Source organism: Hibiscus syriacus, unplaced genomic scaffold (assembly GCF_006381635.1).
Source record: "Hibiscus syriacus cultivar Baekdansim isolate YM2019G1 unplaced genomic scaffold, ASM638163v2 tig00002744_pilon, whole genome shotgun sequence".
Taxonomy (NCBI): Eukaryota; Viridiplantae; Streptophyta; class Magnoliopsida; order Malvales; family Malvaceae; genus Hibiscus; species Hibiscus syriacus.
In genome coordinates, this window is record NW_024061941.1 from 1 (window position 1) to 71,090 (window position 71,090).

Genomic DNA, 71,090 nt, shown 5'->3' on the forward strand with positions numbered 1-71,090 from the left:
AAAAATGCTAGCATTGAAGTACGTGTGGTAAGTTGTGGAGCTGTTCTACAATGTTGTACTCGCTGTGCTTCAAGATCTTGAGGAACTCTTTAGTTCTTCCTCCTTTATAGGTTCATTGACGACTAACACATCTTCTTTAAACGGCTCCAGTGGTCTCTGCCCCACTTTACTATTACCTCCTCCGGAAGTACTCACCTGACTCGTATTTCCATGGCACTTGTCGATTGGTCCTTATATTGGAAAGGCCGAGGTGCGGAGATTACCACCCTTGGCTGGTGTTGTTACTGTCATGCTTGCCTTAGGGGTAATTATCAAAGGACTACCCCTACCCAATTTTCTATCTGATGATTCCGGGGCACAAACATCTGCTTCCAAAGAATCTAGAATTTCTTCGTAAAACTCCAGCTCTTTCTGGTTCATCATGAGTTGGACTAACGATCTGAACTCTGGGCAATCTTGTACTTTATGTCCTTCTTCGTTGTGGTAACAACAATGGTTACCATCTTCATTTTCTGTCGTATCTGGATATGGTGCAAGAAATCTTGCCTTTACCATTTGGCTCCATACCCAAGCCAAAGGAGATTTGATTTCCGAAACACTTGATTTAATTCTCCTTCCCCCTTCAGTAGTAATGGCATTGATTCTTGTCTCCTGATGATTGGGCAAGGGATTCTGGGCGACGTTTGGTGCTCCGGAGTTGAAAGTGATCCAATTCTCGTTTCTCATTCGTTGCACAAGTCTCTTGAATACGAGACAACTTTCAATCGAATGCCCCTGCACACCGCCATGGTATTCGCAGTGAGCGCTCTCGTCATACCATTTCGGGTAAGGGGGATTTATTGGATTCATAGGATAAGGCGACACTGCATGAGTGTCGAAGAGCTGTTGGTACTTTATACGTCATGGGAATGGGGTCAAACTGCTCCCTTTCCCTTTCTCTTCTTGGTTCTCTCTGGTTCTGTCTAGAAGTACCGGATGGTACAGCTGCTGTGGAATTGAGCTTGAGATCGTAACTCCCTTGCTGACACTGTAGGTGTTTACATTGTTGATCTCTCGCTCTTTGTTCTTCATGGGAGGTTTTTTACTGGAGTCTCCTCCCTCAATCTTTCCTTGTTTAATGGCCAACTCGATCATTTCACCGGCCATAACCAAATCTGAAAAACTCCCCGACGTGATTGCTACCAAATGCCGAAATAAGGTGCCCTGGGTCTGTACAAACAGCTTTCTAGTTTCCTTTTCATCCAAGGGCGGATGAACTTGCACAGATAAATCCCTCCATCTCTGTGCGTACTGTCGGAAACTCTCATTGTGTTTCTTCTCTAGGCTTTGTAACATGACCCGGTCTGGTCATATCGTTGATATGCTTATACTGCTCCAAGAAAGACTTGGCTAAGTCTTTCCACGTCTTGATATGAGTTCGGCTAAGCTGGTTGTACCACCGAATAGCTGAACCGGACAGGCTCTCCTGAAAACAATGGATCAGGAGTTGGTCATTCCCGCCATATCCTGTCATCTTTCGGCAGAACATAGTGATATGGCTGAAGGGCAACTGTTCCCGTCGAACTTTTCAAAACTCAGGAACTTAAACTTTGGTGGAAGCACCAGTCTGGAACTAGGCTCAGCTCCATTGCGTCCACTCCATAATAATCATGGTCTCCCTGGACCATCTTTATTTGATCTTCTAATATTTTTATCTTTTCTTCCATCTTTTTAGCTTTATCTTCCTCATCAAAGTCTGGGACATGATAATCATCCGGATGGTCATCAGGGATGATTGTAGAAGTTTGTATCTTCACAGCAGGTGCAACTTTCGCTTTGGTAACGAATGAGTCCCGGGTAGTGCTGCTTTCCCTTTAGTAGCAGATGCGTCCCGTGTAATATTCCGGGTGAGATAACCACTTGCGGGTTGGTGGTATGGCCACTCCCTCGGAAGAAATGCCCCCTGATGCACAGCTTGCTGTAGACCCGCAACTTGGCTACGATTTGGTCGACCAAGGACTCCTGATTTTCTTGATGGACTCAAGAGTACTTTCACTGTTCTGAGCCATCTTATCTTCTAGTTCCTTTTGAAGTCTTGCCATGTGTTCTTCGATCTTCTCCTTCTGGCTTCCATTTGTCTCATTTTTGTTCGAGTATGTGCGGTGATGTGTATCTGATGCTTGTGGTGGTAAGCTCGGTGTCTGAGACATGTTCTGTTAGTTATACGAATGTAAAAACATGGAAAAAATATAAAATAACAGACATGAAATATAAAATGCAAGAAATGCAATGCATGATGTATGCAATTGGAGGCATTGATCCAGAAAAGTGTTCATTATTATAATAACCCTTGTTCAGACAAAAAATGTCTTATCTTTTAAGAGACATAAAAACAGATTAAAGGTACATTTGGACTAAATCCTCTAGACCCCGAACAGCTTCCAGTAGGTTGACAAGTCTTCTGCCTTCATCTTTCACTGGTTGAATGCCTTGTCGAACCACACCCGCTTCCCTTGCTAGGCCGTGAAGATGACGGGCTGCTTTTTGCACTTGATTCAGGAAATCTCAGATGGTTGCGTCTCGGGCCCTCACCCTTCGCTGTGCTTGTTCCCAATGGAAACGCCATTGTAATCCTCCGTCGAAAGGCACCATCTGAAGCTCGTTTGCTTGCCTCTTGAACCCATCTACAATAGCTTCTAACTCAGCTATTGTCTTGCCATCTTTCTCATGTTGTCTTTCTAAGTCAGCTACCCGAACTCTCAAGCGCTGGTTCTGATATTGACTATCTGCCAAGCGCCTTTGGGCAGTCTTCGTTTGTTCTTTCCAAGCTCTCTCATCAGGCCCCTCGAACTTCCTTTTCAGGCTATGAGCTTCGTCTTTCCAGTATTCAGAGGTTACCTTCAACTTGGAGTTATCCTTGACCTTATCTTGATACCCCTTTCTCAAGTCTTCGAGCTCAAACGGACTCTTTTTGTTCTTTTTCCAATTTTTCTGCCCGATCTTTCTGAGAGTCAGCATCAAGCTTCCACTGATAACGTTCAGCTTCAAGTTCCTTTATCCTTTGCTTCAGCTCATTATTCACGGCTTCAAACTCGGTCTTGGCTATCTCGAGTTCAGAAGGGACATGCCTGAGATGTTCTTCCATGGTTCGGGTGTCATCACAGTTTGGCACAGGGATGTTGTCATTCTTTCTCAATCTTCGCCACTCCACATAATCCGGAGTGAGCATGCTTCTGGCAGCTACAATCCATCCGGAATACTTTTCTCCAAGAATCGGCTGCTTCTTTGATCATCTTCTTATAGCTGTCGCCGTGATACTCAAACTCTGACCTAGCCAACCCGCACGTTGCTGGGACAAACTGACGTGCTCCATATTGTCTAAGTGCTAATAGCGGAGCATACCCGACTGCTCCCCAAAGTCCAAGTAAGGTCACAGTGTCGGAGTCACCACATCGAAAAAGAACATCACTGAGGAATAACCAAGGGGCTCTCCAGACAATATCTCGGTCTTGAAGATGCGTAAAGACCTTCATCCATTTTTCTTTCGAAGCGCCTTCATGCCATTTTAAGGTAATAAATTCACCTAGAGGTGAATAGGTGGTGCTGAAACGGCGGTAGGCAACCCCGTTAGTCTTCCAGAAGTGGCTGTGAATCCAGACCTGAAGGAGCTGGATGCACCCGGTGAATCTTCCTCCGCCCGTTCTTCGGCAATGGTTGAGAGATCGAAAGGTCTCGGCCAAGATGGTTGGTGCTGGGTTAACTCGTTTAGAAAGTTACTCAAATAGTTCCACCACGGCAGCGTCAATGCACCCCAAAGCCTTCGGAAATATGATCAAACCGTACAGACCCAGTGCAAAAAGGTCTATAGTCTTCCACTCATCAGGGTGGTTTTTCATTAGTTGCTTTATATGGATCCACTCGATTCCTTCCCCGCTACCTTTGTGCCGGAGTCGATCAGTCACCCACTTTTCATCAACCCCTGCAATCTTGGCCAGTCCGTTCTTGAAGGGCTGACTCTTGATATGTTTAATATATGCCCTCTCTAGTTTGATGCTTTCGCAATGCAGTAGAGTAGTATACTCTTCGATAGTAGGTATCATGTCTTCCTGGTTAAAGGTGAAACAACTATATCCAGGGTTCCAGAATTGAATTAATGCTCGGAGTAAGGGCTCATCAGTCTTGACATGGAGCAAGAGGGCGATATCACCATATCGTTGGCTGAACTTCTGCTTTCTGTCATTCTTCCAACTGTCCCAAATGTTTCGCAGCTCTTGGACATTATTCTGTTTCAGGCTGACAGCGGCATAACTAACCAGTTCTGACACATAGTTTCCCTGAAGACTGTCTCCCTTCTCTTTTTGAGCCTTCTCGGACCATAGTCGTGCCTCAGCGTTTTCAATCTCTTGTATTACAACACCTTTGTCCATTAATTCGAATTATTTTGTGTATAAAAAACGCTTTTTAGAGATCAATAGCCTCTTGTAATGATGCAAATGCTAGAAAACAAACACAAAGGCAAAAACGTTAGTAAAATAAAAATACAAAATAAAAAAAAATGACGGAAGGAAAAAGCGCAAAAAAAAACATGGTTAGGGTAAAAATATCCTAAGTTTTGGAACGTGGTTTCGGGGTAGGCTCTAATTCTTCATGGTCTCCCGGTTTAGGTTTAAAAAAACGGTACCCGAGTTCTCCTTGTCGGTGCCCCCTTGGGCTTGCCAGACCCTTAGTCCTAAACCCATCACAGGCTTGTGTGGACTAAGTTAAACTCGAGGGGACACATTCCCTTATGCCCGCACGGTGAATAAATTCACACGAAGACATAAGATATATGAATCCCGAAGGCTACTTGCTAGGCCCGCACGGTGAATAAATTCACACGAAGGCGTCGCTTTCACCCCCACTTAAAATAGGAATTGGAGCTCGGGTATAGAGCCTTAGATGAAAAAAACTTTGAAGTCTGAAATCATGAGAAAACGATTAGTCCAACTATTTACTCGAAAATATAATCAAAAGTAAGTAAAAAGGATCGAAATATTACCTTAAAATTTAAACTTACCATTTTCGTTAAAAAGACAACTGGAAATTACCTTAGCCTGACTCACTTACCGGTCCCCAGCGGAGTCGTCAAGCTGTCGTAACCGCCTTTCGGTTTGGCCCCGAAATTGGGCTTCGACTTGAAAAATGTGGATTGGAGTCGCCACCGATCATTCATTTAAAAATAAATGGGTTAATCGGATACCCTATTTTTTTACCTGATCTGCGCTTTTACCAGAAATGTGTCGGGTTCGGGAGTCGGTTACGGTCAAGGAAGGATTAGCACCCTTGAACCGCCCTTTCGGTACTATATAATTTCCAGTTGTCTTTAATTAAGAAAATCGTAATTTTAAATTAAAAGGTAAAATATCGATCCGACTACTTACAATTGATTGACTTGAAAGTGAACCTTTTAGGAGCCGAAATGTGTATTAGAAAAGGTGATGAAAATGAATTAAAATGGAAAGATAAAGAAAACGAAACAAAGAACAAAAATAACAATGGATGATACACCAAAAGTAACATAATCGTCATGGAGATATAGAACATGAAGGAAATAAAAGTGAAGACAAGTATGACAACATGTGATAAGATAAAAAATGAAATAAATAAATAAATAAGAAAATAAGACCCAATAGAACGGAAAAAGAAAGGAATAAATAAATAAATAAAACATAATAAAGGTGAAATAAAATAATATACAAATGTAAAGTGATAAGAATTAAATAAAATGTACATATGTATATAAAAAATGTAAAATAATAGCGTATAAAGTAAAATTAATAAAAACATATAATAATATTAATTCCATATATATATATATAATAGCTAAATATGGGAGAGAGGGAAAAATATATAATAATAATAGAAAAATTAAATAATAAATATAGTAATACAAAAGTAAGGAAATAATAAGATAAAATACAAAGCATATACATATAAACGTTTAAACAAGATATTAGTATGAAAAAAAACAAAAAAAGATACAAAATGAAATGAAAATGAAAAAAGAAGTACGAACGGTAATATATCTATACGTGTATATATAAGAAATAATGAAAAAAAATGGTATAATATAACATAAATAAATAAAACACCAAAAATAGATAAATATATAATTTAGTATGTATATATATAATAAGGATTGAAATGAAAAGAAAAGCAAATCGAGTGGCCAATTTGAAAGCAAATCGAAGTTTAAAATTGGATTTGGGACCAAAACAACAGGCCTTTAAGGAAGGAGGGACCGAAAGGGTAGTTTACCCTAATTTATTACAAAATGCACGAATCTGATATAAACATGGATCAAATATTTTTTTAGTTTCATTTTCTCTTCTTCACGTCGAGAGAGCCCTCTCCCTCTCTCAATGTTTCTCTGTAACGTCCCAGATTTCGGCCGCCGTTGCCGGCGCCGACCGCCGCTCTCCGACGGCAAAATGTAAAAGTTTTCGTTTTTTGAAAGCCCTTCGTACACTCGTTCCAAAAATATCCATAGTTATGTTAGATCAAGCCTCGAGGAGAGTAGATCTACGAACGGAGATTCGAAAAAATCCCCACCTCCTCTGTCATTGGCTTCTTGTTTCGAACCAACAAAGAAAGAGCATGAACGACACACATGCAAGGCAAAGAATGAACTGAAAGCAAGGTAAAAAGAGAGAAAAAAACCTCTTTTATTTCTTTTCGAACTTGTTACAAAAGGCTTCGAAGTTGCTTGATATTTCTCTCAATATTTTGTGTGATTTTCTTGCCAAATTCGTCCCCCCCCCCCCAATCATGTTCACTTTACATGTATTTATAGTCTAAGAAATACTAGTCTTAGTCCCGATTTTCTAGCATTTTATTTGGACTAAATTACTGCTTGGTTGGTTGTGGATGTATCCTTGTATCTCACGTCGTTGTGCTTGTTGAACATGCGAGAAATGACCGTGAAAGGAGGCGTGCGGCCGTGAAACTCGGGAGTTGGGACTGCTGCGCGGCGCTGGGTCTTCACCGGGGGAGAACGGCGCTGATGGAGTGTGTGAAGCTAGGGTTCTTTGGAAACCCTAAGTATGCACGGGTTTAGGTCTTGGCTGGGGCATTTGGGATTTGGGCCTTTATTGTTGGGCCTGTAACAGAAATTTAAGGATGTAAATAAACTATATTATAATTTATAACATAATATAATATTATATATAAGTATGTATTATGATGGGCGAATTTCAGTGTCTTCACCTTGCCATGCTTCTCTTTAATGCCTCTGTTTTCCTAATGACTCCTTTATCATAAACTTAGGATGTTAATAGCAGGAATGTTGATTTATGGTTCCTACTGTAGACAGTATAACAAAGGGTGTTTGGAGATGGTTTTCTTACCAAGGTTTATCTTATAGGTTATTCAAGTTTGATTCAAATAAAATCGAGATTGAAGTCGAACAATTTGAACCATTGATCAAATCAAAAGCAATCATCAATTATTGAGTCGAGCCTGATGTCGGGAAATTTGAACCATTAATCAAATCAAATATGGTTCGAACCTTTCTTTCTTTAGAAATATATATATTTTTTACGTGTTTTAATTGTTTCAAATGATACTCTAATGTCATTGATCATGTAAAAAATATATGCATGGAACACAGACCTTAAATTTCGGGGATTGAATTCAATTGTACTTCAAGTTAAACTTGATGTTCTATGTAAAGATTTTAGTAAGTTTAACATATTTGTAAATTTTATGAAGTAATCACAATCCTTTGAAATTTTATAGGGAGTTCCAATCTCTTGAATTTAAGGAAAGAAAAAGTTCCTAAAGTTGATTGAAATGAATTTCTCAGAGAAGATTAATATTCCTTCATTTCGTACATATTCTTACACTGTTTTCAATGAAATGACGAAAAATAGAAAATGTTTGCACTCAGAGAAATTGACTCATCAAGCCACTAGCCAAAAAAAAAACCCCTTTGATTGAACCAGTTTATAAAACTCTTCAATGCCTTCAGTTTTCAAATTGAACCCGTGTCTGATTTTCATATCATGTAATATATATATATGTAGGGCAAGATTAAACAGAAGAGGAAAAATAATAATTCTGAAAGGAAAATAAATAAAAGCAGATTAAAGAGATTTCATTCAACCTCGCTGATAAGAATAAATAGTTCAAGAGAAGAATTAAATATGGTGTGAAAACTTGCGACAATCAACACAGTACAATTAGCCTACAAAAAGGGAATTTATGGGTTCAGACCAAAGTCAGAGGATCTGAGCAGCTGTGTTCAACTTTTCTGCTAGTGCAAGTTGTGTCCTAGTAATGCTCGACAAATATAATAATAGCAACTGATCCTGCACGACACAAAATATTCAAGAGTTGGTTCCATAAATGATTTCACGTAACGTTTCAAGAATAGGATAGGCTCCTAGCTAATATTATAAAAAGTTGGGAGATATAACCAAAGCACAATTGTAATGATATTTAGAAATTAATCATACCTGAAGGCTATCATTAACAAGCTTATCAAAAGCTGGAGGCGATAGTTTAGGTAAAGCTGCTACTGTATCCGATATAAATCTGCCGATGCTATTATCCGCTGCAACACGCCCTTCCTGAGAATGCAAATGAACATTATTAAAGGCAGCAGTTGGGACTTGTGACAAAAAATAAATATAATGGAGCTAATTTACGTACCACAACATCATCAACGTATTTGTAGATATCATCTATTAAAGCCAAAAGTCTTTGCATTGTGACTTCCATTCCTTCCAAATCAGTTGGCAGTTTGTCGACCGATGTTGTCTTAAGGATGTCAACTGATTTTACAACAAAGTTATTCAATTAAGTTGCATCAAGGCTTCACGTGCAGTCAAGGATAAAGAAAGAACAAAAAATCATGCAGGACATAACTGCAAAGTAACTAACAATAAACATTCCTATTCTTTGACATTTGTTTATGGACACAAACAGAGATAGAGAGCGTAGACGCTATCACAAATTCATAGGAGAAACACGGTAGTATCAAAAGACAGTTCAAATGACACATACATCCAAGTCGCTCAGCTTCGACCATGCGTAGATCAAGAGGAACTTCTTGGAATTGAGCAGCAAGTTGACTGTCTCCAAGAGCTAAATTGACTGAAACATAGGCCTTTATAGTACCTTCTCCATTCCTAAATCCCGTATCCACCGTCAGATGAACAGGGTTAGGAACTTCCCTAGAATAAAAATCGTGGATCAAGGCACTACCGCCTGTAACTCCAAGACCAGTAGAATACCTGGAAAAGTTGGACAAATTAATGGACAAGTTGGAATTATTAGAGATATATACAAACTCACATTCGGTGGGCAATTGGTAGTGAGGGAAAACATATTGAAGATACGGCAAAAATGCCAAGATAGGGCACTGGGGAAAAATATTCTTAGTGTTCCCATCGATTTTTTATCCTCTCAACTAGAGAAAAATCTACAGTGTTTCTGGAAGATGGACTGACAACATGACATCTTCTCGAAAGACGGTTGGAAAACAAGGCGTCTTTCAATCTCAAGCAATGTAGAAGACACCCTGTAATTCGGGCATCTTCCTTAAGAGGCCCTGTGATTCTAGCGCCTTATCCGAGGTATTGTAGAAAGGACCCTACTTGAGAAAATAATCTCCAGGGGCTACCATTTTGGGAAAAAAATTTCCCACCTCTCCAGTTGGTTGATTTTGCCTTAAAGAGACACTTTTAATACAAATGATCTCATATTTCCATGACACCTAAAACTACTAGCACATAAACGATTATCTCATTTTTTTCTTTCCTGAGCAAAATAAAAAAATAGGTAGGACCAAAGGGGGTTAAGAATTACCATCCAACAATGACTTCTTTTGGATTCACTTTTTGGTGGGAGACTAACATATTATGATGGTATTCAATGTCTAAAGCAACCTGCAGCAATAAACAAAAAATATAAAATCAATTTAAAAAACCTAAAAATACAAAACATCAAAGCAGGGACTGTAAAATATTTCACCTACATCAGTCACGATATTAAGATTAATTACTAATTCAATATGACAATTTGTGTTCTTAGTTGGACACTGGTATAGTAATCAGCAATTACAAACAAAAAAACAGAACAGATAGCCTGCAAGAACTCGAGCCTCCCATGCAATTCAAGAATGAATAAAACGAAATAATTGTTTCAATGCAATACATGTTATATTTATGAAATTATTTGAACGCAACCTAATTTGTATTTTCGTGCAAAGTCTATCATCAATCATTTATACAGCCAACATTATAAAGTACTAAGAAACAAATTCAATTTACAAAGAAAAACGAAGTAAACGAAAAGCCACCTCAATTCATTAAGAAAACCCAGAATAAATCAATTTTTAATCAATTATTTCAACACATTGCTCTAAAAGCTTTAGCTAATAAACAGAAAAAGAGTACAAATTTAACTATAAGCTAGACAGATCTCAATAAAAACAAACAAATCTGAAAAAAATTTAAAATACAAAACTTTGAAGATAAAAACTAGGGCACCTGCTCGGCGGATTCGGTGTGAGGAACGGCATAGGAGTTACGTATATCAACAGTGCCATCAGAAAGGACGGAACCAAGGAGCGTACCGATTACGCGCTCGGCTTGGTCGGGACGCCTGACGTAGCAATCGCAGATATTAAAGATGACGAGAGGGTGAACTTTCGCCGAAAGATTCGACGTCGACTGCGTGCTGAATTGCAAAACGGTACGATCGCCGCTCGCCATAATGTTGTTTTGGGTTCCAGAGAGAAAGCAGAAAGACAGGAGAGATAGTTTAGGGTTTGGAGAAACTTTTTAGCGTTACTTTATAATCTATTTTGTAGATCGATGTTTGCCCAATTATTCACATACTGGACGCGATTTTGGCCTGTTTTTACTGGGCTGCATATTTATCCATTTATTCTTTCTTCTACTCAAGCTTGCAAGTTTAAGGGCACTTACAACATTAGTCACTAATGTTTAGGCGTTTTCTCGTTTTGATCACTAAACTTTAATTATGCCAATTGTTTTTTTAATAATTGGATCCTTAAATATAAAACTGCTAGATGACATGGCATTTTTATGCTTATGTGTGTAGATATTAGATATATAAGACCAAAAAATGTATCACTTTTTTCAAATGCATTTTTATTTAAATTTTTTGTTACATTTCATTCCTCTTTATTAAAGATTAATTTTTTTCTCATTTTCAAACATTATTGAAAATTATTATTCTTTAACACTCTATACAACTATCATAAAGACTAGTGAGTTCATCTCATCATCTTTTATTGCTCTATTTGTTTGTATTCTTTTAAAAATCTATTATTCAATATAAAAATTTGTTTTGAGGGTTGAGATTTTGTTAATTTTAAGAAATCTATGATATTTGTCTAGAAATTCAAACGATGAGGAGTATTAAACGAGAAGATGGATAATATATCTTGAAACTAGTCTTATATCACGATTATTAGTGATGTATGAGCATTAAAAGATGAATTTTTTTGTATTTTTACTGGTTTTGAGTGAGAATATAAGAAAATCAGTCTAGGAAAAAAAGTGTAAATATTTTGCAAATAATTTTATTACGAATGGTGGTCAATCACATCCAGTGGTCGAAGAATGGTGATGGTTGAAAGAGATTACAATTTTATAAAAAAATTGAAGAAGATAAAGTCATTTCACAACGACAATAAAAATTTACTGATACTGTAATAAAAAAACAATTCTTGAATTAAATACTATAATTAGATATTTTGTCACACCCCAATTCTGGGTTAAATTTTTCTTAATTTTATTCTAAGGACTAAATTAAAATTTGGCCAACCCTGGGGCCAAAATGAAACTTTAGTTAAATTTAGACACAAATCTAAAATAATCAAAAGCTCGGGGACTTTTGGCATAATTATGCCCTTTTCCCTTTGATGGGTTTAAAAACCGTCCCAAAATTTAGCCTTTTCCATTTCTCGAAAATAAAGCACACCTATATTTCTCTCTTCAAAACTTTCCTTTTTAAGTAACTTATCCTAGGAAAACTTTGATCGTCGATTTGTTGTCGTTCGTTGCCCTGTTATCGACACTGCCCATACCATTGAAATCCTTGCGTCGTCCTGAGTTTAATGGAGGTCTCCTTGTTGTCGTCGTCACCAACGTGTGGAGGGATAAGCATCATCAAATTTTCGACGAAGCGTAATCGGGCTCCCCATTGTTCACTGTTGTGAAAAGAGTAGGTAAGTTCCTTAAATTGCTTTAAATTAATTTTTATAATTTTTTCGTATTTTTTCGGCCACCAAATAAGCCTGCACGCGCCTTGCGCGTGGGGAAAGGCCACCGCTTGGTGTGTTTCTAGAAGTTGGTCAAACTTACATGTTGACTCGATCCAACCCAACCGTCTGACCCACTGACATGCCTGCCCAATCCGACCCGACCTGTGCATCGTTAGCCCAAACCCAAATCTGAACATACCTAACTAAACCAACCCAACCCGAATCGGTCTAGCTGAACCGAACCAGTCCAGTCGCACCAAGCCGCTGACCGCGCCGTTTGATCGTTGACCAACGTTGACTTTTTTCTGAAAACCTCATTGTTGACGTTTTTCGATGCCCTGAGTTTGACTTTAAGGTTCATTTCACCAAATTCTGACCCGAAAGCCCCCAAATTAAGCCCGTTAATCCTAAGATGCTTAGTATTTTTAGTATTTCTGCTTATTTATTTGGGATTTGATTGTGGAATTAATTTAGGATTATATTTTCTTGAAGGTACCCGTGATTCCCCTAACCGAGGGTTGACCAGATCTGGTACTTCCTGTTTGATAGATCAACAGGTTGTACGTTCTGCAAGAGTGACTCATAGTTTTTTATAAATTGTTTAATTTAACTTTATTATTTATTTTCTGTTAGGATTTTGAGGTAGTTTTTTTTATTCGTAGGGTCTAGCACTACCGTTGATTGTAATAGGCAAACCTGGGGATAGACTACTGTTCCAGACTTTTCAGATCGGTATAGGTTTGTTCCTATTAGGTGTTACAATAATGTTTTAAATTATCTCTCTGAATTTTTTTGGAAACTAAATACTCTGATAGCATGACATATGTTTTACCACATATTCTTACTTTTAATATCTAATTTACCTTATATCCTGGCATGATCTCTGATTACCGTAATTATGTATCTAATTCTAAAAAATAACATGTTTTCATGTTTTATTAAATTAAATTATCGTTTTCATCCAAACTCATACATATTTATTATCATTGGGGGGTATGATTGGAGGAAGTATTTAAGGCCTAATCTCTTACTTGTAAGACCTTACCGCAAGCATCTCTGCTTTATACACAGGCTAAGACCTTACCACATGCCCTTGTGCTATCAGTATAAAGTCCTTACATGACATATAGGTAGGTGTATAGTTCAGGAAAACCTATGCATTCTGATGTACGCATGGGGGTAGTGTTCATGTTTTAAAGAGCATGCTTTTATAAAATAAATTTTACTAAAGTATTTGTCTGAATATTTTATACATTGAATGGAACACACTGGGCTTTTTAGCTCATTCTTTAATTTTTTAACTTTTCATATAGTACCAGACAATAGACTAGTGGGGTTGGCATCGAAAGGATTGATCTCTTTATTTTTGTATCACTGTATATTTCTGTATGCCCATTTTGTTATACTTTGGTGACATGTTTTTACTATTGCCTTCACACATCTATATTACCAATATTTTGTTTTCAACGTTATGTCTCTGTATATTTACCGCATAGATTTTTCTGATGGTTATTTTCGTATTTTACTGAAATAGATTTTAAATGTGTTTTGAATCTGAAAATGAATTATGTATACAGCATGTAACCGCCTAGATTTGGGCATACCTTCTAGGCCAAGTCTAGGGTTACATTTGGTGGTATCAGAGCTTTCAGTTTTAAACACTCGGACTGTGGATGAGTCCATATATAGTATTTTTAAAAGATATTTTTTAATATTTACAAATATCGTGTCACCTTGTTTTACAAGTTTTAAATATATTTGAGATTTCTGATGCCAGAATAACTTAGGTTTAAATTCTTTTTGTAGAGCCTATTAGATCTAATATGATGAGTGCCCGAGGTTGTAGGATATGACATGGTCGTGGCCGTAATCGTGGGCGAGCAACTCATCTTTCTGTTTCTTCTAAAGATCCTACGTTAGCCAGTGATACTCCTGCTCCGCGTGTCCATCAGTTTACTTCCTGAGAGGATCCGGTTACACATGCGAGAGACCATCCCGTTATCGAGGATGAGTATGATGAGATGGATCAGGGTGCCCTAGACAAAGTTGTCTACTGTATGTTTCAGAGGGCAGCTAGAGCTCCTGCTATTATGTCTGATGTGGATATATCTATGTCCCTAGTGGCTGCTAGAGTGGTTCCATTTGAGGGCATGACTAGGGGACCTCCGACAGATGCTGAGTACTGATTGGAGGACACTGAGAGGATTATAGACGAGATAGAGCTAAGGCCTGAGCAAAAGTTGAACGGAGCTCTAGCTTTGCTTAGGATGAAAGCAATAAGATGGTTGAATTCAATTTTTAGGAATATTCCGAGGGATCAATTAACTTGGGACCTTTTCAAGGGACGTTTTTAAAGTCGTTATATTAGAGAGAGATACTTATAAAAGCGACGTCAAGTGTTTTAGAGCTTAGAGAAGGGTGATATGTTTGTTATAGACTATGAGATTGAGTCTATTAGACTGAGTCGTTATGCTCTCGAGTTAGTGGATAACGAGGTGGATCGGTGCTTGAGGTTTGAAAATTGACTGAGGTATGAGGTTAGGGATCGAATTGCTACCCACCGGGTGAGGGACTTTGATACTTTGATATATATAGCCAAGATGAACCAATTTGGCTTTGACTTTTTATTTTGGCCATGTAATTTTCAAAAATTCATTTTAGTCATTAAAATTTCCATTGTTCGGCCAAATCTTAAAAATTACCTTGTTCTGAGTTAAATTTCTCTGATCTAAAATAGGGAAATAGTATTTTCAACCATTAGCTAACATCTTTAAATTTTTTGTAAAATTCTGATTCAATCCGATTATCTGATTTCTATACCAAACTTTAACGGTTTATAGCTTTTAAATCAAATCCCATACCGAAAATCTGATTACAACAAAAACTCATGTTTTAGGCTAAACTGTTCATTTACGGGCCAAAATATATAACGTTTTAAAATTATATATTTGGTCTCTAAATTTTTACAAAGTTTATACTTTAGCCATCAAACTTTCAAAACTTACATTTTGGTCACTAACCAAAAATTGGGATATTACAACATTGGGCTTTTTATCTTATTTTTAATTTTTTAACTTTTCAGATAGTACCAGACAATAGACTAGTGGGCCTGGCATCAGGAGGACCGATCTCTCCTCATTTTTATATCATTGTATAATTCTATAGGCCCCTTTTATTATACTTAGGTGACACGTGTTTTTTTACTACTGTCTTCACGCATCTGTATTAACGATATTTTATTTTTGACGTTATGTCTCTGTATATTTATCACATGTACTTTTCTGATGGCTATTTTTTTTGTATTTTACTGTTATTTGCATTTTATTTACTGAAATGAATTTTAAATGCGTTTTGAATCTGAAAATGAATTATGTATACGACATGTGACTGCCTAGATTCGGACATACCTTCTAGATTGGGTCTAGGGGGTTACATATTTTATAGTGCAATAACCAAATCAAAAAGAGAATAAAAGTCTAATGACTAATGATGTAGTTTGTCTTTTAAAATTTAAGGATAAAATTGTAGTTAGAAGTGAAGTAGATATTAAGCCCGATTCTAACAACTTTAATCCAAAACGACGCATAAAATAAAATAAAAAAGGTAAACTATATGAATGACTACCTATAACCTGCCTAATTATGGGGTTGGTGTCAATATGATAATCATTTTTAAAATTGAGTCAATATGATTAGTTAACTATTTAATTGGTTCTAATATAACCACATGTCATTAACTTAACGGAATTTTTACGTGACAGTTAAAGAAATTGGCATAATTATATATTTGATTTTTAATACTTGTATATTCAATAAATTTGGTCCTAATTTTAAATTAAATATTTTAATTTAATTATTTATCTTCCATATGGTTAAAGGAAAATTAAATTGAAAAGAAAGGTATTGTTGGGTAAGGGTGTAAAAAGCTGACCCGACCTGTAAAACTGACTGAAACCGACTCGAGTTAAAACTGTTTTTGACTTGTGATATGGCGATCCGAAACCGACTCAAGTCAGAACTGGTGTTGACCTGAACCCGAGTTGGACTTGGAAATTGTGGATCTGAAACCGACCTGCATCCGACCTGAGAACGACCTGAACCCGAATTGAACCGAAAATATGATACCCGAACCCGAACTGCATCCGACTGATATGAACCCGAACCCGAGATTGACCTGGTAAATAACTGGTATTACCCGACCTGTTTTCAACCTGACCTGTTATGAACCTGACCTGTAATTGACTCAACCTGTAAATGATCTGACATATTGTTAAAGTGATCTCATATTATCATGACTTATAAATAAAGTTACAATTAATATAATTATGTTATTTTAAATTTATAATAAACTTATGATAATTAAATTAATAAGATTACTTTTTGAAATTTAATTTTTATATTAATTATAATTTGTATATTATAAATTTGGTTTTTATGTTAATTACAATTCATAATATTCTTTATATTTCTTATATTATCAATTTTATTTATAATCACTAAATTAAATTTAAAAATTATCCTATTGAACTTGATTTTATTAAATTATATTAATTGAGTTAAAATATTCGTAAATCTAATTTACTTTTAATGTGAAAATTGATTAAGTGAGTACCTTATATAAATTAGTAAAACTTTTTAAAATCTAATTCAAACAAAAGTTGAATACTGTGTAGAGGGTTACTTAATTTGTTTTAAGTGAGTACCTGATATAAATGAGTAAAACTTTTTAAAATATAATTTCATTGTTGTTTTAACTTAAAATTATATGGATATAAATTGAATGAGACCAAATTAAAATATATTATTATTTTTATTGTCTTAATTAAATAAACTGAAATTTAAATAAATTAAATAGGATATTTTACTATTTAGAGGGATAATAACTCCTAGGATGAAACCAAATGAAATTTAGGGGTCACACATAAGTAATAAATTATGTTTGGCGGGAATGAAAACCCAAAAAACTGTAAATTGGAACCCAAATTTCCCGCCAAGACGGGCCCAAAAAGGCGAGGGCGGCGGGGAAATCAAAACCGTGTGAATTAATAATGCATGTCATTATTATTTTATGAATTTTCTTGCTAATGCTCTTAGGATTCCTTTATTCTTTATGCACGTCAGATTCCTTTTTTTACTTATATTAATATAATATAGTTTATAATTTGTAATTAATATTAATATAAAATATAGTCTATAAAATTAATATTAATATAAATTATATGTTATAAATTATATAGTATAGTTTATAAACTATAGTTAATATAATTAATATTAATATAGTATAGTTTATAAACTATATACTATATTTAATATAAATTATAGTTAAGATAATTAACATTAATATAAACTATATAGCACATTAATATAACTATAGTTTATAAATTATATACTATATGTTATAAAGTATAAACTATATAGTACACTAATATACATACATGTACTATAAGTTACATATATAGTTTACATGTATACATATACTATAAGTTTATACATACATGTACTATAAATTACATATATAGTTTACATATATACATATACTATAGGCTACATATATTAACTATTGTTTATGCATAGTGTTAAGGGTTTAGGGTTTAGGTTTTTTATAAACTATATATTTTATTACTTTATATAGTTTATGCATAATGTTTCTGTAACCCCCCAGACCGATGCGGGTAGCCCGATCCGATCCGGAAAGTCACATTAGGGCCACCGGAGCGACCCACTGTAAAAATAGCGGAAAATTTAAATCTTTTTATCCGAACATGTAAACTTATAAAATCATTTGTCACTATTTAAAAATAAAACATATTTCCAGACTCGTATATAAATCAAAATACAATTACATGCTCCCTAATCACATGTACCATACTCTGCAACAACGCCGGAAGAACTCCCTTACTGAAGTCGATAGATGCTCTGGTACAATTCTTTTAACCTGAAAAGATGAGTAATAGAGTGAGCTTCGAAAAGCTCAGTAATACAGAACTACCAGATGATGCTGATGAACGTGCAGATACAGATAAATATTTATTTCCTTATTGTTTCCGAACATTTACATATTTTTATGCTGAGCAGAGATCCTACTGATATTTCAGGTGGTAACGGACAATGAGCTTTCGTTTCAGAGAAATATTTCAGATGACTGAGTTCAGGAGATCAGAATAGGTTTTCTAGTGTGTTCCCAAAAATCATGTAACTTTTCAGATTTTTTTTAAAACACATATATATATACCCCCATCCGTCACGAACAAAATGTATAGTTTCCCCAGAACCATACAACCCCGTCACTAACAGTAAGGCCCTGAGCACACAGCCGAGGAACCGGTAAGTAAGGCCCTGAGCACACAGCCGAGGAACCTCCAAGTAATCTTCCTCCAACAATACCCCCCAATAAAACATGTTCCGTCCGTAAACGGATATATCAAAAATCAAAACATAATTCAAGTCAAGTATCATATCAGAATCCAGGTCATGTATCAGATCAGAATCCATGTCAATATCAGATCAGAATCCAGGTCAGGATCATAATAGAATTCAAGTCGGAAATCAGATAAAATATTTATATGATTAGGGAACACACCAGAGTTTACAGATATTATTCAGAGGTATTGGATAATCTTAACAGGTAGAGAAACATGAATATTCAGTATACCGATAGGATATCGGAATTTAGAATCACTATTTGAAATAGTTCATTAACTGACAGAATCATCAGTTATTCAGAATGTGAATTATCAGGATATTATCTTATTCGGACAGTTTTCAGAAGCTGTACGTAATCAGAAGGGTATTCAGAATCCTTTACATCCATGTCGATTGATCGGATAATCGAACAACTTGAGAACGAAGATTCAGAACCTTAACAATCTATGTCGACTGGTCAATTCATTTTCCTTCTAGGGTATTTACTCTTTAATACCACAAATTCTTGTCCGTAGACCATTTTCGGAATTATCGCTGAATAAATCTTCCAATGACTTTATTTCATTTCCACACTTCCACAATATCATGAAATGTTGACGTACTTGATTAATTTGTTCATAACCCATTGTAATTGTACACTACGTAAACTCATCAGAGTTTCCAGACTTATCCAAATCACTTACTAAATCCTCAGTCATTGAGGTTACCTATTTCATTTAGCAGTCATCTCCATTCCAGTTACTTCAGAATTTTCCAGAGTAATTCAAACGTTCCTGAATTTCAGATACATGTTGTACTTCCATCCCATTCAATTTGGTCTTCGTGGTTGATTGTTGAACAAACGTCCAATTCTTAGTACTGAATACGATCTAGATCTGAGCTGAACTGAATACTTCCAAGATTCGTCATCGAGCCAAACTTGAGAAGACGAACATATGTTCCAGTAATATCTATGCCATTCAGGTATTGACATAGCTTTAGGTTTGATCTACTCACTTAAATTATTTTCCATTACCTTTAAAGGTAGTCCAATACCTATGCTTACTTGGATTCCTTAATTAATCCAAGACATTTACTTAATTTAGGCCATAAGGGTATTTGGTAATTTTGATGTTTAGTTTTGTTCCATTCATTTCAGAACTCGAGGATATTCAATCATTCCTGAGCTTGGTGATATTCTTGGGTCATTTCCATTACAGGGGTATTTTGGTCATTTTACAGATCTACGGTATTTCAATCTTTTCCTTCCATCCGATCTTATTATTTAATTCAATCTTATCATTTACTTCAGTCCTTTCGAACAATTCTGACAGCAGAATACCCCGATAAATTACTCTTCCAGTATTTACTCATTATTCGAATATTTTCAGGTCAAGTGTCTTCTCAGACTTTACAAACGGAATATCATAAATTTTCCTGCACTAAGTCGGGATCTTAACAATTAAATCCGTACTTAATCGAGTTAAGTATGAATCCTCTAAGTATTTTCTCATTCAGAGTCATCTCAGACTATTCTACCTCTTAAGGCATTTCCGTAATTTCTTAACCAGATAAGTTCGATATTAGCTCTTAACGAAAATAATATAATTTAGAGATCCTATGATTAATTTCTTTCTTGAACAATCTCTGATCTTGAAATAATTCCCTTAACACACTTCTAGTATCTTGCATAAACCTTCTTGGGGTTAAAAACCGGTTCTCCATAATTTCCAAGTAAAACTAACATTTCTTATGCACATCAATAGTTTTAGCAGATCAATAATTCTTCTCAGATTTATTAATCCACTTCCAGAGACAATTCTTATCATTTTCCAACATAAGGGTAATTTCGTAATTTCCCCTAATCGAAATATTATCTTAATTTATCATCTAAGTACCTTTAATGAGATAAATTATAATCTACAATCCATGGTTAATTCTTTTATTACTTAATTCCGGAACTTGTAATTTAATTCAAACCGTCCTCCAATTTCTTATAATAGTCATCTGAGCCATATTCAGTTATCTACTTTCTACCGTATTCGTACCTAGTGTAGATCTTCATTAATTACACATATGAGACCAAACATTTCCATTCATGCATTTATCAATACCAACATGTTCCATAAAGCATAAAGAGGTAGTAAAGTATTACCTCGATTTCCGTGCAATACTGATCGACCATAAAAATTCCATTCGAACGCCTTTGATCTTCAATTCAACTTCCAATAATTCCTCAGATACATATCAACATAAATTATATCAGAAACGAAGCTTAATTACGATAAACGGATCGAATTGGGTGATAAATCAGTGAAAGACGGCTTACCGGGTTCGAATTTGGCGAAACGGACTTCGGATTCAGGACGTCGAAAGCATAAAATATGACCTTTCGAAAATTCAGAATTTTCGATCAAAATCAAAGTCAACGGGTTTGACCGGCAATTTCGAGACCTTCGGGTTCGAATTTCGAAAAACGGACAGCGGAATCGGATTTGGAACGTCGAAAAATGTCAGGATAGGTATACTCGGTCGAAGTCAAAGGTCGTTTAATGCCCGATCAAAGCCGGTCAAAGTTTTGGTCAACAGTGGTCAACTCCGGTCAACGGTCAACGGGTCAACGGTCAACGGGTCAACGGGTCGGGTCAACGGGTCGGGTCGGGTCAACTGGTCGGGTAAACGGGTCGGGTAAACGGGTCGGGTAAACGGGTCGGGTTATGACCGGTCAAACCGGTCAACTATCCACTAAAACCGGTCAAACCGGTCACTTTTGTCTTCCCCACGCGCAGTGGCGGCGCGTGGGGGCGCGTGAACAGTGATAAAATCCCGGAAAAATTTCTAAAAATTATTTTGAGCGATTTCGAGATACTTACAAAGCTCGGTTCACAATTTTGAACGGCGGAGAGCTCGATTTCAACAAATCGGAAACTTTAACCGATTCACCTCCACACGCGCCGCCGCCGCCGGAGAAAAGGGAGGACACCGGTGGACTCGGAACGGCACAAGGAACACGATGGTGCAGGAGGTGTCGTAAACGGATGACCCGATCGTTGTGAATCGATGAAAAACCAACTAAAACTGAGTTATTACCGACGATACTTCCGACTGAAATTAACGACGAACGGAGATGATTCACGACGAAAGGTTTGAGGGGTTTTGTTCCTCGGTTGACAACAAACACGATGGTGGTTTCGGCTCGTCGATCGGAGGTCGGACGGCGAGTAGATCGGAGTTCGAAGTAGGGAGAACGGGAGAGGAAAACTGGAAAATTTTCCGCTGAACCTGCGCACGGGGGAACTTATAATTCAACATATATAAAAATTGGTTAAATCATGACTTTAGCCACTAAACTTCATGCATTTCTTAAAACGGTCTGCCATCTTTGAAATCTGACAATTTAATCCCCAAATTTCTTCCAAATACCAATTAAATCCACCACTTTATAATTTCTTAATTTTAGCCCCTAAATTGGGGTGTTACAATTCTCCCCTCCTTAAAAGAATTTCGTCCTCGAAATTCATTAATGTCACATAATTGCAGAAATGAAACTTCCATCAGTTCTTTCATATCTTTCATGTAGCTTTTATAGAAACACAGATCCTTCACTAATCCTTAATCAGTTGAGTATACATTCTTATCAGAACTTTTCCTCATTTCAATAAAAGAATCTGAACGAAAATTTTCTCGAGTAATCAATCTCTTCAGAATTCTCCCTCAGTCCAAGTAAATAATTAAAACAACTTTATCCTTGTGAAATCAATTCAGCCTTGGTTACGTGAATAGGCTCGTAGAGCAGCAACATATCTAAATTTTATTTCTGGAGTCGAGTCAGAATTTCTCAGATGAATAACTCTCACATAGCTAAGGTATTTTACTGCGTTAAGACAGATGTTACTGGAATTCCTTTTTGTACAAGTATAGCCTTAACAGATAGAAACTTCAGTTTGTTCATTACAGATAGGGGCTCAGCCCTGGAGTTCCAGCTCAGAGAGGTACGATTACAGTCTAGGGGCATGTATTGATCAGACATATTTTGACATTCGACCGGCCGGTCTATCTTGAAAAATCTTGACTCAAACCATAGCTCTGATACCACTAAATGTAACCCCCCAGACCGATGCGGGTAGCCCGATCCGATCCGGAAAGTCACATTAGGGCCACCGGAGCGACCCACTGTAAAAATAGCGGAAAATTTAAATCTTTTTATCCGAACATGTAAACTTATAAAATCATTTGTCACTATTTAAAAATAAAACATATTTCCAGACTAGTATATAAATCAAAATACAATTACATGCTCCCTAATCACATGTACCATACTCTGCAACAACGCCGGAAGAACTCCCTTACTGAAGTCGATAGATGCTCTGGTACAATTCTTTTAACCTGAAAAGATGAGTAATAGAGTGAGCTTCGAAAAGCTCAGTAATACAGAACTACCAGATGATGCTGATGAACGTGCAGATACAGATAAATATTTATTTCCTTATTGTTTCCGAACATTTACATATTTTTATGCTGAGCAGAGATCCTACTGATATTTCAGGTGGTAACGGACAATGAGCTTTCGTTTCAGAGAAATATTTCAGATGACTGAGTTCAGGAGATCAGAATAGGTTTTCTAGTGTGTTCCCAAAAATCATGTAACTTTTCAGATTTTTTTTAAAACACATATATATATATACCCCCATCCGTCACGAACAAAATGTATAGTTTCCCCAGAACCATACAACCCCGTCACTAACAGTAAGGCCCTGAGCACACAGCCGAGGAACCGGTAAGTAAGGCCCTGAGCACACAGCCGAGGAACCTCCAAGTAATCTTCCTCCAACAATACCCCCCAATAAAACATGTTCCGTCCGTAAACGGATATATCAAAAATCAAAACATAATTCAAGTCAAGTATCATATCAGAATCCAGGTCATGTATCAGATCAGAATCCATGTCAATATCAGATCAGAATCCAGGTCAGGATCATAATAGAATTCAAGTCGGAAATCAGATAAAATATTTATATGATTAGGGAACACACCAGAGTTTACAGATATTATTCAGAGGTATTGGATAATCTTAACAGGTAGAGAAACATGAATATTCAGTATACCGATAGGATATCGGAATTTAGAATCACTATTTGAAATAGTTCATTAACTGACAGAATCATCAGTTATTCAGAATGTGAATTATCAGGATATTATCTTATTCGGACAGTTTTCAGAAGCTGTACGTAATCAGAAGGGTATTCAGAATCCTTTACATCCATGTCGATTGATCGGATAATCGAACAACTTGAGAACGAAGATTCAGAACCTTAACAATCTATGTCGACTGGTCAATTCATTTTCCTTCTAGGGTATTTACTCTTTAATACCACAAATTCTTGTCCGTAGACCATTTTCGGAATTATCGCTGAATAAATCTTCCAATGACTTTATTTCATTTCCACACTTCCACAATATCATGAAATGTTGACGTACTTGATTAATTTGTTCATAACCCATTGTAATTGTACACTACGTAAACTCATCAGAGTTTCCAGACTTATCCAAATCACTTACTAAATCCTCAGTCATTGAGGTTACCTATTTCATTTAGCAGTCATCTCCATTCCAGTTACTTCAGAATTTTCCAGAGTAATTCAAACGTTCCTGAATTTCAGATACATGTTGTACTTCCATCCCATTCAATTTGGTCTTCGTGGTTGATTGTTGAACAAACGTCCAATTCTTAGTACTGAATACGATCTAGATCTGAGCTGAACTGAATACTTCCAAGATTCGTCATCGAGCCAAACTTGAGAAGACGAACATATGTTCCAGTAATATCTATGTCATTCAGGTATTGACATAGCTTTAGGTTTGATCTACTCACTTAAATTATTTTCCATTACCTTTAAAGGTAGTCCAATACCTATGCTTACTTGGATTCCTTAATTAATCCAAGACATTTACTTAATTTAGGCCATAAGGGTATTTTGGTAATTTTGATGTTTAGTTTTGTTCCATTCATTTCAGAACTCGAGGATATTCAATCATTCCTGAGCTTGGTGATATTCTTGGGTCATTTCCATTACAGGGGTATTTTGGTCATTTTACAGATCTACGGTATTTCAATCTTTTCCTTCCATCCGATCTTATTATTTAATTCAATCTTATCATTTACTTCAGTCCTTTCGAACAATTCTGACAGCAGAATACCCCGATAAATTACTCTTCCAGTATTTACTCATTATTCGAATATTTTCAGGTCAAGTGTCTTCTCAGACTTTACAAACGGAATATCATAAATTTTCCTGCACTAAGTCGGGATCTTAACAATTAAATCCGTACTTAATCGAGTTAAGTATGAATCCTCTAAGTATTTTCTCATTCAGAGTCATCTCAGACTATTCTACCTCTTAAGGCATTTCCGTAATTTCTTAACCAGATAAGTTCGATATTAGCTCTTAACGAAAATAATATAATTTAGAGATCCTATGATTAATTTCTTTCTTGAACAATCTCTGATCTTGAAATAATTCCCTTAACACACTTCTAGTATCTTGCATAAACCTTCTTGGGGTTAAAAACCGGTTCTCCATAATTTCCAAGTAAAACTAACATTTCTTATGCACATCAATAGTTTTAGCAGATCAATAATTCTTCTCAGATTTATTAATCCACTTCCAGAGACAATTCTTATCATTTTCCAACATAAGGGTAATTTCGTAATTTCCCCTAATCGAAATATTATCTTAATTTATCATCTAAGTACCTTTAATGAGATAAATTATAATCTACAATCCATGGTTAATTCTTTTATTACTTAATTCCGGAACTTGTAATTTAATTCAAACCGTCCTCCAATTTCTTATAATAGTCATCTGAGCCATATTCAGTTATCTACTTTCTACCGTATTCGTACCTAGTGTAGATCTTCATTAATTACACATATGAGACCAAACATTTCCATTCATGCATTTATCAATACCAACATGTTCCATAAAGCATAAAGAGGTAGTAAAGTATTACCTCGATTTCCGTGCAATACTGATCGACCATAAAAATTCCATTCGAACGCCTTTGATCTTCAATTCAACTTCCAATAATTCCTCAGATACATATCAACATAAATTATATCAGAAACGAAGCTTAATTACGATAAACGGATCGAATTGGGTGATAAATCAGTGAAAGACGGCTTACCGGGTTCGAATTTGGCGAAACGGACTTCGGATTCAGGACGTCGAAAGCATAAAATATGACCTTTCGAAAATTCAGAATTTTCGATCAAAATCAAAGTCAACGGGTTTGACCGGCAATTTCGAGACCTTCGGGTTCGAATTTCGAAAAACGGACAGCGGAATCGGATTTGGAACGTCGAAAAATGTCAGGATAGGTATACTCGGTCGAAGTCAAAGGTCGTTTAATGCCCGATCAAAGCCGGTCAAAGTTTTGGTCAACAGTGGTCAACTCCGGTCAACGGTCAACGGGTCAACGGTCAACGGGTCAACGGGTCGGGTCAACGGGTCGGGTCGGGTCAACTGGTCGGGTAAACGGGTCGGGTCGGGTCGGGTTATGACCGGTCAAACCGGTCAACTATCCACTAAAACCGGTCAAACCGGTCACTTTTGTCTTCCCCACGCGCAGTGGCGGCGCGTGGGGGCGCGTGAACAGTGATAAAATCCCGGAAAATTTTCTAAAAATTATTTTGAGCGATTTCGAGATACTTACAAAGCTCGGTTCACAATTTTGAACGGCGGAGAGCTCGATTTCAACAAATCGGAAACTTTAACCGATTCACCTCCACACGCGCCGCCGCCGCCGGAGAAAAGGGAGGACACCGGTGGACTCGGAACGGCACAAGGAACACGATGGTGCAGGAGGTGTCGTAAACGGATGACCCGATCGTTGTGAATCGATGAAAAACCAACTAAAACTGAGTTATTACCGACGATACTTCCGACTGAAATTAACGACGAACGGAGATGATTCGCGACAAAAGGTTTGAGGGGTTTTGTTCCTCGGTTGACAACGAACACGATGGTGGTTTCGGCTCGTCGATCGGAGGTCGGACGGCGAGTAGATCGGAGTTCGAAGTAGGGAGAACGGGAGAGGAAAACTGGAAAATTTTCCGCTGAACCTACGCACGGGGAACTTATAATTCAACATATATAAAAATTGGTTAAATCATGACTTTAGCCACTAAACTTCATGCATTTCTTAAAACGGTCTGCCATCTTTGAAATCTAACAATTTAATCCCCAAATTTCTTCCAAATACCAATTAAATCCACCACTTTATAATTTCTTAATTTTAGCCCCTAAATTGGGGTGTTACAGTTTCTATAAACTATATATATATATATTATATAGATTACTTATATTAGTTATACATAAATATATATACTATATTAATATAAATTATATTTATAAACTATATATTTTATATAGTTTATACATATATAGTTTATATACATACATATATATATTATATTAATATAAATTATATTTTATAAACTATATACTTTTTATAGTTTATACATATATAGTTTAGGGTTTATGATTTAAGGTTTAGGGTTTCTATAAAACTATATAATTTATTACTTTATATAGTTTATGCATAGTATTTCTATAAACTATATAAGTAATTTACTTTATATAGTTTATATATTTATATATATATTATACATGGTTTATATATACATGTACTATAAGTTACTTATATAGTGTAGGGTTTAGGGTTAAAGGTTAAAGGTTCATGATTTAGAGTTTAGGGTTTAAGATTTTTTCAAACTATATACTTTATTACTTTATATAGTTTATGCATAGTGTTTCTATAATATATATATATATATAATTTATAGATTACTTATATTAGTTATACATACATATATATATTATATTAATATAAATTATAATTTATAAACTATATATTTTATATAGTTTATACATATATAGTTTATATACATACATATATATATATATATATATATATATATATATATATATATATATATACATATATATATATATATATAGAAAATTAAAAGTAATTGGAATGTATACAAGATTAAATTGCATCGAATTGAAAATTCAAGAAGATATTTACAATTAAACCATGACTAAAATGAAAGAAATCAAAAATCAAATACAAGTGGAAAAATGATGATTGTTGGAGGAGCATTAGCCTAATTAACCCAAAACATCTTTCCAAATAAAATCTCAATTCTCAATTTCCCTCCAAATTTTTCTATTCCTTCTAAATTCTCAATTTCCCTCTAAATTCCCAAATAAAATAAAAAAATTTCACACAAAAAAATCTTTATTTTAAATAGTTTTCTTCCACCACTCACTTTGAATAATATATATATATACTGTATTAAAATAAATTATAGTTTATAAACTATATACTTTGTATAGTTTATCCATATATAGTTTACATGTATAGTTTATATATATAGTTAATATATATAGTTAATATAAACATAATTTATATATATAACTTATAATAATTATATAGTTTATAATATAAATATAGTTTATATATATAAACTTATATTATATATATATTATATTTTTTTCAATTTTTTAAATGAATGTAATTTACTATATTTTTCATTATTTCTTCATATTTTGTATTTATTTCGATTTAATCTTTTTTTTTTGTTTTTTTAATTTATTTCAATTTTAAGTCGTTCACTTTTATATGTTTTCAATTTAGTACTTAAATTTATAATTGTATCTTCATTTGGCCCATTGTTAGTTGTTATTTATATTTTTGTAACTGGCCCATAACTTTTTAAATGTGTTTAATTTAGTCCTTTTTTATATTAATTTAAACCTCACATTTTAAATTTATTTAGATTTAGTCCCTTACCTGTGTGTGTTGTTTAATTTATATTTTAAAATTTTATTTGTAATTTTACATTTCTTCAATTTTATCCTTAAATTTATATTTTTTACAAAATTGATCCATGTATATTTATTTTTCTCTTAATTTACTCGAAATGATATACAATTGCAACTTACAATTCAACAATCATGAAAGATGACAAAATAATTAATCCAAAAATAAAAACGACCGACATGAATTCAATCTGTATTCGGTAAACATCCGACTTGAATTTTATCTGTCAATGATGTGACTCGATCTGAACGAGATCCGACTGAAGTCCACCCGAACTTGAATTAACCTGGTCTTTATCTGCTTCGGACCTGAACTGTTTTGACTTGAACTGACATCGATCCGAACTGAAAATGACCTGACCTGAACCCGATCTGGTGACAAATCGACCTGAAAATAACCCGAACTGATTTGACCTGACCTGAACCCGACCTGGATCTGGTGTCAAATTTACCTGACTTGACCTGTATCCGATTCTACCTGACCTGCCAAGATCCGACTGAAACCTGAACGATTACCTGATTTTACAACCCTATTGTTGGGAATTATAACTTGGATCCAAGTGAACCAAACACGCGCACTTTGCCATTGAGCCAAAAATCCACAATTGGGTTGTGTTTTACAACATAATGCTAGAAGAAAAATAGAAATAAAAATGCTTACGAAGGGATTTCGAACCTAGGCCACTTGAAAAACTTGAAAGTACCAAAACACGAGAGTAAACCTTAAACTTATATAATAGTTTGGTAGATTTTATATATTAACTTAACACTGATTTATACGCTATCAAAAGAAAATTAAATTTAAAATTTATATATTTTTAAAAAAATAAAATTTTCTTTTTCACATTTATATTGCAATTATTATATATAATATTAAATTGAGTCTTTTTAATTTAATTAATAATTTTATTTAAAAAAAATTTATGAATTATTTATATTTTAAATAATTTTTATTAGTTTGTGTATTTCAAAATGTATAATTTAAAGTCGTTAATTTTTATAACTTAAATTACACAAAAAAATAATGACTTCAAATTACACATTTTAAGCTATACAATCTAATAAAAAATTAATTAAAATATAAATAATTCATATATTTTTTTTTTAATAAAAAACAAAATTGTTAATTAAATTAAAAGGACTTGATTCTAGATTATATATAATAATTGAATTAAAAAATTAAAAAAAAATAAATTTATTTTAAAATATATAAATTTTAAATTTAATTTTCTTTTAATAGCGTATAAATCAGTGTCAGTTTATATATAAACTCTACCAAATTTTTTTATAAGTGTATTGTTTTGGTTTTGTGTTTTGATACTTTCAAGTTTGGCGATGTTTGCACTCACCTAATAGTTTGCTAGCAAGAATCTATTCTGCGAAATATTATCCGGAGGGTCATATTTTCAATGCTCGATTGTGACTTCGCCCTTCATTTGGTTGGCAAGGCATATACACTGTAATGGCAGCGCTTCGTGAGGGATTTTTCTGGTGAATTGGAATAAATAGCAGGGTTCGTCTCCACCAAGACAGATGGGGAGGTTCATCCCCCGTTCAACTAGCATCTTCTTATGCTGACAATGGAGTTGAACCTATTCGATACAAAGAGTTCATGATTCCAAATGAGGCCCAATGGAATGTTTCGCGAGTGAATACAGTATTTACACAAACTGATGCAACCACAATTCTGAATTGTTCTATTGCCCCTGTAACAAATGATCTTCTGATTTGGAGCAGTCACTCATCTGGGGTCTATTCAGTTTGATCCGGGTATTGCTACCTTATGAGACATAGTCGATCCCCAGTTTCAGTTTCTTCTTTTGGCTGTTTTTATCTCGGCTCCCGGTCCCCACAAAGATTATGATGTTTGGTTGGAGACTGTCATATGAAGCACTTTCAGTTGGTCGTCAGTTGCAAATATCTGGTCTATCGCCGGGGATGTCTCCGATGTGTGGGTATATGATTGAAACTTGCTTGCATGCTTTTCGAGATTGCCCTTTGACCAGACCAATCCTTTATGATTCGGGTTTCCATGCAGCTTCTCTATTCACTGAATGGAGCTGTTGTGGTGAATGGCAACAATCTCTGCTTAATGTGCTTACCATTGAAGAATCTCGGTTGCTTCTTGTTCTGCTATACCAGATCTGGCTTCGACGTAATTTGGTTGTCCATGAAAATCGAATGACCCCTGGTTGGCAAGTTACGGCTTCTAGTCCGGCACTTCTGGCATCTTTTGATTCAGCAAGGTGTTTCACAAGTTCAAATCAGACGTCTTCAGCAGCTCCAAAGAACAGTTGGTGCAAACCACCCAATACTGCTATAAAAATAAATGTTGACGCAGCCTGTTCGCACTCGTCGAGAGGATCAGCGATTGGTGTCTTGCCACGAGACTATCACGGTTTGGCTGTGACTTGCCATACTTCTCCGTTTGCCAGACCGTGTGATGTGGGACTTGTGGAAGCAGCAGTAATCACATTTGGAATCAGGATGGCGATTGACTTACAAGGTTCGTAGACAAACATCGAGATCGACGCTGTGAATGTTGTTCGCCAGCTCACTTTATCGCAGCTTGAATTGTCTGTAGTCAGGTTCAAACTGGTCGAGGCTCGTCGTTTGCTTCAAGATAATCCCCACATCTTTGTTCGAGGCATACGATAATCGGCTAACATAGCGGCTCATTGTGTTGCCATTTTTGCTTGATCGCTTTCATATCCTATGTACTTCGCTTATGATTCACCAGCTTGCATTGCTGATGTTCTTGTAAATGATGCAGTTAATGATGAATGATATCAACGCATGTTTAACTTCAAAAAAGAAACATTAAAATAAATAATTTATAGTTTTAACTGAGGTAATTAAATTAAAATGAAAATTTAATATTTTTAATGGTATAATAATGCTTTAATAAGAAATAATATATGAGTTCCTCTTAGCTAAAATATATTATTGGATATGGACTCAAACTTAATTAGAAATTAAATTAAATTTTATATAATTATAATAATTGAAGATTATTCAGTTAAAAAATCTTATGGAATAAAAAATCTCGACGATTAAGTATTTGTCTTTATAAATAGATAATATGTAATAGTATTTAGAATTATGAGATGATATTATTATTTTTAGTGATGTAATCTTTTTTGTAGTCTATGTAAAGTTTAAGGTTTACATTACAGAATGAGTTTTCTTTTATAAAAGCCGTTAGTATAATTAAAAAATAAAAATATTTGAAATTATAATAAGGGTCTACAACTATCTTAAACTAAATACATAATTTGAATATTTTTTCTATGAAATTGAAACTAGCTACTGTAGATTATATAAAGATCATACATGAACAATGTTAAAAACTCAACAAAAAGACTCGAACAAAAAATAAATACGAACAAATCTAAATGCATTGACAAACGAATCATAAAAGGGAATTAAATTATTGAAAGACCACAAAGAATTACAAATCAGAGTCAAGCGTTGTGAGAAAATATCCACAAACACAAAACCGTGTATCTATATTCAATTAGAGGGTCTATAGTAGGAAAATCAACAAGATTATGAATAAGTGTCATCTTGATTGGTCACGTTGTCGTCAAATCTAACCCTAAGAAAACATAAAATAAAATAACGGTAAAACGACCAAGAAAGAAAATGGAAAACATGTCACAAAAACAGAGAAAAATATGACACAAAAGTAGAATTAATCTTATTAAAAAACTAAAAAAATAAACAAAGAGAAAAGAGAACTGACGATCGGTAACCAACATCAAAATCAGTGTCGCCGTCGATTAAACAAAATCAAAGAATAAAAAGTTAACTTTATCTATAGAAAACGATACAAACTCTTACAAATATGAGTTTTATAGAAATATTGAGAAAGTGATTTGATATACTATTAATTTTGGTATAGATACAAAGTTTTAAGATATATGAGATATCATTTATTTGTATATTTTATGATCGCTACGTTTATAGTAATTATTATTCTTCTCATTCGTGAATATTAGTAAGATTAAACCACGCTAAATCTCACTTATTATGTGTTATTTTTTTATATTAATGTGATAATTTTGCTTTGATTAATTTTTGGTCTACAAATTCCAAATACATATAGTAATAATATCATACCTTCAAGGAAGAATAGCAATAGATGAATCCAATTTAAAGATCGTCAAAAAAAAATCTCTAAACCATGTGAATTCATGAAGAAAAATGAGATTAGCTAAGTTTTTTCTTCTATTATTTATCAGATCAGAGCTTTTACTGCAGATTAAAGTAAGCCGTTATAACATCTTATGAGGATCAAATTTGAACTGTTTTCATCCAAAAGAAAAAAAATTAGTATGTCCAACTTTTTTATTTATTTAGGTGAACAAATGATTTTTAGACGTGATTTTTATGTTAAAATTCACTTCTTCGGGTTAGGGTTAAATTAGTCAAATTTCGACTTATTTGTAGGAATGACAACGGGACGGGTTCGGGGTGGGTTTTGCTCCCTCGTACCCGTCCCCGCCCTGTTTCCCATCGAGTTTTTTATCGGGTGTCCCGTCGGGGATTTTTTTGCCCCATCCCCGAACCTAAACCCGAAAATATTATATATTATATATAATTAATATAAAATTATAAAATATTATATATATATATATATAATCGGGGCGGGGATACCTTGCCCCGAACCCGAACCCAAAAAAATCTCCGAATTTTATCCCGAAACCCGACCCGATCCAATATTATTCAAACCCGATCAGACCCGAACTTAGTCGGGTTTCGGGTTTCCCGTCGGGTTCAGGTCGTTCTATCATTCCTACTTATTTGTCAAAATCTTTAAACCACATGATTTTTAGACCTTAAGGTGATGTTTGGTTGGCATGAATCCCTTGTAATTGGGGGAAATTGGAATCCAATTCCACAACTTTCCCATGTTTGGTTCAAGTTTTCTAAGGGAATTAGAATCCCTCATGGCTTCAACTTTCCATCAAATGAGGGAAAGTGAATTTCATCCAATAATGGATGGAATTCAATTCCCTTGTTGGAGGGAATTGAAATTTGACCATACTATTCTCATCAATCTGTTGGTAACTTATTTATATATTGAATAAAAATATTTTTTATTATTTCGGGTCGGGTCGGGTGAAACTTTATTTTGGTAGAGTCGGGTTGGTTTTTTTAAGTGTGATATTCGGGTCGGGTCGAGTTCTGGTTTAGGGTGAAAAATACCCCGACCCGAAAATATATATAATTTTACCTTATATAATTAGGAATAATTACAATAATACCCCTCTATATATAATTTTTTTCAATTAAGTTACTGTTTTTATTGAATAAAAATAATTTTTTTATTATTTCGGGTTGGGTCGGATTTCTAATTCATATATTTGGGTCGTCTCGGGTGAAACTTCATTTTGTTCAGGTCGGGTCGGGTTTTTTAAGTGTGATATTCGGGTCGAGTAGGGTTTTTTTAAGTGTGATATTCGGGTCGGGTCGGGTTTTTTAAAGTGTGATATTCGGGTCGGGTTGGGTTCGGGTTTAGGGTGAAAAAAAACCGGACCCGACCCGAAAAAATATATAATTTTACCTTATATATTTAGGAATAATTACAATAATACTCCTCTATATATAATTTTTTTTAATTAAGTCAATGTTTTTATTGAATAAAAATAATTTTTTTATTATTTCATGTTGGGTCGGGTTTCTAATTCATATATTGAATAAAAATAGCTTTTGGTATATTTTTTGGTAACTAATTAACATACTCTGATTGAAATGTATCGAAATATTGCTCTATCTTTTGGTAACTTATTAAAATATTTTAATTGCGATGATTTTAACTTATGATGTTTATTAGTATGATTTTTATAATTTATTGAAATGAATAATCAATCAATAAAATGAGAATTTAATATTTTTTAATTTTTTATAATATATTACTACATGTAAGTTGTAAAACAAACTAAAATAAAACAAAAAAATAAGAAGTGTAATTCTGTCATTTTACATTAATGAAATCAAATTCATCTGACATGTCTGCGAACCAAACAGAATATGGAATTAGATTCCAATTCCTGACAGATTACAATTTCTTCACATATTACAATTCCTTCACAGATTTAATTCCCTCAGAAACATTCCAGCAAACCAAACGCCACCTAAGTTGCTTGAGATCGTAATTCAAAATTCACTACCCCTCTTCCTATAAAGTCTAAAATTATTGGATGACAAAGGAAAGGGTTAGGGTTAAATTAGTCAAATTTTGACTTATTTGTTTTACTTAATCAAGTTTTGTACAGATTAATGCTCTTGAGCATAATTAATTCATAAAAAATGATGAGAAAATTTTAGGGGCTTACATGGTCATCTCAGCCCTTTTCCTTGTCGAAGATGATGACTGCACCAAGACTACGAGCTGGGTTAATACCGGTTCCGGTGATCGGAATAGTGGCCAAGTGCACCAAGAACACTGCGAACCCAATTGGCAATGGTGCCAAAATCTACCACCACAATTTCAAAATTTCACATCATTCAATCATCCAATATTTGATCAAACATTTAACAGGGTTCGAAATAAATAAACAAACGCCATGGAATGGAAGAAAATGAGCTTACAGGGACGTGGGAGTCTCGAGCACTGCGTTTAGCGTCAGTGGCTGAAAAGACGGTGTAAACAAGAACGAACGTACCAACAATCTCAGCACCAAGACCATCTCCTTTAGTGTAGCCATGGTTCACGGCGTTGGCTCCGCCACCCAAAGTACCGTATCGGCTCTTCCCCATGAACCCTTTAACCACACCGGCAACACATATGGCTCCCAAGCACTGCATCACCATGTAGAAAACCGCCCGAGTCAACGACAGTTTCCCCGCCAGAAACAGCCCGAATGTCACCGCCGGATTTATGTGACCACCTATATCCACCACCACAATATTTTCACCATTAACGATCCAACAATATGAAATTCATTTCAAGTAAACAATAGAGAGAGAGATGTATTACCGGAGATTCCAGCAGTGCAATACACGAGAGCAAAGATCATGCCACCGAAGGCCCAAGCGATCCCTTGAATCCCAACAGTTTTGCACTTGGTCGGTTCCTTAAGAAAGCCCATGACAGTTAACACCGAGATATACAAGAAAAGGAAAGTGGCAACGAACTCAGCGATCCCGGCCCTGTAAAAAGACCAAGAGGTAAAGTCACTGGGCTCGAACAATGGTGCCTGCGGTGGCTCGGTGTAATCCTTGTCGTCTTGGGACTGAGCCGCCGTGCCAATGGGCTGCCTCTCGGAAAACCTGTTGGCTCCCAATCTCACATCCTCTTCTTTGTCCTCCATCTTTAAACGAAAAGAAGAAAACTGAAAACTCTGGTTTTTTGTGTCGAAATGGTGTGTTTGAGCTTGGTGTAGGGTGGTTTTTTTTATAGGCCAAGTTTGATGAGGAAATGGCGGGGTTGAGCTAAGTATAAATGATTGAAGTTGTAGTTGTTAATGAATTATGACCGACCAATGATTTGTCTTTGGGGCTTAATTTAACATATACTCTATTTGAATTTTAATTTAGTGGGAAAATGAAGTGAATAGCCCGTTGGGATGTTCTTGTTATAAACGACAAAGGGGGAGGCTGATAGCTAAGTTTTGGCCACAAATAAGTGAGCTGACGATGAAATTTAGGCACCGCCCATTGCCAAGCTTGTCAAAGTGAAGACTTGAAGGGAGTGAATGGTATATAGTTCTAGCTAAATTGTGACATAATTTTCTTACTCAAACTCTTTTGGTGGAAGTCGTGAGAGTTTTAAGTGATTCTTATTAAATGAAAATTAAACTCATTTTTTACTTGATAATGAATACGATCGACTGAGTTCAAGCATTTGATTTCGTATTCTTTTTGGCAGTAAGAAGAAAATTAAATTATTTTTTTATACAAAGGAGTTGCGGAAAAAACGACAGCGTTTTCCGTTACGTTCTTAGGGTTTCTTCACCACTCTCATCTTCCTCAAGCAGATGTAAAATTCCCGCAGGTGATTCTATTAAAACCTGATCTCTCTTTCCTTCGTTTAGGGCGGATTTCGCTAACCAATCTGCACTTTTGTTACCTTCTCTCCAAACGTGCTTTACTTCCTTTATCTCTAATTCTCGCATCAGATCCCTGCATTCATTCGCTATATTTTGGATTTACAGATCAGCCGTTGCTTCATCCTTGAGTAACTCTATTGCCTCCCTCGCATCGGATTCAACTATTAAGTTTCTCAGCTCTAGGGGTTTTGCAAATGAGTCTCCTTTTTAATCCCCATAACTCAGCTAGTAAACACGAGGAATTGTCGATGTTGATGTTATACCCCGCTAACCAATCTCCGTTTTCATCTCTTATCAGGCCTCTTGCTGCGGCGGTACCCGAGGCTTTGTTGCATGCCCCATCGGAATTAAGCGTAAAGTGTCCTATCGAGGGTTTAACCCATTTTACCCATCTCGGTTCTCTGGTAAGATCATCGATACTTTGGTCTCTCGCCCTATTTATATCCTTTGCAAGATTGGCCATATTGAAATATATTGTTTGGGTTTCTGATCTCACCTTTGAAGATAGCCCTACTTCGCTCCTTCCAGATACCCCAAATCATTGTTGTGAAGATGTTGCCCCAAACTTGTCCCTCTGTGGCTTCTCTTTCAGATCTGCAATTCTTTTTAATCCAAATCGAAACCTCTTCTGAATCTATTAACTTCAGCTTAAAGTGACGTTATGTGATTTCCCAAACTTTCTCTGTGATTCGACAGTCTTTCAAAATTAAATTATTATATTAAGACTTTACATTGCAGGTAAGGGACTATTAATGGTGCTATTTATAAATTTACTTGAACTTTGAAATTTTTTTGGAGTTGGTTTATGAAATTATAATTCGAAGTCAATTCGAGTTAAATTTGTTTTAATTAAGTTGAAGAAATCGATTTTTTCGAGTTGAGTCGAGTCGAGTTTTACTCACCTCCATCTATCACCTAATTATTTAATGATTATTGATTAATTTTATTTTTAAAAATCGATTTAGTTTCATTATTCGAGCCAAAGATTATATTCCAAAATTGTGAAGAAAAAAACTGTTTTCGGAAGATAATGTTGGGATTTGATTATATTAGTTCCAGAGTAGCATACAATGTAACAATTATAACATAAATCAAATTCGAATCTTTCTGCGTTTATCATTTTGTGCTGGCATGCAAGCGCTTTAGGTTAAGCTTAGAGTCATCGGATCAGGAAAAATTATTAAATTTGGTCTTTGAACATGAAAAATTGGACCCACCTTTTCAAGTAATTATATACCACTTAGTAATTAGATAACTTCTTTTTATTGAGTTCTGAGACATAAATTAAGTGAATAAAATAATAAAAATAATAGGCGTATATGAACATCATGGAATAGTTTTAAAAAGTATAATTATTTGTTATCTTTAAGAATAATATTTTTAGGGTAAACTATATGTTTAGTACCTAAAGTATCACTTTTATTCCGTTTTAGTATCTAAACTTTCAATTTTTTCAAAATCATACCTAAATTTTATTTTTTGTTTCATTTTAGTATCCCGCCGTTAAAAATTTAGGTACTAAAATGAAACAAAAAGTTAACAATGGGGTACCAAAATGAAACAAAAAATAAACAATAGGTACTAAAATGAAATAAAAAGTAAGTGTTAGGCATAATTTTGAAAAAAGAGAAAGTTTAGGTACTAAAATAGAATAAAAGTGATACTTTAGGTATTAAACATGTAATTTATCCAATTTTTAACATATTTTAGTGCATGCCGTACTAATAAATTAATTTCGAAACCGTACCGAGAAACATGACATATTAAAACTTTGAGTACACTTATGGGACAAATCAAAGAAGCAAAGAGGGAGATAACTAAAAGCAGTGCCACCAAATAACCAAAACGTGCACTAAGGACCAAATTATAATTATTTAAAAGTTTGAAGACAATTCTCCACCCTGGTTTTTTGAAGAAATTTTACGACAAAGCGGTAACCTCCGTGGCTGGATCGTGCAACCTTTGTTGTGCGATTGTAATGAAGATAGCCAGAGGTTGGATTCGTCAGGAATTGTGAGATATTGCTATGGTGCAAAAATCAGTAATGAATCTAAAATTATTTTTAGGGTGAGTATATATGTATTAATAACAAAAAAAATTTCGTACGGGACAAATAAAAACAAAATTTCAAAATAGACATCTTCAATAAAATGGACAACTAATATAAATAAATCCAGATTTCAGTGCCGACCTTGTAAAACTATATACATCCGCCACCGGCAAAAATGATCGGAAAAAACATAGAAGTAGATTAAAAAGAATACAAGTTAACATATCATTGGAAAATGGAAGCTAGTTTTGCATTGTTCTTAGGAGCAATCAATCATCGATGAAGTAGGCTTGACACTGTCGTAGTTTAGTTCTACCTGACAAACATAAAGATCTGTTGTTTAAATAGAGTGATGAAGAGAATTAAAATTAAAATATTAAATGAAGAAATTTAATTGAATTGAACTGTAATGTTGGGATGCTAGAAGTTTGAATATTGTGAATGGTCAAATTGAATTTTATTGTTTATTTGTAATTTTTTATAATGTAAAATATTTAAATTTATATGAAAAAACATTAATTATTATACTTGCACATCAGTTTGATGAAATCATTAAATGTGGAGAAATGTTCAACTGCCACTGCCCAACAAACTTTTCAAGTGTTATAAGTTGAACAACTGTGATTGGAGAAGGGATCCAATTCCCCCATATCCAGAGCCAACGGACAGTATAGGCCCATTGAAGCAAGTTCATTTTGATCAATGGCCACCGCAATTTTAGATACTATGTTAGACATTTGGTGGACCGTGGCAACTGGCAAGTGTGTCAGTAGAAAGTTGGGCTCTTTCCACTGGAGTAATCCCCACAACAAAAGCGGTTTCATTGCTTAGTTTGTGACCTCAATCAAGTCAGTTCATGCAATTGGAGGGATGATCTTACATTAGGGTGTCCATTTATTTAAGGACGCAATATAAAAATTAACTTCAAAAGAATCGCTACATTTTGGAAACCGTACTGTATCACAAGGTCAATCACCCAACTTTAGTCCTTACCCTTCATTAATCCCTAAATTTAATCTACATCGTAGGTTAGTCCTTCACACTCTAGGGATGATGTGAAGAAAGTATTTATTCAGGGACTAAAAAAGCTTCATCTCATCTGAAAAGATTAAACGCCAACAAATTAAGTGTTCAAAATCAAGTAATAAAAGGTAAGGTTGAATTTAAATCATAATTATGTTTAATAATTTGATTAAAATTAAATAATAAATATAAACAAATTATCTAATAAATTTAAAAAGATAATAGAGTTAAGAGTAAAAACAAAAAAGTTATTTAAAATATTTTTCCATAAATTAATCCTTATTTAAAGATATTAAATTATTAAAATTGTTATTTTTTAAAGAATTGATTTTTTAATGATTTATATAAACATTTTCTCTACTCTCATTACCTCTAAATAACCTATGATCTTCAAATGGGGATTTAGAATATAAGGATTCCTTGACAAAGGTTCAGTTGTTGAGATTCAAATCTTACTACAGACGATTTAAATAATTTTCGATTTATAGTTTATATATAGTTGTATTGATTTGTGGTTTTATTCATATTTGAATTTTTAATTAAAAAAATTATATAGATTGATAATTTTAAAAATGATAAAGAAATTGATTCACCTTTAAATATCATAATTCTCGTTATACAAAATGTGTTACAAAAAATATGATATAAAAAACAGTAATTGACCACACATCAACTTTAAAAGAATAATTTTAAATTTTTTTCATTTCTATAATCTCTCTTGACAGGGTCATCGTCACTTCGCCAACCGAGTTGTCCGAGATCCACTCTGTTCACGACTCCAAAACTCACCCAAAAACGTCTTAGCCGCATCCAAACTCGGGAAATATGTAGGCTCCAAGAATATCTGACTCAATGAGTCCCCCGGGTCCGAACTCGCCACCGCCCGGTTCCCTTTCGCTTCCAAACTTCCCATAACGATCATCAACACTTGCTTGTATCCAAAGAAGAATCGTTTCAAGGCCGCTTCGATGGCTTGCAATGCTTGTACCAGAGAGACCTTATTACCCTCTGCTTTCTCGGTGTACAACCTCATAGCTGCTTGTTGAATCCTGGGCCCACCTTTAGGATCAACCTCGACTCCCAGAATGGACGGTACCTTATGTTTTAACTCCTTTGACAGTTTCGTAATTTCCACCAACCCTTTCGATCTGAAACAAAACGCCTCCGTTTCATTGACCGATTTTATCTGCAACTGGCTTTTGAGGTGAAGGAAATCATCGGGGTCCATTAAGAGATGGAGATCTTCGATTTGCTCTAGAAGTTTCCAGATCTTTTCCATTGAAGAACAATCGCCGGCTGCGGCTTCGAAGCTTCCGGCGTCGATCCTTGAAGCGATGCGTTTCAACAATTGTTTCCCCGTTTGGATCCACGATTCAAGAATCTGATGCGTAGTATAAAGCGTTGCGTTCTCAGGGTTGTCGATGTGATCGAACAGATTAGACTTAAGCGCGTGGAGTTCGTTCGGTTTGCAAACGGCATCGTAGTCGAGGTTCGGTTTGCCGGAGAGGTTCGGCTCTCCCAAGCCTAACGTGTAAGGACACCGTCTCATCTCGCACTCGATAGAATAGAGGATTTTCTGTGCTACGTCTTCAGATTTTTGCCACGTCGCGAGCCGAGGCAATAAGCTGGCTTCGCTCGTACGATTCACCACCGTCGTTTCTCCGTGGATCTTCCAAACCTCGGCGGAGCTGCTCTCCCGTGTTAGTACACCGTTCGACGATGTCAGATCGACGATCGGTGCCGTTCCCGCCGCGGTTTTATTGTCGTTCTCGTCTTCACAGAGCATAGCGATGACTTCGATCTGACTCGTGGTAAGGGACTGAAGTCGACGCGTCCACTCACGGCGATTTAGGTACGGTCTTGGATCCGATAAAACGATCGAAATAAACCGGAACGTGATCTCCAAAGCGTGCAAAGCCGGCTTCAAGACGCCTTCGTTTTGCCAAGCGGGAAACTCTTCAGCCTCCCATAACTTCCTCAGCTCCGGGAGGCGGAGATAATAGTCGTAAGCTTTGGAAGCCGAAGGAGATATCGAGAGTGGAGAGGAAACATTGGGGATATGAAACGGTGCCGGAATCGAAACCTGGAGTTTATTAGAGAGCTTAGGGGATTTGCTTGAGATGTTAGAAGAAACCATCTTTGCTTTCCAATCGAGATCGACCATTTTCATCAAAACAATAAATAATGATTTTTTTATCAGCTGGGGTTATCGTGTTTGGGATTTCCCTTGACAAAAGGAAGGAAAGAAGAAATTGGGTATTTATAAGGCGGGCGCCTGAGAAAGAAGAACGAGGATTTCCAAAATTTTAATTTTTTCTTTTAAAATATTTTCCCTTGGAAAAATAAATATATTTTGTGAAAGAGAAAGGAAAGCTTATCCGAAATGGATTTTTCAGAGCAAAGCGTGGGAAAGGGTTTTGTTTGGGTAGGTGGGAAGGAATTAGGAAACTATGGTCGTATTCATGCGTTTTCTATCAACTTATTTTTACATTAATATTCTTATGGCATTTCAACATTATTTTTGAGAAATATAATGAAAAATATTTTTACTATAACTCTAAAAAAAAGGTCATATGTAAGTTCGTTATACAGATGAAGTAGAAAGAAAATTTTAATTCAATTTTGATATTTATTTTATTCTCTCAGAGTAGTTTAATCATCAAATTTGTCCAAACGCATAAGCTTTATGTCAAATTAGCATTCCAAAATGAGAAATTATATATATATATATATATATATATATATTGAAAAAGGATAAATGTCGAAGTTATATAACTCAAGCAAAATATACAAAACGGAATTTCCAACCAAGTTGTGATAATAAAATAAAAGATGGTTTTATTCTATATATCTTTTGCACGTTTGACGTAAAAATCACCCAAATATATATTATTTACCTGTCGGACACCGTTTCTCCGAATATTATCGATATAACATCTTTTGACAGTAAAGCGCGGTTGACCAAACGCGCCTTACACACGTAGATGAAAGGCGCGTATCATCAAGCACCTTCCATTATTCCCTAAAATATATCCTTTAATACCGTCCCCCTTCCCTTTAATTTCACCTATCCCCTCTCCCTCCACCTATAAATACTCGGTCATACAACCCTCAAACTACACCAAAAATGTTCTCCTCTCCCTTTTATCAATCATTCTAGTAAATTTTTAAGTAAGTTCTATTATCATTTTTATAAGGTAACACTTTTATTATTATATATAATAATAATTTAATAGTTTATTATTTTATTATATTTTATATTACTAATTTTTTTTGTCTTTTGCAGTTATAAAATAGGGTTACTGCTTTTAGATGAAAATAATATCTCTGGTCATTTTGCCTATATGGTAACAAATTTAAATTGTGTTATTTTATTTATTGTGAATGTTTTATTTATTTATTTATTTTAGTATTAGTTTAGATTTTAATTTATATATTATTTATTTAATTAGGGGTATGATCGTATATTAGATCCATTTATTCATAACGTTAAGTTAGAGATATCGAATCGTGTCTGGTAGTATTTAGTTGAGGCTGGATTCAGTTACATAGCAAGATATGAAGGGCTCTGAAACCTTGAACTTTCCCTTTTTTCTGCACTGATTAAGAGGTAGAGACTAGAGACACATATATTTCATCTTTCGTGTGGGGAGCACATTATTATGTTGGAGGATGTTTCCATACATTTGGGGCTTCTGGTAGATGGAGCTATTATTTCTGGTGTGGCAGATGATGATTGGCATTCCGTGTGCGAGGATTATCTTGGAGGTATCCCACTTACTTTCAATAGTGGTAGAATACTATTAGCATGGTTGACTACAAATTTTAAAAAATTGAGTGAATATTGTTCCGAGGAACATGCCAAAAATTTGCTCGGGTTTGCATATTACAACTCATTGGAGGGATCTTGAATAACCTGTTGGTCTTCCCGATATTGTTGAGGTAATTTCAATATTGAGTTCATATATAAATAATTTTTTGTGAGTTTATAATGAAATATTATTTTACATTGAATAGGTGGTCATGTAGAATGAAAGATCATCGTGATATACCAGACGAATTGAAAGAAATTCAACTACTCATTGAAACAAATTCGACTACTCATTGATTAGAAGGCTGGTACAGAGGTATGTATTTAAATTTTATTATTTACATTTAATTATCGTTATATAATTAGAATATTTTATTTTTAAGAATTTTATATATTTGTTTTATTTTGAATGAACTCTTTATTATAGTGAAGAAATGAGGTTGTGCATCCCACCTAACTTGAGTGGCTTATCAGATGTATGGATATCAGTGGTCCGTCTGATATGTTTTGCTATTGTCGAGTGGCATCCTGTTGATCATGTGTTCCGCCAATTTGGATTTGTACAATATATTCCTGAAGTACCTACGAATCTCGACCATGTGCATAACGTCGATAGACGGGGCAAAAATGATATCAACTGACTGATAAAGCACAGAGAGTGGATAATGATCTGAGAGGATCGACGTGGACACATTTCCCTATGGAGTCAATTTATGTGGATCATTATTCAGTTACGGATGATTATTATCAGTAGTTCAACACGTTCGGGAAGCTATTACCACTTTCCGAGGAAGCACGAGGCATGAGCATTCATCAGCGTCAAGAAAAACGTTCACCATCACAACATCATCATCCACCGACTCAAGGACGGAGAATAGATGCTTTCGGATCATCCTCAATTGCACGATAGGAACCATCACAGCATGCACAATATACACAGATTTACATGCCCAGCCACCACTAGGTACACCACCGGTTCAGATGGCATTGAATCCATTTCAGATGCCGCTACAGGGTTTTATGACACCTCATGTCGGACATTATATTGTCATGCCTATGGACCAACATGGGCATCATATGCTGCTTATTTGGCGGGTGATGTTTCACCACAAACACAAACACGTCCGACTCAGTATGGATCACAATATTTGATGTTGATGTTTTCATAGTTCTCTATGAGCTGTGCTATGATTAGTCATACACCTCCAAGGTCCTTATTCTATGAAGGTTCTACATCATCATCCATTCTTCATCAACAAAATATAGTTGCTACTGATGATGATGAGGAAGAGGAAGAGCAAGTTATATGAAGAAACCACCACCACCCTATGAAACACATTCAAGGCGTAGACATCGATATACTTGTTTAGTTTGTAATGTTTTTATTTAATTTTCTTTGTTTATCTGCAAACATAATGAATTATGGACTTTTTATTCAAGTCATTTTTAATGTTTTTATTATTTAATTGTTTGAGTTGTAATATTTATATTTAATGTTTCTATTTAATTATTATTTTTATTTAGTTTGTAATGTTTTACTTTAATGCTCAATTGACATTCTCAAAAAGTAAAAGAAAATGAAATAACAAAAATTGAGATTTCAGAAACCACAATTACATTGCGATGCTCAAAGATCACTTGATGTTAAAAGAGATGAACATTTTTTCCTATTGTGACCTAGGTTTCTACAATGACCAAATCTTTTGTTTTCTTTGGACATCTCTCGAATATCCATATCACAATGAATTCAAGAGGATTTTAGCCGAACTGGCGCCCTTAATAAGAACAGATTTGATACAATCGGAAGCCAATTCTGAACCTCGTCTAGGTCTTTCTCATTGCCTATCGGGGAAACTCAAATTCATATATCTTAAATACGATTGAAAGTCAGTATATGTGATCCACAAAATAATTATAGTCTTGACGGGTATAAGAGCAAGTTGCTATGACACAGAAACATGGATACTTCAGAGCTTGAAAAATCCACAGTCACACTACATGTCTTGTAGATTAACTCTGAATAACCTAGCTTCAATCCCTTGAAGAAGTTGTGGCATTTCTGTGACAATAAATAATTTATGGGTCCGAGAAAAACTTTTCACGGATATTCCATTTGATGCAACAATTCTTTTTTGTAGATCTGCAACTAATCTTGGGTGATAAACATGGTTGTTTTGCATCCATGTTAGAGCTTATCTCCCGAGCTTGGCAAAAAGTCTCTCCAAATGAAAATGCCATTTCAACCAAAGCTTTTATTGGTAAATGGTGCGCCCCTTTAAGGTCAAATTGACTACCTCAACCAAGTTGGTCGTTATATGTACATATCGATATCTGTCATCGTATGCATTTGTCCACATTTCATTGTTGATGAGGTTGATATAATTTTATAATTGCTCATTTTTTCCTCGCAAATCTTGAAGCATGAACTAAAACGTTTGAGGTAATAGTTCGTAACCTGCACATCAAATGTAGTACTTACTATTAAGTTCATATAAAAAATAAAAATGATTGAGAAATGAAATTAAGCATCGCGACATACCCATGTGTACAAGTAATTGACGTTTGTCATTCTTGTTAAATTTTCCATGATATTTTACCGTAATATGTCAGATACAATACCGATGTTAGACATTGGGTGGTTGCCACATTGGACCCAAAGAGTCAATCACTACTTTGATCCAGCTCCGCGGTCTGAAATGATGCCTATTTTTCTCTCATGACATATAGCGTATGTCTTTTAGGCAAAAAAACCCAAGAATCTGTATCTTCACCTTAAAAAAAACAAGAGAAAATGGAAGAATGTTGCGATTATCATCTTGGACAACTGTCAAGAGAAAAACTTGCTTGTATTTTCCATACAAGAATGTCCCATCAATTTGAACCACCGGCATGCAGTACTTCACAACATTAATGCATTATGGGTACTGTTTCATGTTGTGAGTACTATAAATTATACGCAAATAATGTGCAAGTATACACAATCGCTCAAGTAATACAATGACGAGTGAGTATCGTCTCCACAGGGATTGGGTGAAATTACAAAAGTCTAACCAAAGCAATACACTATTCTATCTAAGTATAGTTAGTCTTGATATATACAAATGTCACGGCAAATGAAAAGTGTATGAAGGTGGATGTAGATGAATGGTCTGATGGTGTAGCAAATGGAAATACAACGGCAATAACAAATGTTTAGTGTTTGAAAATGGTGTAATGTTGAGGCAATAAAAAATGGTAAAAACAGTAAATAAACAACAAATAAAAGATAAGTAGATAATCCTCACACAACAAGCTTCCACTGGAATGAATGGTAGGGATTAATTTAAGGATGCTAAACTTATCACTCATGCAGATTTAAGTTATCTAATCTTTACTTACTCGACAGGGCCTTCCTAAAGTGTTCCCTCTAGTCAAAGGAACCTAACAGAATGGAATGCCAAGGCATTGCTCTCACTCAACGATGTTGACAGACACACTATTGATAAAAACACCCTTTTTAGTCGTTGAAATCCTATCCTAGTCTTTCTCGAGTACTAAGGGATTAGGATATAGTATTCCTAGGCCGGTTCAAAGCCCCTTGAAAATACTATAACCCATTGCTTATGAGGATATTGTCTTGTGTTTCTCTCGAATACTACAAGTATTTTTAGCTTAGGTTTCTCTCAAACACCTAACCTTCATCTAAGAAATTGACACTCTCATGCCTCTTACAAGCTTAGATGGTGAAGCATTCATAAGCAAAGCAAGCAAATAACCAAGATAAACATAAATATACCATTAAAATAAAGTTTAAACAATCCATTAAACCAACCACCACCAAATAAGTTAGTTCATGGTGGGGTTCGAAATATCTATAGAACAAGCCATAAAATATTCGTTCCATTAACCCAAAAATAATATGAAAAATAACAGCAAAAGAGAAGTGAGAAGAAGCCTTCGACGCGCGTCACCGGAGGTCTCCTCTGCCACCACAAACCACCTTAGCTCACTATCTCTTCTTGGACACCTAGCTCGCTACACCTTGGAGCTTTATCAATGGAGGAAAACCCAAGGAAGAAGAAGGAAAAAGGAAAATAAAAATGGGATTTTTCTGCTTTATGCATGTGCGCATCTCTTTTATTCTCTCAAAAGAGGTGTCATATATTTTAAAAATATCTAGGGGTAATGATGAGGTTGTTGGGTGATGTTGGGCGTAAAATACCCCTCATACCCCTAGAATCACACCATATGCGTGAACCTTATCCTCCAGGTGGCAGTGGTCCTCTGGCAGGCGGTTACAACAATCATTTCACGTGCAGAGCCAGCTGTATCTTTTTGTCATTTTCTACGTCGAAAATTTCAAGGTATTTCAATCTGCTTCAGCAACGTGTGATACCGTGACATTACTTCCCGAAGAATCCTTTTGTCTGCTATTCCCTGCACACCACAAACAACTTTACCTTTCTCTCATACAACACCATTAAAAAATAAAACAGCAATACCACCACACATGCAACTATATGCAACTAAATGATCCTAAAATGACTAAAATGAGCTTTTAAACAAACAATAACTTAAGTGAAAAAGGCCTTAAAAGTATCATTTTTAGGAAGTTAACACCCTCAAACTTAAGCTATTGCTTGTCCTCAAGCAATGGATAACAATTACATAAGCAGAATGTCATGACAACTTTCAACAATAAGACAGTAGGATAAAATTGAATTTCAACCCTTAGAACAATAGGCTTCAACATGCTAGACATATCAAGAAGTCAAGTACTTTTGCCTAGGTCAAGATTCTTTGTGGTAGTGTGTGTGCGTGATTGCATCCAATCTATACTTAGCAAATTTAGACAATTTCTACTCAAGTCCCTAGTTTTTGCCAAGGCATTTACTTATTCATTAAGCACATTTTTATTCCCTTTTTCTGAACTTTTTTTAGAGATACTGCTACGAAGGGAGTCAACCCATCATACCTACTATTTCACACTCTAGGTGAAAGGGAACATATCTTCCAGCCCCGAGCTAGTTAAGTAGAGTCATCTCGTGACTACTTTCATTCACTCATATGCGCGAGGTTGCCATTTATTAAAAAGAATTCCAGGCAATGCCATGGCAAAGAGGAGTGTCCCTCTACAGCTATACCTAAGCATTTATTCACAATTTCATATATAAGGGAGTTGTTTTTTATTTTTCTTTTAAGCACAATACTATATTTCAATGCCAAAACTAGCTAGAGTTCCTTCATAAATTTTTTTCTAAATTTTCTAAGTATAGAGAACATACTAATCGTGTAAAAGTATTTCACAAAGCATCAAATCTTAGAGTGAGTTCTATCATTCTCAATAGTCATTTACATTCAATTTCTAGCCTAACAAATTCATCATCATCGGGTATCCTCAAACATTCTATCTAATTATCCTACTATTTACTAATGACTGGCATAATACTACGTTAATGCTATCATGCATATGTTCTACCTAGAACATTACCTCCCCCAAACTTAAGGGAAGCATTGTCCTCAATGCTTTAAAGAGAACTAAAATAAAAAAAAAACTATATGCCATGCAATGAAATGTAAACTAAATGAAAATGAATGCAAGTAAGACGCCTCATGATTTGCGTGGTGGTGTTGCCTTGGAGCTACTGGCAGCTTCTCGTCTGGTGCATTTGCGAAGTGGTGCTGGGCTTGACTCTGAAGAACTAGAGTAATAATGCTCAATATTCCTGCATCCAGCTGTGGTTTTTGTGCGTCGGCCACTACGTGGTGTAGGAAAATGATCGGGTGCAGGAACGAGAGTGGGTTTTTCTTCAACAGGGATAGTAGGTGGATATTCAGGGGTCTCGAAATGGTGCAGATCAGGAGTCAGCTCATCAACTGGAGGATCGACTGCATCTTGCTTGGGCTCTGGAGATGCCTCGGCATTGAATACCGACACAATTTCATCTGGAAAGCCAGGAAATTCCATTGACCATGAGGAATAATTTATTGAAACATCGTTTCCACCACAACATCTCTATGCTTCACATATCCAAAGAAATTATGGATGTCACCATGTAAAGCATGCAGACGAGTATGAGTCTTCATTACAGCTTCTTCGAGAGCAAGCAACCTTGCTTCGACATTTGATTGTTCAGTACCTGCAGATTGCTCATGAGCATGATCCTTAGACTTTGGATTTTCAATCCCCAATAACAGTGGTAATCTAGCCCTAGTTATGCCCGAAATTTCAGGTAAAATTTCATCAAAAGCATTCTCTTCAACCTTTTTCTTACGATACAAAGCAATAATTAAATTAGGGAACACTAAAGCACTTGCCTTTTTAGCCAAACACTCATGAACTTGATGAACAATGATTCGAGCAACATCAATAGGATGTGATACCATGATCGAGTGTAAAAGCATTAAACGAGAAAGTGATATCGTCGTATTGTGAGATGTAGGCATGAGCTTGTGTTTAAGGAAATGATTCCACAACTTGGTGCGCGATTGAAGATGCTCACGGTTGACCAAATATTGACTGGTTTGGCGACCATTCCACTCGGTGTTTGCGAATCACAAGTCCTCCAAAATCTCATCATAGATGGTGCTATCGGTATTATTTTCAAACGTGGCATATCAGTCCTCCACATCCTGCAAATGAAAATACCTATTTATCGCATAGGTGTAAATCGAATATGTTTACCTCACACAAAAATGGAGTGTTGGTTTGGCTTAGAGATATTGGCGTAAAACTCCTTAACCAACGAGGCATTAACCGAACCTGGATGCCTTGCAAACTTCTTCCATTTGAGTTGAGTAACAATGTCCATCACGTCCAGTCTAAAGCCACCATCGACTTCATCGGTAAAAATAAAATCCAACTCAAAGAAGAGTTTTCAGTTCTTGAAATTTTGAAACCGTGCCTTGGCTTCATCGTTCTCGAACTGTTGCAAAGTGGAAGCCTCGGTTGCAGTCGGTCTTGTACGCACCATTTTCAGTGGTTGTGAAGTAAGAAAAATGAAAAAGGAATAAGCTTTGAGAGTGTTAAAAGCTTGAAGGATTTTCGGCTATAGAGAAAATAAGAGAAGAAGATGAAGAAATGAGAGAGAAAAAGTAAAAGTTAAAATGAAAGAGAAAAAGTTAATAATAAAAGATAAAAGAAAAAGTTAAAAATGAGAGGGAAAATGAGTGATATGACAGTAAAAAAATTGAGTGGATGAGGGTTAATGCGTGTATGGGGAAGAAAAATATCATGCCAAAAGTAATGATGATGATGGGACAAAACTGTTGGAGAGAGAAAACTGAAAATCAGAAATAAATTAAATTAAAAATAAACAAATCAAAGAAATATCTTCCACATTTAATGCGCTGTCCTTTCCTCACTTTAGTAACCGCTTTCTGCACGGTTTGCAGTACTGTGGTCCCTACGAATCAAATAAAAAAATATCTACAAAATAAAATAAAAATAAAAATAAAGAAAAGTTTAAATTTAATTTTTTATTTATGCACAGATACAAATTCAATGTCGTGGCATAAAATTTTGGTTTTCTTCTAGGAACTCTTCAACATCGTGCAGATGCAAAACTGCCTTGTTGTGCGGTGGTGGAACTCCATTATAGGCTTTGAGATGCTGACCATTGACTTTGAAGATCGTCCCATCTATATTCTTGATGTCAACCACTCCATGGGGATAGATATGATGCACCTCAAATGGTTCTCACCATCGATATTTGAGCTTTCCAGGAAAGAGTTTAAGTCTGGAGTTATAGAGCAAGACTTGTTGGCCCACATGAAAATGTTGTGGCATCAGTTTCTGGTCATGCCACTTCTTGGTTTTCTCCTTGTATATCCGAGCATTCTCATATGCGTGTGCTCTAAACTCTTCCATTTCATTAAGTTCCAGTAATCTATTCTCCCCAGCTAGTTGAACATCAAAATTCAAATGCTTGATGGCCCGGTACGCTTTATGTTCTAGTTCAACCAGGAGATGACAAGCTTTCCCATACACTAGCTTGAATGGTGATATTCCTAAAGAAGTTTTGAATGTTGTTCTGTACGCCCAAAGTGCTTCATCTAACTTTGGCGACCAATCTTTACGCCTTGGGTTCACAACTTTTTCTAAAATCTGCTTGATCTCTCGATTGAATATTTCAACTTAGCCATTTGTCTGCGCATGATATGCCGTGGCAATCTTATGTCAAACTTCATATCTCCTCAATGCCTTGGCGTTATCAAAGTGGGTTCCTTCATCACTAATAATAACACGGGGTACTCCAAACTGAGTGAAAATATACTTGTGCAAAAACTTGAGTACGGTCTTAGAGTCATTTCTTGATGTTGCTATTGCTTCCATCCATTTTGACACATAATCTACATCAAGCAAGATGTATAGATTTCCCACAGAAGGTGGGAATGGTCCCATGAAATCGATGCCTCACACATCAAACAACTCTATCTCTAAAAACTTTTGCAGTGGCATCTCTTGTCATCGGGAGATGTTTCCAGTCCGTTGGCATCGATCACAAGCTTTGTAAAATTTTTGGGCATCTCTAACCAGAGTTGCCTAGTAAAAGCCTAATTGCAGGACCTTAGCAGCAGTCATTGCTCTACCAAAATGGCCTCCACATGAGGCTGAATGACAATGGTACAAAATGTCGCGTTGTTCTTCTTCGGGTACACATCGTCTAATGAGCTGATCGGTATAATGCTTGAACAAATATGGCTCATCCCAAAAACAGTGCCTTGCATCGTGCTTGAACTTCTTTTTAGCCTGACTGTCTAAATTAAAAGGCAATATTCCACTAACAAGAAAATTAACAAGGTCAGCGTACCACGGGATTGTCGTGGCATATAAAATTTTCTCATCAGGAAATTCCTCTTTAATATCTACAATGTCATGGCATTCAAATTGTTTTCTAGCCTAGATAAGTGATAAACAACTTGATTTTCAGTTCCTTTTCTATCTACCACCTCTTAGTCGAATTCTTGCAAAAATAAGATCCACCTAATAAGTCTAGGCTTGACATCCTTTTTGTTCACTAAGTATTTTATAGCCGAATGATCAGTGTGAACAATAACTTTAGTGCCAATTAGGTAAGGTCTAAATTTATCAAAAGCAAATATCACGGCAAGTAATTCTTTCTCAGTGGTGGTGTAGTTCAATTGTGTTTCATTCAAAGTGCGGCTAGAATAATAAGTAACATGAAAAAGTTTACCTCATCGTTGCCCTAAAACAACTCCTACGACATAATCGCTTGCATCACACATCAGCTCAAATGGTGATATCCAATCGGGAGGAACTAAATGGGTGCCGAGATCAATCGTCGTTTCAGCTCAGTGAATGCACTGAGACATAATTCATCAAACACATAGGGCTGGTTTTGTTGAAGGAATGTGCACAAAGGCTTAGAAATCTTGGATAAGTCTTTGATAAACCTTCTATAGAATCCAGCATGTCCAAGAACACTTCTTATGCCCTTGACCGAAGTTAGCGGTGGCAACTTTTCAATCACTTCAATCTTCGCTTTGTCAACCTCAATACCCTTGTGAAAAATTTTGTGGCCTAATACAACGTCTTCAGTCACCATGAAGTGACATTTTCCCAATTTAAGACCAACTCAACCTCCTCGCATCTTTTGAGAACTTTTGCTAAATTGTCGAGGCATCGTTCGAAATCGTCTCCACAAACAGAAAAGTCATCCATGAAAATCTCCATAAAATCCTCAACCATGTCTGAAAATATGGCTTGCATGCAGTGCTGAAATATTGTCGATGCATTACAGAATCCAAAAGGCATCCTCCTAAAGGAAGAAGTATCGTAGGAACAAGTAAATATTATTTTCCTGGTTCTCTGGTGCGATGGCAATTTGATTATACCCCGAGTACCCATCCAAAAAGCAATAGAATGCTTTATCAGCCAATCGATCCAATATTTGGTCGATGAAAGGTAGAGGAAAATGGTCATTCTTTGTAGCTTTGTTGAGTTTTCGATAGTCCATGCATATCCTCCATCCGGTAATAGTGCGAGTGGGTAATAACTCATTATCCTCATTAGTAACCACCATCGTGCCTCATTTCTTTGGAACACATTGGACAGAGCTTACCCATGAGCTATTTGAGATAGGGTAAATTACTCCAGCATCAAGCCATTTCATAATTTCTTTCATCACCACTTGCTTCATAATAGGGTTGAGTCTTCGTTGTGGTTCGATTGAATTACCGTGGTAATCTTCGAGCAGAATCTTATGCATGTAGATCGTAGGACTAATGCCTTTTAAATGGCTATAGTCCAACCAACTACTTTCTTATGCTGCATCAAAACACTTAACAAACTTTGCTCTTGATTAGAAGTAAGGTTAGCGGAAATAATCACCGGTAAAGTTTTATCGCTACCTAAGTAAACATATTTAAGATGACCTGGCAAAGTCTTAAGCTCTAGAATAGGTGCATGCAATTATGAAGGTTTAGGAGGAATAAATTCATCAAAATTCAGAGTTTCAAAATTCATACCTGATCTAGCTTGTAGTAAGCTAGATTGCTCCTCCAAAATTGGAAAGTTTTTGGACTCCACTAAGCTTTCATCATCCACCCAATATTTCTTTTCTGCTAGTTGAATGAAATTGTTCTAGCAAAGATGTTCAGTCTCTTCTTCAATCATTGAGTTCAATTCATAAATGCCTTGGTATTCTTCAGTGTCATCTACATATTTGAGCGTTCGAAACACATTGACAATAACACACTAATCAGCCATTCTCATGGAGAGTTCACATTTTTCACAACCTATCAATATACGACCAGTGGCTAGAAAGGTCTGCCCAGAATGATGGGTGCCTTGGCATCAACTTCGCAGTCCATAATTAAGAAGTCGACTGGAAACACAAACTTATCCACCCTTACTATGACATCCTTGACTCCCCATTCAGGTTTCACATGAGATTTGTCAGCAAGTTGTAAAATAACCGAGGTGGGTCTTACATATCCTATACTAAGCTTCAAAAATGTCGATTTCGACATTAAGTTGACACTTGAACCAAGATCACACAATGAATTTCCAACAAAATTACTCCAATAGAATAAAGAATTATGAAGTTGCCCGGATCATTTCGCTTTGTTGGCAACTTACTCAATGAAGAACAAAATTTTGTTGCCGTGGCAACATTTTCTACTTTCCTATTCTTGGTAAAGATTTCCTTAAGAAATTTGGCATACATTGGCATCTGTTCAATAGCTTCCAAGAGAGGTACATTGATATGGAGCTTATCAAGAATGTCCACGAATTTCTTGAACTAAACTTCATCATTATGCTTCTTCAATCTTTGCGGGAAGGGTGGTGGAGGTCTATCTTCCTTAACTGTAGGAATAAAATTTTCTTTTGCCTTAGCATCAGAATTTGGTACCTTAGCAGAATCATTAGTAGAACCCTCATTCTTTTCCTTCTCAGAAATGATATCATCATGTAATTCAGCTTCACCATTGCCAATAGTGGGAGTAGAGTCATCATGTTGTGCCACACTAGCCTTGACTTGTTGATTGATTTGTGTCCCACTCCTAAGAGTTAACACGTTGCAATGCTCTTTTCCATGCCCTTTAGTGACTTCAGTATCACTTGGCAAACGTCCTTGCTGATGCTCTTGTAATGCCGTAGCAATTTGACCAATTTGACCTTCCAAAGCACTCAGAGATGAGCTATGGCTTTGAAGTAAGGCGGCTTGACTTTGAAGTAAAGCTCCTTAATTCTTAATTGAAGTAGAATGGTCTTGCAGCATTATCTTTGTAGTAGATATGAACTCTTGAATGGTAGCTTCTAATGAACTCTTGAATGGTAGCTTCTAATGAACTTATGCTTGCTGAAGATGAAGCTCCTTTGTTGGCATTATGCCATGGCATATCATTTTGGTAACTTTGAGGCTCATTGTGATTCTGCTGCCGAGTAGGTTGATTCGCATTGTGGGCTCCTTGATTTCCCCATGAGAAATTGGGATACTGACGCCATCCAGCATTATATGTGTTAGAGTAAGGATTGTTGTTGCCTCAATTGAAATTGCCTACAAAGTTGATGGACTCATGGTTGTTCGGGCATTCTCTCTCATGATGATTGCCTTGGCATAATAGACATGCTAAGCTTGTTGCTTTCAGTTCCTTCACCTCAGTGGATCGTTGTAAATTTTTCAGCATGTTAATGATAGCTGAGAGTTGAGCGGACACTGAATCCTTGGTATTTAACTCAAATGCTCAATGTGCTCTCCTCCCACTCCCAAGTCTTGAGGAAGGAAACTGATAATCATTGTTAGCAATTCTGTCCAAGATAGCAAACGTCTCAGTAGGTGATTTATCTAGCAATGTCCCATTTTCTGAGGCATCTAGTAACATCCTCGTGGGTACATTGACTCCATTATAGAACATAACTACTTGAGTCTAATCGTGAAAACCATGATTTGAACACTTCCAAAGCAAACTCTTGTAACGGTCCCAACACTCATACATGGATTCGTCGTTGCCCTGGCAAAAGGACGCTATGTCATTCCTTAGCTGTGTATTCATGTTTGGTGGGTTGTACATCAATAAGAAACTCTTGTAAAGATCGACCCATGTTTCTATCAAACCAGATGGTACACCACTTAACCAAGCCCTTGCTCAGTCATGCAATGAATATGGAAACAGATTTAATTTCAGAAAATCTTCATGCACTCCTTCTTGGCGGAAAGAATCACAAACTTCCAGAAAATTTCGAATATGTTGTCTGGCATCTTCATTTGGCATACCCCCAAACTGCCCAATAAAATTCAACATGTTGGACATGACTGGTTTCAGTTCAAAATGTGCAGCTTGAATTTTGGGTGCCACAATCCCAGGATTCAGATCATCCAGCATCAGATTTAAGTGATCACGAATAACACTCGGCCTTCCAGCAGGTTCAGCATTTTGTAATGCCTCGACATTCTGATTTTCATTGTCTTGACCAATGCCTTGGTTTCCAATCTGATACATATTTCCTCGAGCTCGTTGAGCACGTCTCCTTTGTCTAAAGAGTCTTTCAATCCCAGGTTCTATCGGTTCCAAGGGTTCTTCAGAATTTCTTCTAGGAATAAACTAAAAAAACCTGAAAAATAAAAACAAAAATATCAAGTAAACTGTACACAAATAAAAAATGCAAAAATAAAATGCTCTGGCAAAACTAAATAACTTCAGATTGTCAATCCCCGGCAACGGTTCCAAAAACTTGTTGCGTGTTATGAGTACTATAAATTATACGCAAATAATGTGCAAGTATACACAATCGCTCAAGTAATACAGTGATGAGTGAGTATCGTCTCCACAGGGATTAGGTGAAATTACAAAAGTCTAACCAAAGCAATGCATTATTCTATCTAAGTATAGTTAGTCTTGATATATACAAATGTCACGGCAAATGAAAAGTGTATAAAGGTGGATGTAGATGAATGGTCTGATGATGTAGCAAATGAAAATGCAGTGGCAAGAACAAATGTTTAGTGTTTGAAAATGGTGTAATGTCGAGGCAATAAAAAATGGTAAAAACAGTAAATAAACAACAAATAAAAGATAAGTAGATAATCCTCACACGACAAGCTTCCACTGGAATGAATGGTAGAAATTGATTTAAGGATGCTAAACTTATCTCTCGGGCATATTTAAGCTATCTAATCTTTACTTACTCGATAGGGTCTTCCTAAAGTGTTCCCTATAGTCAAAGGAACCTAACAGAATGGAATGTCAAGGCATCTGCTCTCACTCAAAGATGTTGATAGACCACACTATTGATAAAAACACCATTTTTAGTCGTTGAAATCCTATCCTAGTCTCTCTGAGTACTAAGGGATTAGGATATAGTATTCCTAGGCCGGTTTAAAGCCCCTTGAAAATACTATAACCCATTGCTTATGAGGATATTGTCTTGTGTTTCTCTCAAATACTACAAGTATTTTTAGCTTAGGTTTCTCTCGAACACCTAACCTTCATCTAAGAAATGGACACTCTCATGCCTCTTACAAGCTTAGATGGTGAAGCATTCATAAGAAAAGCAAGCAAATATCCAAGATAAACATAAATATACCATTAAAATAAAGTTTAAACAATCCATTAAACCAACCACCACCAAATAAGTTAGTTCATGGTGGGGGTTAGAAATATCTATAGAACAAGGCATAAAATATTCGTTCCAACAACCCAAAAATAATATGAAAAATAACAGCAAAAGGGAAGTGAGAAGATGTCTTCGACGCGCGCCACTGGAGGTCTCCTCGGCCACCACAAACCACCTTAGATCACTAGCTCATCTTGGACACCTAGCTCGCTACACCTTGGAGCTTTATCAATGGAGGAAAACCCAAGGAAGAAGAATGGAAAAGGAAAATAAAAATGGGATTTTTCTGCTCTATGCGTGTGCGTACGTCTCCTTTCTTCTCTCCAATGAGGTGTCATATATATTAAAAATATCTAGGGGTAATGATGTGGTTGTTGGGTGATGTTGGGTGAAAAATACCCCTCATACCCCTAGAATCACACAATATGTGTGAACATTATCCTCTAGGTGGCAGTGGTCTTCTGGCAGGTGATTACAACAATTATTTCACGTGTAGAGCCAATTGTCCTCGTACAACTGTATCTTTTTGTCGTTTTCTGCGCCGGAAATGCCAAGGTATTTCAATCTGCTTCAGCAACGTGTGATGTCACGTCATTACTTCCCGAAGAATCCTTTTTCTGCTATTCCTGCACACCACAAACAACTGTACATTTCTCTCATACAACACCGTTAAGAAATAAAACAACAATACCACCACACATGCAACTACATGATCCTAAAATGAATAAAATGGGCTTTTAAAAAAACAATAACTTAAGTGAAAAAGAACTTAAAAGTAGTCTTTTTAGGAAGTTAACAGGTATGTCAAAAAAGTCAGTAGAATTGGAATTGATCATGAAGCACTTAATCATTGTGGTATGCATGGAAGGTTTCAAAGTATACTATTGTCTCAAGATTCAATTTGCGCACTAAGTTAAACCAACTTGGTAGTTCGTTGTAAGATAAATCTTATTAACCGTGAAGTTTTTTAATGTCATTCTACTTTTCCTTCAATGCTTTCTTGTAGGAGATGTACCTATTTTGAGATTATATAGTTAAAATTAGCATCGCAATAGTTATATGGGAGCTTGCTTTGACCATGGGCATGATGGCTTGGCAGATAATATCGGAGTCTAAGTTGGGTCTATCCTGGTTGATCCATCTAGCACATCATGTATGAGGACCATTGTAATTATTAGTTCTCATATGTTATTTTTTCTCTTCGATACACAAACCATCAAGTTACATCCGTTATCACATTGGACACAGTGGCAGACATACTTTTCGTTGGTTGATCGGTCGACTCTAAAGTGAACAAAATTATGAATGTTGTTATTCTTAATTGCAATATCACTTCTTCTTTGGATGGAAACTCAATTCTCTTATATAGCTCACCATCATTGACTGGTGAATTAAATTTGTACTCACCAACATTAGGCATATCCGTAAATTCTGATCTGCACATTGCATTATAGTCAGCTTTATGCATGTGTGCTAGAGGTTCGGTGTGTATAGTTGATAACTCCATAAAAAGACTTAAATTCTAGTATTTTCACTTAAGTTATTGCTCGTCTAAACAAAGTATGCACTGCATTTTTAGTTGCATTTAGTTACATATAAGTTATGGGGATAAGTTTTGCCTAGGCAAGATTTATTTGGATTAACTTTTGTTGTTGAGGAGAAGGGGTTGTTTGAGTTGTGTTTGTGCATGAATTCTACAGAGAAAGAACATTTCAGTCGTGACAATGAAAAGTTGCAAAGGCCAATAGAGCATATGAAAACGTGAGGAGCATATTTATCTCGCCGAGGCAAGATTTATCTGAAGAAGTCTGAAGGAAATATGGCGAAACCGCCTATGTCACATTCCAGCTGGATGACCTGCTTCAAGTGCAAGCAAGCCTTGAATATCCTGACAACCTCCAGTCGCCTTTCATTTTTAAGTTTGGGAATTAATAATGGCTAATTAAGGAAACTCCAAAAGCATGCAAAGCCCTAGGAGATTCTCCTTATAATTACCAGTCGTAGGCACACAAAAAAGGGCAAGGAAGAAGAAAGAAGAGCTTTACCTTAGACGTGAGCAAGCAACTGCAGTATTTTCTCTCCGTCTACCCCCAGTCTTCCTTGGTGTCCTCCATAGCTAGACGATAGCAGAGCAGTGATCAGGCCTCGAGAGAGGGTGATCACCAAGACATGCGTAATGCTGATCAGGATTGTCACGACAGAGCCCCCGATTTTGGGAGTCGTTCTTCCTTTGTTCTTAAACTCTTATTTTATTAGGGGTTGTATTAAATTGTTTAATATTGGATGATCTTTTATAACACCCTGAATGTTTTACTTGGTGTTAAACTTTGTTTTGCCTAAACAATATTTTATGTTTATGAATGATGAATTATGTTTGCTTATGACTGTTTTGCTCATAGTTTAAATATTTTGCCTTAACACTGTAAGAGCATCGAAAGATTGTATGGGGTTTCAGTAAAACATGTTTGGGTATTGTAAGTGCATCGAGAGAGATCATTTTGTCTAGAAAGTGATTCTTGAATTCGAGAGAATTAAGAGAGATCAACGTGAGCAAAGGAATGAATCCGGGATGGCGAAGTTCTAACTTGTCTACCTTAGAGATAAGGAGTGAGTTTCAAACGAATAAAAGGAATAAAGGCTAGAGTAGTTTAAGACAACGTCTATAGTTAACGCCGAGAGGTATTGCCATAGCAACCGTCTAAGAATACCTAGTAATCCTGTCGGGCAGTTTAGTGAGTCATAATAATTCATTTTGGGCTTAAAATAATTGTTGCTGAGACAATGGTTTAGCATCAGTGCTCTGTGACACGTCTGAATATGTGAGGTTGTTTGCATTATATTTAATCCAATACTTGTTTTGTTTTGTTTCATCTTTCTGCATATTTTCTTTGTCTCGACCACACTTGTCTGAAATCATTGAATCATTATTCTTAGTTACTTAATATTAGTTCTTAGCTTTAATACTTAGTAGGATTAATTTGTGGCATTAGTTCTAGTTGTGGTGAAAAGATATTTATAATTCAATCCCTGTGGAGACGATACTCACTCACTACTATATTACTTGCATCGATTGTGTATACTTGCACAGATTAGCTTGCCTTAGCATATACATTCACAAGCGGTCAAGTTTTTGGCGTTGTTGCCGGGGATTAGCAACTGATGAAATTTCCAACCATAACAAGTTTTTGTGTCACTTTATAATTATTTAGTCTAACATAGTTTATTATTTTCTTTTATAGGTTTTTATTATTGCATGACCTTGAGATCTGTTGGTAAGCCTTTGGAACCATTCGACCCCGAAATTGAGCAATCATTCAGACAAAGGTTGCGTGCCCAAAGAACCAGGGAACAATTGAATCAAATGCAAAACGAAATGGGAGATTAAGGAGATCAAGTTGCAAGACCAAGAGCGATACAAGATCATTTGAACCCAATTCCCGATGACCTCAATCCTGGCATAGTGGCACCTGAGATACAAGCCACTCATTTTGAACTCAAACCGATGATGTTTAATATGTTGAACTCTATCGGCCAATTTGCTGTTATACCCAATGAAGACGCTAGACAACATGTGTGTGCTTTCCTTGAAGTATGCAATTCATTTAGACAACAAGTAGTACATGAATATGTGCTCAAACTGAAACTTTTTCCTTACTCCTTACGTGATAGAGCAAGAGCTTGGCCCAGCGGAGTTTCTTCCAGATCAATGGAGTCATTGGCAGATTTATGCAAGAGTTTCCTACTCCGATATAATCTGCCCAATATGAATACACAACTTCGGAACGACATTGCGAGTTTTTGCCAAGGGGATGATGAATCAATGTACGAATGTTGGGATATGTATAAAAGTTTACTTTGTAAATGTATTAATCATGGACTTCATGATTGGACGCAAGTGGTGATGTTTTACAATGGAGTCAACGCACCAACTCGAATGATGTTAGATGCCTCAGCAAATGGCACCCTACTAGACAAATCACCCGAGGAAGCTTTTGATATCCTTGACAGGATAGAAAATGACTATCAATTTCCAAGTGCAAGATTGAGAACCTGCAGAAAAACCTCTGGAGCATATAAATTAGAAAGCAAAGATTCGGTAGCAGCCTAACTTTATGCCATAACCAATATGTTGAAAAATTTGCAACGTCCTAATGAGGTAAGAGAAGTCAAGGCGGCCAATAATATGTGCCTATTCTGTCAAGGCATCCATCATGAGAGTGAATATCCTGAAAACCATGAGTCAACTAATTTTGTGGGCAACTACAATCAGAATAACAATAATCCCTATTCGAACACGTACAACCCTAGTTGGAGACATCACCCAAATATTTCGTGGAATAATCAAGGAAACAACAATCAAGCCACAAATTACAGGCCACAACAAAATAATTCTGACCATCAACATATTCAGAATTAGCATCAGCAGCCCTGGCAGGATAACAAAGGTATAGCTTCTTCCTCTAACACTCATTCCAATACTAACTCATTGGAATTATCCTTGCAGGAATTCATGGCGTCTATAAAAACCTTGATGCACAAACATTCTGCAACAATCAAAAATCAAGGAAATTTGTTACAAAGCCATGCAACACTTTTGCAAAGCCATAGTTCATTTCTCAGAGCATTGGAGAATCAAGTGGGATATATTGCCACGGCATTACATTCTCGCCCACACGGAAATCTACCTAGTAATACTAAAGTCACTAAGCATCATGGGAAGGAGTAATGCAATGTACTTATGCTAAGGAGTGGAAAACAAGTTGATCAAGATGGCAAGTTTGGGGGAGAACAACTAAATAATTCTCGCCAAGGCGTAACACAACCAGATGAGAAATCTGAGAATGCTCAACAAGAGAAAAGCACATGAAGAAAATAAAATAAGTGAAGGCTCAGAAAATCATCAACTAGATAACAAGAAATTCATGGTCAAAGCCAGCGATTTCCCTGCACCATCAGTAGTCGATATGAGACATCCACCACCGTTCCCTCAACGGTTGAAGAAACATGATGATGACATCCAGTTCAAGAAATTCGTTGATGTTCTGGACCAATTGTGTATCAATGTGACCCTACTCGAAGCCATGGAGCAAATGCCTTCCTATGACAAGTATCTGAAGGAAATTTTTATAAAGAAAATGAAGGTAGAACGTGTCGTCACGGTAACAGAAAACTGCTCGGCAGTGAGAAAACTCCCACCAAAGCAAAAAGACCCTGGCAGCTTTGTAATACCATGTTCTATTGGTAATGATTTCATCGGACGAGCTCTCATTGACTTGGGATCAAGTGTAAACTTGATACCAAAATCAATATTCATGAAACTAGACGGGTATCACGCCCATCCCACCTCGGTCATTCTATAGTTGGCTGATCGGTCTTATGTGCGACCCGAGGGCAGAATTGAAGTCGACCATAAATATTTCTATACACTCTTCCACCATATCTGAAAAGATTTCCATCATGCATCGTTGGAATATAGCTGGAGTGTTACACAGTCCAAACGGCATTCGCCTAAATGTATGGATCATAGGAAGCTTAACAAAGCCAAAAAGAATGATCATTTTCCCCTCTTTTCATCGATCAAATGTTGGATAGATTAGCGGGAAATGCATTTTATTACTTCCTCGATAGATACTCAGGGTATAACCAAATTTCCATAGCACCCGAAGACCAAGACAAACAACGTTCACATGCCCGTATGGTACCTATGCATTTAGGAGAATGCCGTTTGGACTGTGTAACGCTCCAGCTACATTCTAACGATGCATGATGGCAATCATTTCAGATATGGTGGAAGAGGGCAAGGAAATATTTATGGACAACTTTTCCGTTTCGGGTGATGACTTAAACCGATGCCTCGGTAATTTATCCAAGGTGTTGAAACGTTCTGAAGAAGCCAACCTAGTACTGAATTGGGAAAATGACATTTCATGGTAACTGAAGGAATAGTGTTGGGACACAAAATTTCATGCCATGCCATCGAAGTCGATAAAGCCAAGGTGGATACAATTGCAAATCTTCCCCCACCTACTAATGTGTAAGGTGTACGCAGTTTCCTTAGACATGCAGGATTCTATAAGCGGTTCATAAAAGACTTTTCTCAAATCTCTAAACCCTTATATCTTTTGCTTCAATAAAATCATCCATTTGAATTTACTAATGATTGTTTGAATGCCTTCATAGATTTGAAGAAAAAGCTTTCAGTAGTGCTAATAGTTTTCCCACCAGATTGGAACAAACCATTTAAACTTATGTGCGAAGCTAGTGACTATGCAGTTGGAGCAGTGCTAGGGCAACGAAAAATTAAAATTTTTCATGTTATCTAATATGTAAGTCGAACACTTAATGATGCTCAAGTGAACTATACCACCATTGAAAAGGAACTCTTAGCAGTAGTATTTGCATTCGATAAGTTTAGGACCTATCTAATAGGCACTAAGTAATTGTGCACACAGATCACTCAACTATTAAATATATGATTAATAAAAAAGATGAAAAACCTAGACTAATTCGATGGATATTTTTACTACAAGAATTTGATTTAGAGATCAAGGATAGAAAATATATAGAAAATCAAGTGGCGGACCATTTGTCTAGGCTAGATAACAAACCTGATTGTCCTGACATCACAGATATTAAAGAGGATTTCCCTGATGAGAAAATATTATTTGTCACAGTTGCACCGTGTTATGCTGACATCGTTAATTTTCTTGTTAGTGGTATTGTTTCTCTTGATTTATATAGCTAGGGCAAATGGAAATTTCGATATGATGTGCGACATTACTAGTGGGACGAACCATTTCTATTCAAGCAGTGCGGAGACCAAATAATCCGAAGGTGCATTCCAGAAGAAGAGCAACAAGATATCCTACTCTAATGGCACTCATCACCATATAGAGGGCATTTTGGTGGGATGAGAATAGCAACAAAAGTGTTTCAATTGGGATTTTATTGGCCAACCCTGTTCAAAGACGTGTATGAATTCTAAAAGTCATGTGATAGATGTCAACATACAGGAAACATCTCGAAACGGCATGAGATGCCATGGCAAAATATTCTGGAGATCAAACTTTTGACGTATGGGGCATAGATTTCATGGGACCTTTTCCAACATCATTCGGAGATATGTACAATCTCTTGGCAGTGGATTATGTATCAAAATGGGTTGAAGCCATTGCAACACCTAAGAACGATTCCAAGACGGTGTTGAAGTTTTTGCACAAAAATATATTCACCCGCTTTGGAACACCACGAGCTCTCATTAGCGATGAAGGGACACATTTTGATAATAAATTGAATGCCAATGCACTGAAAAGATATGAAGTATGACATAGAATTGCTATGGCGTATCACCCTCAGACGAATGGATAAGCCGACGTATCTAACCGAGAAATCAAGTAGGTCCTCGAAAAAGTGGTCAACCCAAGTCAAAAAGATTAGTCGCCGAAGCTAGATGAAGCACTATGGGCTTATCGCACATCATTCAAGACACCGTTGGGAATGTCCCCGTTCAAGTTAGTATATGGAAAGGAATGTCATCTACCGGTTGAACTCGAACACAAAGCTTATTGGGCCATCAAAAAGATAAACATGGATGCTCAGCTTGCTGGAGAAAGAAGACTATTGGAACTGAACGAGATGAATGAATTTAGAGCACATGCATACGAGAATGCCTGCCTTTACAAGGAGAAAACAAAACGATAGCATGAAGAAAAATATTGCCAAGGTAATTTTATTCTGGACAACAAATACTACTCTACAATTCATGCCTTAAGTTATTCCCCTGCAAGGTAAAATCACGATGGTCAGGACCATTCATCGTACTCCAAGTCCATGATAATGGAGCAATTGAAATTCAGAACCAAACATGTTTCCATCTTCAAAGTGAACGGGCAAAGACTCAAGGAGTACAAAGGAGCCCCAGTCATGCGCGACAAACCGGTATCGTTGGCACATGATGCCCAAGAGTTTGCTTTTCTTAATTAAGCAAATATTAGTTTCCTAGGCAACGAAAATATGAATTATGTACATAAATAAGTTAAGTTATTTTATGCTTTAATCCGTTTTATTTATTATTTTCTTCTTGCATATTATAGGCGAGCAAGGAACATGTGGCAGTATGGGGAGTTGAAGCATGCATAAGAAAAAAAGCCCTAGGGTACGTGTTTTAGCGGCAGAATAAAGAGGGAAAGAAATCCTTTCTTCCCCTTTATGCCTTATCAAATATTTCTCATTTAATGAGAAATCTTTTCCCCACCGTGTAAAGACCAAAATGCCCCGAAATCATCTATCACTTTCTAAGAAAAACTACCCACTATTCTCCTTCTTCTTCATCGTGTTTCCTTCTTTCTTTACAAAACAGAAAATTTCTTTTCTTTCTCTCAAAATACATCCCTATCGCCACACTAAAATCAGCAAAGAAAAATGGTAAGATCGAAACCAGACCCAGCCCCTAGACAGAGTTTCAAACGTTTCCAAACAGCCGAAGCAGATGCACGCTTCAAAACCATTCAGCAACGCCAAGTCTATTTGGAATATGGATTCATTTTTCCAACCGATGGAGAATAGCAGTTTGGCCCTGAGGTGATGGACCTCATAAAGAAGCATAACTGGGAGAAGTTTACTTGTAATCCTAACGACGTAGCACCAGCAATGGTGAGGGAGTTCTATGCCCACCTCGCGGAATCCTCCAACCACACGGTATATGTTCGAGGAAAACTTATTCGTTTTTCCCCTTCGCACTTAACAAATACTTTAAGTTGGGGTAAGTCGATGACCATCACAAGAGATTTGTGGTCGAGACAGATCAAGAAACGTACAGTGGAGTTCTACAGGATTTATACTTTGGGTGGGCTAAGCTCGAAGGGAATGCCCCCACAAGAAAGCGAGTAGATCGTCGAGCCCTCAAACCATACGTAAAACTGTAGAACCATTTTCTTAAAGGCAAACTGATGCCAACGTCCCACAACACCACTGTCCTCATCAAGCGACTGATGCTGTTGCACTCGATCATATACGGTAGGACGATCGATGTTGGTGAAATCATCTTTGAGTAGATCCATGACTGTGCTAAGAAGAACCGTGGTAACCTACTGTTTCCCAAACCTTATAATCCCGTTGTGCAGAAAGAAAAAGGTTCTTGAGGAACCATTCGAAGACTACATCAAACCCAATGAGAGTATTACAAAGAAAAAAGTCCCCGAGTTGATGAGTTTCAATGATGACGACCCAAAAGAATTTGGAGCGAGGAGCAAAATCGATTACCGCGACTAGAATGGTTGTCATGGTCACGCACACACGTGAAAAGATCGGGCGCCTGGAGGACCACATGAAAATTTACTTTGAATACGCCAAGGCAAGGGACATGCAACTCAATGCCTTCATCAAGGAGTTGCTCCCAACCACAATGATTAGAATGTCAACCTTCCCCAGTGTCATCCTCAACTACAATGCGGGCGGCAGCACATTTCATGCCTCGACATCTTATGTCCCTCCAGATGTTCCACCAGATGTACCTACCGATGTACCACCATTGGCAACCCATGTCCCACCTGTACCAGAAGAAAGCCACAACGACACCGAGGAGTCCCTCAGTTTCTTATCCTTCTCCACCACCGAAAACAGCAGTGATACTCCACCCCACTTCTTCAGTGATGAAGATTTCATGCCAGTACCGAAGTAGCCTGAGCAGGATCCTATTCCATCCCCAGTTCAATCAACATCACCAGCCCCAACAGCAGCTCCTAGTCCACCACCAGTTCCAGCACAACCAACTCCAGCAACCGAGCAGTCCACTCCAGCCCGAGCTTCGACCAGTAAGAAACGATACAAGAGAATGGCGGGGCGTATACTTCAATCGTCTCCTTCTCAGCTATAAGCAGTAGACTCGGGATCCGAGATCCCTTTCCCTCCCAAACAACGTCGCACGAGGGCGTCTAGTCAAGCCACACCACTATAGTAAGTTTTGTAGTTTTTATTTTTTTCACATTTGCATATAACAGAATTTAGTGTAGTTTTCATGCATTGAGGACAATGCATCCCTCAAGTTTGGGGGAGATGTTGTCCATTCTGCCATACTTTGTTAAATAGTAATTGATGTTAATTGGTTGAAAATTTTGGTTGTCATGACATAAGCAGGTTATTATTATTGTTATGAATGAATTAGGGATGCCCAATGATGAATGCAAAATTTTATTGCTCAGGCCAGAATTATTGTAAAGACTATCTGAAGAAGAACCAACCCTAGACTTGATCCTTTGAAACTTATAAACGATTGTAGGTTATCTTTGCTCTAGGTAATCTGTAAAATTTTTAGGAAAGAACTTTCTAATTGTCGAGACTTCAAAATATTCTAAGGGTAAGGTAAAAACTCTCTAGTGTTTAAAAACTTGAAAACTCGAAAAATACAAAGGGGCACTCCTCTGTGCAAAGGCATGAATAATAAAAACTCCAAAAGAAATTAAGAGTAGCCAAGGCATACGAGTGAATGAAAGTAGTCACAGGATGACTCTGCTCGACTAGATTGGGGGTGGAAGGTATGCTCTCTTTCACCTAGAGTGTGGAACGATAATTGTGAAGAGCTGACTCCCATATATATATAAAAAAAATGTGTGAATAAAGAGAATAAAAGTTATAAATAACTAGGAGTATAAACTAAGCATGATGAATAATTTGTTGCCTTGACAACCTAGAAGTGCTTACTTTAAGTTTTCTAATTACCTCTATGCATAGACTGGTTACAATCACGCACACACAATAGCAAAGGATCCTGACTAGGGAAGGGACTTGACTAATATGATTGTTGAACATGTTGAGGCCACATATTTTTGCTGAGGGCTGAAATCTCAAACCTGATGATGTTCTTGATATTGCTTTACCATGAAAATTTTGATTTTCTTCTAGCTATTATCCATTGCTTGAGGACAAGCAATAGCTTAAGTTTGGGGGTGTGATAACTCCGTAAAAAGACTTAAATTATAGTATTTTCACTTAATTTATTGCTCGTCTAAACAAAGTATGCACTGCATTTTTAGTTGCATTTAGTTACATATAGGTTGTGGTGGATAAGTTTTGCCTAGGCAAGATTTATTTGGCTTAATTGATGTTGCTCTGCTGAGGAGAAGGGGTTGTTTGAGTTGTGTTTGTACAGTAATTCTACAGAGGAAGAACATTTCAGTCGTGACAATGAAAAGTTGTAAAGGCCAATGGAGCATATGAGAACGTGAGGAGCATATTTATCTCGCCGAGGCAAGATTTATCTGAAGAAGTCTAAAGGAAATGTGGCGAAACCGCCTATGTCACATTCCAGCTGGATGACTTGCTTCATGTGTAAGCAAGCCTTGAATATCTTGACAATCGCCAGTCGTATTTTCTTTTTAAGTTTGAGAAATTAATAATGGCTAATTAAGGAAACTCCAAAAGCATGCAAAGCCTTAGGAGATTCTCCTTATAATTACCAGTCGTAGCCGCAAAAAAAGGGCAAGGAAGAAGAAAGAAGAGCTTTACCTTAAGTGTGAGCAAGCAACTTCAGTGCTTTCCCTCCGTCTACCCCCCGGTCTTCCTTGGTGTCCTCCATAGCCAGACGATAGCAGAACGGTGATCAGGCCTCGAGAGAGGGTGATCACCAAGGCAGGCATGGTGCTGATCAGGATTGTCACGACAGATCCCCCAGTTTTGGGAGTCGTTCTTCCTTTGTTCTTAAACTCTTATTTTATTTGGGGTTATATTAAACGGTTTAATCTTGGATGATCTTTGATAACGCCATGAATGCTTTACTTGGTGTTAAACTTTGTTTTCCCTAAACAATATTTTATGTTTATGAATGATGAATTATGTTTACTTATGATTGTTTTGCTCATAGTTTAAATATTTTCCTTAACACTGTAAGAGCATCGATAGATTTCTTGGGGTTCGGAAAAACATGTTTAGGCATTGTAAGAGCATCGAGAGATAGTCTTTTGTCTAGAAAGTGATTCTTGAATTCGAGAGAATTAAGAGCGATCAACGTGAGTAAATGAATGAATCTGGTATGGTGAAGTTCTAACTTGTCTACCTTAGAGATAATGAGTGAGTTTCAAACGACTAAAGGGATAAAGGCTAGAGTAGGTTAAGACAACGTCTATAGTTAACACCGAGAGGTATTGGCATAGCAACCGTCTAAGAATACCTAGTAATCTGTCGGGCAGTTTAGCGAGTCATAATAATTCATCATGGGCTTAAAATAATTATTACCAAGACAATGATTTAGCATCAGTGCTCTGTGACTGTCTGAATATGTGAGGTTGTTTGCATTATATTTAATCCAATACTTGTTTTGTTTTGTTCATCTGTCTGCATATTTTCTTTGTCTCGACCACACTTGTCTGAAATCATTGAATCATTATTCTTAGCTCCTTAATATTAGTTCTTAGCTTTAATACTTAGTAGGATTAATTTGTGGCATTAGTTCTAGTTGTGGTGAAAAGATATTTCTAATCCAATCCCTGTGGAGACGATACTCACTCACAACTATATTACTTGCATCGATTGTGTATACTTGTACAGATTAGCTTGCCTTAGCATATACATTCACAAGCGATCAATAGTATTTGTGATAAATTCATCTATACCATCATCATTGGAGTCAATGTTGAACTACGTTGATTCGTGCTCAACAATAGTCGAGTTCCACACCATCATCACTGGCTCATGAAGAGGTTCTTCTGGTGGAGATGAGGGTTCCTATGTGATATCAATATTTAGATCGAACAAGCTGCCATTTGAATGTCTTCCCCTTAAACTTGAATGCATCGTGTCAAATGGGTTTTAAATTGAGCGTTTTGTCGTAAATAACTTCACATTGTGGTTGAAAAAACTCGCAGTTGAATGGCTTCCCCTGGAACTGAAGGCATCGTGTCAAATGGGTACTGAACATATTGTTGCGTCGAGGGCATCTCTATATTTAGCTCAAATAATTGGAAGTTGAATGTCTTCCCCTTGAAATGGAAGCGATGTTTCCATATGGATTGTTCATGGAGTCACCTCGTAGAGATCGTAACAAGTTGCTGATGAATGTCTCCCCATTGAACTTTATGGGATGGTACCAGGATGTGGATTTCCCATTAACGAGTTAAAATCATTACACATTACTTGAGTTGGGCTGTCAAATTGATCAGATTGTTGAGCAGTCCATAGTGGGAGCATAATGACATACCACAAATTGCATATACTTCAACAAATATGGCATACATTTGTGTAACAACATCTGAATTTTGATTCTGAGCATCAATCATCATAGTAACATCATCATCGTTAAGAGATCGAACGTTGTATGAGTTAACGGAAATAGTGATGTTAGAAAATTGTACTGAAGTGAGAACAATCTTCTAGTACTTTCAACATGGATCTTCTTTGAAATTTTAGCGATTAACTTCTCCAGTGTGATGTTCTTCTTGAAGGATAAGCTGACAGAATATTTGATGCAAAGATAAAGAATTTTTCCATCATAGCTTAAATACACCTCATTTTGAGAGTTTGAAAGTTTGAAAGATTGAGAGTCTTATATATG

The 71,090-nt window shown here is 36.2% G+C and overlaps 3 protein-coding genes and 1 long non-coding RNA gene across 4 annotated transcripts; 1 reads left to right on the forward strand and 3 right to left on the reverse strand.

Annotated features, from left to right (window-relative positions):
* Window positions 1-8,088: 8,088 nt before the first annotated feature.
* Window positions 8,089-10,775, reverse strand: LOC120148752 (eukaryotic translation initiation factor 3 subunit F-like). Its single transcript, XM_039161783.1, has 6 exons — window positions 10,512-10,775; window positions 9,829-9,908; window positions 9,025-9,254; window positions 8,671-8,792; window positions 8,475-8,588; window positions 8,089-8,327 (listed from the first exon to the last, which is right to left on the reverse strand). The coding sequence occupies exons 1-6, from the start codon at window positions 10,734-10,736 to the stop codon at window positions 8,238-8,240; spliced, it is 861 nt and encodes a 286-aa protein (XP_039017714.1). The 5' UTR covers window positions 10,737-10,775; the 3' UTR covers window positions 8,089-8,237.
* LOC120148762 lies at window positions 8,198-8,630 on the forward strand. Its single transcript, XR_005518402.1, has 2 exons — window positions 8,198-8,379; window positions 8,422-8,630. It is a non-coding gene; the product is annotated as an uncharacterized LOC120148762 (long non-coding RNA).
* A 24,096-nt stretch (window positions 10,776-34,871) lies between the features above and the next one.
* LOC120148768 (probable aquaporin PIP-type 7a) lies at window positions 34,872-35,878 on the reverse strand. Its single transcript, XM_039161795.1, has 3 exons — window positions 35,530-35,878; window positions 35,142-35,440; window positions 34,872-35,026 (listed from the first exon to the last, which is right to left on the reverse strand). The coding sequence occupies exons 1-3, from the start codon at window positions 35,861-35,863 to the stop codon at window positions 34,895-34,897; spliced, it is 765 nt and encodes a 254-aa protein (XP_039017726.1). The 5' UTR covers window positions 35,864-35,878; the 3' UTR covers window positions 34,872-34,894.
* A 4,388-nt stretch (window positions 35,879-40,266) lies between these two features.
* On the reverse strand, window positions 40,267-41,925 carry LOC120148779 (nematode resistance protein-like HSPRO1). Its single transcript, XM_039161803.1, has 2 exons — window positions 41,803-41,925; window positions 40,267-41,772 (listed from the first exon to the last, which is right to left on the reverse strand). The coding sequence occupies exons 1-2, from the start codon at window positions 41,842-41,844 to the stop codon at window positions 40,408-40,410; spliced, it is 1,407 nt and encodes a 468-aa protein (XP_039017734.1). The 5' UTR covers window positions 41,845-41,925; the 3' UTR covers window positions 40,267-40,407.
* Between the last annotated feature and the right edge of the window lie 29,165 nt (window positions 41,926-71,090).

Excerpts from the sequence above, each read along its gene's own strand:
- LOC120148752 (XM_039161783.1), bottom strand. The coding sequence starts at position 10,736 with ATGGCGAGCGGCGATCGTACCGTTTTGCAATTCAGCACGCAGTCGACG. Across the intron at positions 9,909-10,511 it reads ACACCGAATCCGCCGAGCAG|GTTGCTTTAGACATTGAATA; the intron begins GTGCCCTAGTTT and ends TTATTGCTGCAG. Across the intron at positions 9,255-9,828 it reads AAAGAAGTCATTGTTGGATG|GTATTCTACTGGTCTTGGAG; the intron begins GTAATTCTTAAC and ends CAACTTTTCCAG.
- LOC120148768 (XM_039161795.1), bottom strand. The coding sequence starts at position 35,863 with ATGGAGGACAAAGAAGAGGATGTGAGATTGGGAGCCAACAGGTTTTCC. Across the intron at positions 35,441-35,529 it reads TTGCACTGCTGGAATCTCCG|GTGGTCACATAAATCCGGCG; the intron begins GTAATACATCTC and ends TGGTGGATATAG. Across the intron at positions 35,027-35,141 it reads CTCGAGACTCCCACGTCCCT|ATTTTGGCACCATTGCCAAT; the intron begins GTAAGCTCATTT and ends TTGTGGTGGTAG.
- LOC120148779 (XM_039161803.1), bottom strand. The coding sequence starts at position 41,844 with ATGAAAATGGTCGATCTCGATTGGAAAGCAAAGATGGTTTCT. Across the intron at positions 41,773-41,802 it reads GGAAAGCAAAGATGGTTTCT|TCTAATAAACTCCAGGTTTC; the intron begins TCTAACATCTCA and ends TCCCCTAAGCTC.